We start from the raw sequence: 72089 nt of genomic DNA, 5'->3' as shown, positions 1-72089 counted from the left end.
ACTTCTTGCTATGCCAATGTAGATTGTTGGACGAAGGTTGTCCGCTTTAATTTTCCAGGTGAGCCCGTTATTAAATGGAAAGGTAATTCTCCGGCGCCTAAGGGGAGGTTTATTTCCTACCTTAAGGCCCAGAAAATGATCTTGAAGGGGTATATAGATCACTTTGTTCGGGTGCAAGATGCGGGGGAGAAACCTCCAACTCTTCAGATTGTCCCTTTTTGTTAATGAATTCCTGACGTATTTCCTAACGAACTTCCAGGAATTCCTTCCGGAAGGGAAATTGACTTCGCTATCGATGTGCTTCCTAACATCCAGCCTATATCTATCTGTACAGAATAGCCCTTGCTAAAATTGAAATCTCAGTTGAAAGATCTCTTAGAAAAGGGCTTTATCAAGCCCAGTACTTCCCTGTGGGGTGCACCAGTATTATTAGTTCATAAGAAGAATGGTTCGTTGAGTATTTGTATTGATTACCGTTAGTTGAACAAGGTAACTATGAGGAATAATATCTGCTTCCCAAGATCGACAAATTGTTTGATCAGTTGCAGGGCGCCAAATACTTCTCAAATATTGATCTTAGATTTGGATACCATCAGTTAAAGGTTAAGATATTCTGAAGACTGCTTTCAAGACTAGATACAATCATTATGAGTTCCTTATTATATCCTTCGGTCTTACTAATGCACCAGCAGCTTTTATGGATTTGATGAATCGGGTGCTCAAGTTGTTTCTCGATATCTTTGTAATCGTGTTTATCGATGATACTCTTGTATATTGTTACTCAGAGGCGGAGCATGTGGATCACTTGCGGGCGGTGTCACCGACACTCCAGGATCGTAATTTGTATGCTAAGTTTTCTAAATATGAGTTCTGATGAAACTCAGCGTCCTTTCTTGGGCATATAGTATTAGATGAGGCAATCAAAGTTGATAGCAAGAAGATCGAGTCAGTGAAGAATTGGTCGAGGCCCATCTCCTACTGAGGTTCATAGTTTCTTGGGCTTGGCAAGTTATTATCGAAGATTTGTAGAGAATTTCTTCAATTGTTGCTCCATTGACAAAGCTGACACATAAGGCAGCTAAGTTCCAGTGGTCAGATATTTGTGAAAAGACTTTCTAAGAGATGAAGAGCGATTAACATCAGCACATGTTCTAGCACTTCCTGAAGGATCAGAGGGTTATGTTGTATATTGTGACGCTTCTAAAGTTGTATTGGGTTATGTTTTGATGCAGCACGGCAAAGTTATTACATATGCTTCAAGACAACTGAGGAAGCACGAGCAGAATTACCCGAAGCATGATCTCGAGTTAGCGGTTGTTATATTTACTCTAAAGTTATGGCGTATATGGAGTTCATGTAGATTTGTAAAAGCCTACAATATATTTTCAGGCAGAAAGAATTGAATCTGAGATAGCAGAGATGGCTTGAGTTGCTGAAAGACAATGATGTTGATATCATATACCATCCTGTCAAGGCGAATGTTGTAGTTGACGTATTAAGTCGTAAGTTTATGGGCAGATTAAGGTATATGGGAGTTGACAAGTTGGAGATGACTAATGATTTGTATCAACTAGCTGGTTTTAGTGTGCAATATCCTGATGCAAGTGATGGGGGCACTATAGTCCAAAATGCCACGGAATCATATAGTGGCCAAAGTAAAGGCACAACAATTTGACGATCCAGAGTTGGTTAAAATAATATAAGGAATCATCTTTCAGAAGAAACAGTTGTTCAAACTATCAGATGATAGGGTTCTTAAATATAAGGGCCGATTGTGCCTGACCGATGTTGGAGGACATCAAGGACAAATTATGGCGCAAAATTCATCAGTCCAGGTATTCTATTCATCCTGGCTCTACTAAGATGTATCATGACCTTCGGCAGATATACTGGTGGAACAATATGAAGAAGAAGATCGCAAAATTTGTCGCTCAGTATCCAAATTATCAGCAAGTTAAGGTTGAGCATCAGAAACCTGGAGGATTGCTTCAGAATATTGAGATTACGACATGGAAATGGGAAACCATCAACATGGATTTTATTACACGATTACCTAGTTCTCGTCAAAAGTTCGATTCCATTTAGGTTATCGTGGATAGACTTGCAAAGTCAACTCATTTCCTACTTGTCAACTACCTACTCATCTAAGGATTATGCCATATTATATATCAGAGAGATAGTCCGACTTCATGGAGTTTCGGTTTCTATTATACCTGACAGAGGTGCCCAGCTAACTTTAGGAGGGAAGGATGTTACACCCCATATTTTTGCACTCATATGTGTCATAAGTAAAATAACGTAAAGCTTGGTGTTACAAAAGTTTCGTATGAGTTCGGGGTCAAATGAATCAAAGAAAATTAAATTCGTTGAAACTTGGGTAAGGGAAGGTCGAATTTCGAATAGGATTATTGGACCAACTTGGCAGAGGTATATATTCTAGTATATAAGGAATTGTGGGATGCAAAACCAATCTAAATTCAATTTCAGAGAGTCTTCTTTCTAATGCAACAGACAGTTCACAAATCAGAGAAGTACTGTGCTAGTTACGGCCCGTACAACAATACGGCCCACATTGAGGCAGTGGGTTTAGTATATATAGGTGCTAGGCCGATTTTTTTCATTATAACTCACCCCCAAAAGGGCTCCTCCTTCTCTCTAAATCTTTTCTCTCTCTCTAATATATATACACCAATATATATCAAATCCAAGGGAATCAACACAAGTTGGGTCTCGAAAAGTTTCTGGACGTTGCGGGATCATCCTCTTGCTTCTTGGCTTAGAATTAAGGTGGAGATAAACTAAACCCAGATAAGATTGAAGATTGTTTGAGGCAATTGAGGTAAGATCTCATCCCCTTCTACATGCAATTGGGTAAAATTGACTTGCATGTGAGCATAAGGTTGGGAATTCATGAATTATGACTATGTTTTGATAATTGGCATTGTAGCTTGATAACTGTGTTGAAAAGGGGTTGCATAGGTGTTGTAGCTGCAGATTGATATTGGTAATATGACTATCTTGAAATTGTTGTCGATAATGAACCGAAAAAATGAAAGAATAACCTTATTGGACTATAAGTAGAGGCTGCCATTTGATGTAGTGGATTGTTTGTTGGAAATTGATATATATGAACTTGACTTAGGTTGGATTGTTGATATTGTGATCACTATGGATCTGGAAAATGTAACAAATACAAGGGAAATGCTACCCGAATTATCGTAGAAATTACTCGTCACTTAGATACATAAAATTAGGAATGACAAATTGTGATAGAAGCATTTTTTATGATTATAGGTCAAGATAGAAGCATAACGAGCAGATTGTTGTGGCAACCAAGAAAAACATCATAAAGGTGTGTTAAGGTTTCTTCATCTTCTCTATTTTCTGGCATGATCCCAACTATATGCGCGTGAAAACGAAAGTCCTAAAAGAAGTGACTATATTATATGTTCTAAAGATGTTCATGCCCTTTCCTCCATGTCATGTTTGAGCAAGTTGATATGTTTTTCATCTTGATGTAATGAATTATTCCCAAGATTATGAAAGGCTTATGGGAAGTATATGATTGTATATTCTTGTATCTACCAAGTCCTGTGTTGATGACATTAGTATCATAATATATTCTGAGGCTACCGACCTTACGTCACTCTGAATGACTTTGTATTGTTGATCTATGTGTCTCATGCATCATGTATCTATTTCTTACCGCACTGCACTATAGCCGGTCGGGCAAGCACTTATATGTGCATACCACTGATCAGTTGGGTAGCTATTATCGCATCCTATTTGGACGGGCAGTTTATTATAAGCTTACCCCACATAGGGACTTGATTTGATACGATATGGCCCTATAGAGCGGCCCGATTTTACTTACATACATATATTCATGGTTATGTCAATTCTGCGCTCTCAGTGGCCTTTTCTGAGTTACAGGTTGATTTACCTTTTCCTTTAGTTTTACATCTATTATTTATTTGTTTTACCTGCCTTTCATATTCAGTACATCTTTCATGCTAACTGTGAGCACGTAATTTTTGCCCTATATGAATTACTCCTATAAAATTCAAGAAAATAGATTTTTTTTCCAATTATTTTCCATTTTGTAGGATTTTTTGTAGGATTTTATTAATTGTTTGCATTGTTGTGCACGCTTACTTTTTATTAAAATCATGAAAAATATCAAAAATACCATGCATTGCATTTAGGTTGTGTTTTACATTTTTAGAATTAATTAGTTAATTATTTGTTTTATTAAAAAACGAAAATAAAAAAATAGCTCATTTTACATTTTTACCTTTTAATTTTTAGATTATTTTTAATTTAGGATCATAGTAATTTTATAATTTAATTTACAATTCAGATTAATTTAGGATTTTTAATTTAGGTTTTTGATTAAATAAAAAAAAGAAAAAGAAAAGGAAATAATTGGGTAATTGAACAAAAAAGGCTTTAATGATGAAATTGGGCCATTTTAATGCCAAATTCGTTCCCAAATTCACCCAGTCCCGTTCCCAAAACCAGGCCCAAATTTGCCTTACCCGGTCCATCCCCTTTCATAGCCAAACGACGACGTATCATTTAATTTTGATCTCAGCCGTTGATCACGTTGGATCTAACTGCTGGGAACTGGTTGATCCTTTGCTATAATACTGTTCGAAAGAGCCCCCCTACCCCCCAAAAGCCCCTCACTTCGTCTCTCTCACCCCTCTCTCTCACCTCCGCCTTAAACCGCCGCCGGAAATCGCCTACGGCAGCGGTCGACCTCCAAAACCTCCCAAATTCATCCTCCACAACCCTGAGCCCATCCTCAACGCCACCCCACCGTCAATTTCTCCAAAAACACCTTCAAATTACCTGAATTTCAGATCTGAAATTCGATGCCAAAAACCCTAACTTCTCCAAATTAACCCAAAACTTCACCAAGTTATCTCCTCGCTCCCCTCACCCTTAATAACATACTGGTTTGCCCAAAAAGCCCCTCAAAATCAATTAACTTCAGATCGAAAATCTGAAAACCTAAAAGCCTCTACTGAGTTGATTCTGGAAGTTCAAATGGTTCAGACCTACATGAGTCACTTGCTCTTAACAAGAGCAATTGATTCATGTGGGTTTGATTTATTTTTGTTCAAAATTGCCGTAACCAGTCCAAGCTCCGGCCAGACTCTCCGGTTCCAACTTGTTTCTTACATTAGTGTAGGTAATTTCTTGCTTGTTTTCTATTTTTTTTCTTCTTTTCTTGGCCATCTCTATTTCTTTTTCTTTGATTGATTCTTCGTGTGGTTGCTCTGTTTTAGTTGCATGATTTAGGTTCTTGTTTTTCCAGAATTTGTTTGTCTACTCCTGCGTTTAACCATTGAGACTAGTCAATAGTCTTAGGGTTGATTCTTGCATACTTTTCAATTACTAGTTGGTCAACTTTGTTGCGGCTAGGGTTTATTTAAATTGGTTTAGCTTGTGTCCAGTCAAGTTCATTTTAAAATCAGCATGTTAGTTTCTTGTTGTGGTTTGATTCCCTATTAATGGCAGTGTTAATTGGTTCAGTAGGTTTAAATCTTAGAAAATGGATCATTCATTGGTTAATTCATGTTAGTGTTATGTTCAAATGTTTAAGTGTTGTGTCATTTCTGATTTCAGCTCAATGATAAATTTATTTAGGTTTAGGGTTAATTTAAGGGTTAATTGCATAAACGTTTTGGTCCTTTCAATCTGTAATTTGTGCCAATCTTGGTCTTTGTTTTGTTAGTTCTGATTTATGAACAAATTGAAGTTTAGGGGTTCAATAGAACAATTGAAAAATTAAGGGGTCTGAGAAGAATATAAAACAAGTTTTTGTATAAGGCTAGTACAAGAAGCTTCTAGAATAGGGGGAAGCTGTCCCTATTTGGTTAGCACAAACATGCTGAGCCAATAAGGGACAACCAGCTGTCCCAGATAGTTAAAAGATGCCTTTTCAGGCTGAAGGGAATATTTTCCTGATTTGTTTTTCAGCACATGGCCTTTTAGGCCTATAAGTAGTGCCTTTTCTTTCACAGATTTTTGGCATCATTTTACTGCACAAAAGTTCTCTCTTCTTTTTTGAAAAAGATCAAATTTCAGAAACTCTAGAACACATTCAAAAACTTCTCATTTTTTATTTTTTACAAGCTGAAAAACATGGTTTGAAGTAGAGGATTTTTCTTGGGTTCTTTAGCTAGAATTTCTGGTTTCAAAGTTGGTTGGGTTTGGTTTAAAATTCTGATTTCTTTGGGACTGTTGTTGCTGTGTTGGTTGCTGTTCTTTCACACATTTAGCCATCTTCATTCTTGTCTTTCACCTGTTATTTGGTGGTTCGGTTGCTGCTTATAAGTATTTAATCCCAGCTTTCTCTATGTAATGATTAGCTGAAATGATATAAAATTGGAGTTGTAAATGACATATGTATAAATGGAAGCCTTTCATGATAGCATTTAGTTTACCTTGGTATGTATTTGATTGTTTTTGGTTATGTGTGTTTAAAGGTTCGAAATGATTTAGCATATAATTTAGTTAATACATGAATGCCTTTTTCTGGTTCACTTTGTAAAAGTAGCGTTGTCTCATAGCCAAACTCTTGATTATTAATGCCGATTATGAAGTGTATTAGTTATCCTTTTTTCCTTCTTTCTTTCATCTGATGGCTTTCTCTTTACTCAAAGCCGTTTGTTTTCTTTCTTTGTCTGTTTGGTCATGAGCTGTTGCCTGCAGATTTGGTCACTACTTAGCCAAATCAGCAGGTTCAAAGCTAGAAAGTGGGAATCAGGCTGCCTTAACAAGAGAAGATCAAGCTCTAATGGACAAATCATGTCCAAAAAGAGGCAAGATTTCTTCATGAGATCAGTTATGAAATTTGTAATAGTTTAGCCTTTAGTATAGTTAGGTTATGTAACAAATCTTAACATAAGGTATTGATTTTGGAAGTTGTTTATTCTATTTTGGGAAAACTATAATAAATCAGGCATTAGTGTCGATGCATTAGGATCTTAATTATGTGTTCTGTCATATTTTTTACAAAATAGTAGTGGTGCTGGGCTTCGAGCCCACTCAGTAGATCCAAAGGCTGCTTATTTGATGAAAAAGAGGGGTTGAATTTGTAGCCCAAGCGACAGACTAATCTCAGACGAGTTAGGCCTAGTCCATAGGCCCAAAGTTTGAGTCAGTCTAGGAGCCTTTTATCATGGATCATTTTATGTCAATTGATTAATTTTTAGTACTCAGCGTGTATATGTCTTTCAGAATTTTAACGTGTTAGAACCATAGTATATGTAGTGGTTAAATAGTTTCATAGTTCAAATTCATATTAATAGCAATGTAACAATTTCAAGGTTTATAATATAGTTGGGTTTGCATATTCTATTGCTATGTATGTGCCGTGGCCGTTTGTGGGCCTCAGTAGGGCCCTAATGTTTAACGCACTCCTGCCTAAGTTTGAGGTTAGATCTGGCCCAAACGAAGCTGCCTGGACCATGGCCAGGCTCATTGGACTTCCAGTTATTCATGTTTTTCTTTGTTAGGCTCAATCTTGAGCCCAATCCTCATCAACATATTTTTCCAAAGGTAGTTTATTTTGAACAACCGCAAAATTGGGCCTGGATCGGTGGCCCATTAAGGAATGAGCGACTGTATGCCTGGTTATGTTTCTGGGCTCGCCTTGAGCTAAGTTTTCTTTCAAATAACCTCCTTGGGATTAAGCTCAAACCAAATTTGGCCTTGAATAATTAAAGTCCCAGAATGTACCCAACTTTCTTACAACTAATAGTTACATATATTGAGCTCAAACCAACTCTAGATAAAAATCTCATTAGACCTCCTTAATTAAGTGTAGTTCTCTAAAAATATCGAGGTGTGCCATACACAAACCAAAACCCATAACCTATTGCCCTCATATTAATTTTATAACTTAGATATTAAAAATAAATGTTCGTAGTTTGCTTTAGGAACGTTTAATATACCATCGTGATTGTGTACACGTTCGCGTGACATAATTACGATTTTTAAAAACAAAATCAGAGTATGCGTTCGCAACTTCGGCCAAACTCTTCTTAATAATAATAAAGCGTTACTAATTGTGGACATGTTCGCATGATATGATTTTTGACGCGCCAAACAAACGTGTACACGCACGCGTGACCTGTTTTAAGATAATTTCTTAATTAAAAAAGGCCAATGCACATAGGTTCTAAAATAAGTAATTAAGCCAAGCATGATCAAAGCGACCCTGCTAGAACCACGGAACCCGGGAATGCCTAACACCTTCTGCCGGGTTAACAGAATTCCTTACCCAGATTTCTGTGTTTCGCAGATATTAAAACACAGTCAAATCTCCTCGATTCTGGATTCTAAACTGGTGACTTGGGACACCATAAATTATCCCAAGTGGCGACTCTGATCTTAAATAATAATCTCGTTTCGATTGTTACTTTAATTGGAAAAACTCCCTTATACCCTTTCGGGGGTAAGAAAAAGGAGGTGTGACACTGACGTCTCTTCTGGGGCATTGTGTTCATGCCCGCAGGTGCAGATAGACAGACGGACATACCTCCTCGGTAGGTTACCTATTTCCAACTGTTGGTTGTCCGACTCCCCTTCTCTAGAGTTGTTTTACAAAGCCGGTAAACACTTCTCCATATGCATATAGCTATTTTGGGTATGTGGGGGCCCTATCTCAACTTGATGACACATATTAGTATTCGTAGAGGCTTGCAGACTAGAGGCCGTTATATATATGTTTTATGCAACCTTGTCAGCCCTTCTTAATTGTTGATATACTCGTGATGGCCTCATCGGCCTTATTTTATGTATATATGATGTGTTGGGCCTTTTCTACATGAAGATTACTGTTGCTTTCTACCTTATCATTGTCACTAGGAGGCCTTGTAGGCCTAAGTTATGTATTGTGATATTCAGGTACCGTAGTTGGTTCGCTCAGGCCTTAGGTACCAAGTGCCGGCCATACCCCCCAAGGCCGGGGTGTGACATCAGAATTTGTTCAAGCAAAAGGATTTGAATTTGAGGTAGCGGAGATGGTTGGAGTTGTTGAAGGATTATGATATCACTATCTTGTATTATCCGGGGAAGGCTAATGTAGTAGCGGATGCCTTGAGTAGAAAGGCGAAAAGTATGGGAGTTTGGAATTTATTCAGCTGTAGAGAGGCCTTTGGCTATGGATGTTCAGGCTTTGGACAACAGATTTGTGAGATTAGATATTTTTGAGCCTAGTAGAGTACTTACTTGTTTGAGCGCATCAAGGCTCGCCAATATGATGATCCCTATTTGTTTGTCCATAAGGACACGGTGTTGCGATATGGTGCTAAGGAGGTGGCTATTGGTGATGATAGGGTATTGAGACTTCAGGGTCAAATTTGTGTTCATAATGTTAATGGCTTGAGGGAGTTGATTCTTGAGGAGGCTTATAGTTTGTAGTATTCTATTCACTCAGGTGCTACAAAGATGTATCGCGACTTGAAGCAGCATTATTGGCAGCAAAGGATGAAGAATGACATTGTTGGGCATATGTTGCGGTATTTGAATGGTCACTAGGTCACGTAGGAGCATCAGAGACCGGGTGGTTTGCTACAGAAGTTAGATATACCGGAGTGGAAGTGGGAGCGCATTACTATGGACTTTGTGGTAGAATTTCCATGGACTTTGAGGATATTTGACGTTGTTTGGGTCATTATGGATAGACTGTCCAAGTGTGTGCATTTCATCCCGGCCATGACTTTCTACACTTCGGAGCAGTTGGCTAAGATCTACATTAGAGAGATTGTCCATTTATCTATCATCTCAGACCGGGGCACTCAGTTACATTGCACTTTTGGAGAGTTGTTCAGTGTGAGTTAGGCACGCAAGTGGAGTTGATTATGGCATTTCACCCTCAGACGGATGAGCAGTTCGAGCGTACCACTCAGATGTTGGAGGATATATTGAGAGCCTGTGTTATAGATTACGGAAGCTAGTGGGATCAGTTTCTACTATTAGCAGAGTTTCCTACAACAACAGCTACCAAACTAGTATTCATATAAATCCATATGAGGCATTATATGAGAGGCAGTGTCGTTCTCCTTTTCGGTGGTTTGAGCTGGGTAAGGCTAGGTTAATGGGTATAGATTTGATTCGTGATGCTTTAGAGATGGTGAAGTTGATTCAGGGGCGGATTCGTACAATGCAGTTTAGGAAGAAGAGTTATGTTGATAGGAAGGTTCATGATATGTCTTTCATGGAAGGCGAGAAGGTTCTCTTTAGAGTTTCGCCTATGAAGGGCGTGATGAGATTTGGGAAGAAGGGAAAGTTGAGAGCTCGATATATTGGTCCATTTGATGTGTTAGAGAGGGTTGGTGAGGTGGCCTATAGACTTGCTTTGCCACCCAGCTTGTCTGTAGTTCATCCGGTGTTTCATGTTTCCATGCGTCGGAAGTATCATAAAGATTAGTTACGTGTGCTAGATTTCAGTTCACTGCAGTTGGATGAGAACTTAGCGTATGAAGAATGACCAGTCTCCATTTTGGATAGGCATGTTCTAAAGTTAAGGTCAAAAGATATTGCATCAGTGAAGGTTTAATGGAGAGGTCAACCGGTCGAGGAGGCGACTTAGAAGATCCAGCATGATATGCGGAGCATATATGCTCATCTCTTTGGAACTCCATGTATGATTCTAAACCCGTTCTAGGATGAACGTTTGTTTAAGGGGGTAGAATGTAATGACCCGGTCGGTTGTTTTGTGTATTTGAGCCCTATTTTAGCCCTATTTCTCCTATTTAATGCTTCTTGTATATGTTCTTATTTTTTGTTACTTGCGAGGATGGTTGGATTAGTTTCGGGAAGGTTTGACAGGGATTCGAGACACCTAGTCTCATTTTGAAAGCTTAAGTTGTAAGAGTTGACCAAGGTTTGAATTTTGAGTTAACACCCTCGGGTTGGTGATTTTATGATTCCAATAAGCTCATATGATGATTTTGGACTTGGGTGTATGTTCGGGTTTAGATTTGGAGGTTCCTAGAAGGTTTTGGCTCTATTTGCCGAAGTTGGCAATTTGAAGGTTTGGAGAGTTCATAGGTTTGACCAGAGTTGACTTTGATGTTACCGGGATCTGGTTGGTGTTCCAGGATTTTGGTTAGGTTAATTTGGTTGATTGGAACTTGTGTGCAAAGTTTGGTCTAAATCCGAAATGTCTAAGTTTGATTAGGATGCGTTCGACAAAGTTGGAAATTTTGGAAGTCAAGAGATGGATTTTGGGCGCCAATTCTTGGTTTTGATGTTATTTGTGGTGTTTCGAGCCCTTGGATAAGTTTGAATTAGGTGTATGCACTTGTTTGTATGATTGGATGGGGTCCCGGGGGTTCAGGTGTGATCCCGGGTGATTTCAGACCATTTCCCTTTATTTAGGAGCTACTGGTTTTCTGGTGCAGGTTGATGATTCGTGATCACCAAGAGAGTCGCGCAATCTTGAATAAGAGGAAGCTAGCAGGTGGTTTTTCTTATCGCGTTTGAGACACAGGGAACGCTTCAAGTAGTGGACTAGACAAGAGCATCGCATGGGTGCGACCGCGTTCGTGTAGCGACGAAGCATGTCTGGGGAATGTTGGTCTTCGCATTCGCATAGAGGGGTCGTGTTTACGGAGTAATGGCTGTTGGGTTTTCATCAACGCGGAAGGGTCAGACTAATCATGTAGTGTTTTTGGGCAGCAACGGATTTGTGCTTCGCAATCGCGAAGATTTGGACTACTGTCGTGAAAGGTATGCTTGGGCAGGCCACTTAAGTGACTTATTTCAAAATTTTACCCATTCTCTCATATTTTGAATCATAGACTTCGAGGGATGGAGAATTTGAAGAGCAATTTCACTACACCATTAGAGGTAAGGAACTTCTACTTGGATTTGGCTTTATATCTTGATTTCCCATGGATTTCTACACCTAAAACATGGATTTTTAAAGTAAAAGTTGGAGTATTTGTCCACAACTTAAGAGGGTGTATTTTGGGAATTTGAAGGTCGATTTGGACTTGGTTTTGGAATCTAATCACATATTTGGACCATGGGGTTATGTGTAGTCGGGATCTACCCCTTGACTCGGGTTTTGAACGTGTGGGCACGGATTAACTTTTGTTGACTTCTCAAAATTTGATTAAATATATGAGCTTTACTATTTGGAATTAATTTTTATGGCTTTGATTGGCGTTATTGGTTGTATTTGACTAGATTCAAGCCGTTTGGAGTTGAATTTTGACAATTTGGCAATATTTGGTTGATTTTAGCTACCAAGTTGAGTTAGTTTCTTGGCTAACATTGTTAAGAGGGAAACCACCTAGGATTATCTTGATTGCTATGTGTATAAGGTATTGGGTGGTGTATATACGGGGTGGAGAGTCATGTCCCAAGTAGAATTGAGATTCTGTATGCCTTGTTTTGATTATATGTTCATCTTGATTCATGATTTTTTTGGCTTATATGACTACATTCGCTCTCTTATTCATGTTAGAGATCATGCCTAGGTTATGATTATTTTTGAAGGCATGCGAGCTTATTCTTGATATGTTGAATTGCTGAATTATCCGTAGTCATATGGAAATTTCATGAGCACATATCCGCAAGATTATTATTAAGTCTGTATGCATATTTTATCTAAAATTCTTGGGCATATGCACGTATTATATAGATACTTTATTTGGACTAAGATTTTGGTACCAAAGGTAAGGTCGTGCGGATGAAATACAGTTATGGAACATATGACATGATGAATGTATATATGAATATAAGTGAGCTATCAAGCTCCTTCTGTGCTGGGATAAGGATCCATCCCTCTAGAGTCAGGTGATAACCCATATTACTTTGGGACTTACGAGCGTGGTTGATACATGTATTTTGCATCGGGTTTCAGTGATACATGGATTGTGTAGCGGGTTCAGTGATACATGGATTGTGTATCGAGGTACATGGATCGTGTACCGTTTGTGGTGAGGAATAGAGTTTGAGCATGCATAGTCATCACCGATTAATTTAGAAGCATTTATTTAAATGCTAATTGTTGCATGTACTTATATATACTAGTTGGGAGACTCGACCCCATTGATCGAAGCATGGCATCTTTATATTCCATGTCTGAGTAGTGTTATGATTATCTCTTGAACTTGAAAATCATGCTTTATACGTTTCGACTATTTTACATCTTTAATACTTGTTGTTCAGGAGATTATTTATTGTTTCAGTTCTAAGCTCTTTTATTTGTGTCTGTGTTGCAAGTATCTTGATGCTTATAGCCTCGCTACTACTTCTTCGAGGTTAGACTTGATACTTACTTGGTACCAATTATGGTATACACACACTACGCTTTTGAACATCTTTTTGTGCAGATCCTTAGGTGGGTACTAGCGGAGCCTCTTGTTGAGCCTAGGCGTTCGCTCAAAGATTTAGGGTGAGTTACACTCCATGAATTCATTTCTTAGTGCCCCAGTCCCTATCTTTTATTATCCCCTATCTACTGTCGTTATCTCAGATAGTTTTGATCATGTATTCAGGCTTGTACTTATTCAGTAGTTGCTCGTGTACTTGTATCACACCTAGTCCTTGGGGGTTGTACTGTTTTGGTCATGTTCGGACCATGTTATGATTGTATAAAATATTATGCTGTTTGAGATTATTCTTGTATTTATTTATGATATGACTCTGTTAACTAAAAAAACTGGAATATTCTGTTGAATATGAGTGTAAGGCCCCGTAAAAATTTCACCAAGGATTTAAGGTTTTATGGCGCCGAGGTAGGCTAATGTGTTTGGAAGGTTGTAGATAATTTTCGTGCCGAGCTTGACGTTTTGGGTTGTGCAATACATTGCAGAGTTGGTGGGAAAATTGCAGAATATGGCGTTTCTGCAATTCATTATGCGATCGCAGATCTATTCCGCTAATCGCAGCATCGCGGATTGAACCAGAAGAAGCTAGATTTTAAGTGTCATTTCGCGGTCCAATGTGCGACCACATATTCATTTCACGGACCGCATAACCATCGCATATATGTGTGGGAAATTCTGGAAGGAGATACTGCGATCCAATATGCAACCACGAAATTGATCTGCGGATCGCATAATTAGTCGACTTGAACAGGCCAGTCCAAATTTTTTGAGACAATTTCGTGTTCCAGTTTGTGGACCGCACATCCCTTCTGCGACGCATTTCGAGATTGCGGATTTGATTCGTGCATTTTTAAGAATTTCTTAACCCAACTCTATGTTGATATAAGCCTTAAGGGGGTCATTTTGCGGGAGAATCAGCTCATTTTTAGAATGGGAAAACACTCTATAGAGGGGGGGGGGGGGAGGTCCAACCATTCTACTCTTTAATTCTTGCTCAATCTTGAAGATTCAAGGAAGCTACTCACTAGGTATTCAACTAACTAGGTAAGTTTTCGCCCCTAAGCTTTCTTGCAAAGTTTGTAATGGGTTTAAGTATTTTTTTTATAGGGCTTATGGGATGGTGATGGAAGCCATAAGCCCTCTAACTCTAAATTTGGGGTGAATGATATGAGTGTGAGGTGTGGTTCTTGATTTGGGGTGTGTCGTCGGAAATGCATGTATCGATGAAGGTGATATGGAGGCTGTTGAACTATCGTGGATAGATTGTTGTTTGAAATTGGTTGTGGGGTGAAGGAATTTATAGAACCTTGTAACCGGATTTGCACACTTAGTGCTTGTTGAAATACCAATAATGGCTAAGCCTATGAACGCCTCCCTAATGATTGTTTAATTTGCTTATGTTTCTATAGTTGAAGTTTCTAAGAGTAGGGGAACGTTGTATTAATTCTAAGAAAAGCTCAATCGAGGTACGTTGGCTAAACTCCTTCCATAGAACCAAATTCCATGAAGTTCTTGTGAACTCCAAATATGGTTTGTCCAAGTTCTATTCCTATTATTCCAGATTGTTTCTAATGATTGAGTCACCCAAAGGCTTATGATTTTGATTCATGTTCCAAATTGCATATCACTATACTTTTCTTGTACTTATTTACAAAGTGGTTTGAGCTCTTACACACTTTTGAGTTAAAGCTATGACTTTCCCAATATTTCAAATGTCTTTAAATATTTTATGATGATCCATGGCAAGTAAATAAATGAAGGTATGAAATATGAAATGTGGTCATCGTGCCAAGAATAAAGAATATCATATATGGCCAAGGGTGCCAAAGAAATGAAAAGATTTTATGAAAGGCTATGATAAGAATATAATCCGTTTATATGATAAACGTTTTTGGAAGTATCGTTAGGTCAGCGAGGAAGGCAGGGTTATAAACGCCCAAGCCCGAAACAACACGCGCCAGTGTAGGAGTTGACTTAGAGGTGAATCCCCGTTATATTATATTGAGAATACTTCCCCTTGATTGGGATGAGTTGATAGCTAGTAAGGACAATGTCGACCCACAGGGCATTGTGGTGAGACGGCTTAGCCGATCTGACGGAGATCGGACGCCGTGCCGCGCACATGGTGGTATTGTGTATCTATGTCCACATGAAAATATTGGTATGAGATGGCTTAGTCGATCGGGGGGAGATCGGACTCCATGCCATATGCATGGTGGTGTGTCGGTACCAAGGATCTCCCAACCTAAAATGATAATGCTTACTTGAAGTTTTACTTTGTTTTACGTTGGCATTGAAATATTATTAGTTTTCTTACTGCTTCCATGTTCCTCTCCTTTTATGTTGGCATTCTATTCCATGAAAGTGTATTTAGCTTTACATACTAGTAATATTCCATATGTACTGACGTCCCTTTTGCCAAGGGTGCTGCATCTTTAATGGATGCAGGTGGTTCCTCAGCAGACAACACTTATCATTGATAGCAGCATACCTCTCCTCAACGGATTTTGGTGAGCACTATTCTATACCGGGGCCCATGTGTTGTATTGTTTTTCTTGTACATTTCTTTTGAGGTGGCACTGCCGTATTTGTACTCATGTTCACTTAGAGGCTCCGTAGACATGTTGTGGGTTGGGTTTTGATTTGTGGAAACAAACTAAAAATATTGTAGTTTCTGGTCATATTTCCACTTTTAAAGTATGAACTTGTAATCTTTTGGCATTATAAATTAAGATCCTTAAGTAATGAAATATGATGTTGAACTCTTTCATCCTCTCACTGTCTATCTCTCAAAATTTATTCTTAGATTGTGTCACGCCCCAAAACCGAGGAGCGCGACCGGTGCTCAATCGAGTGAACCCGACTGAGCAAGCCTGTTAGATTTCATTCTACCCAACTTCATCCCTAAATAAAGAGGAGATGTACTCCATTAATCAAATACTGAAAAGATTTCATTAATGACTTCCATTCCATTCCCACTAACAACATCATTCAATATTTCCAAAATTGTACAAGTTTATAGATTTACTGAAAAAACATGTTCGCCAAAAACCAACATTACCAATACAATTCCCGACATCAAACACTACCCACAACCTGTCTACGGAGCCTCTAAATAAAACTGAAGAGTAATATGGAAATGCAGCAACAAGGCTCCGACTGTACCTAAAAATATGAAGTACATGATAAACAACGATACAAGACCCCGAAATGAAGTGGGGCTCACCAAGTCAGCTGAAAGGAAGATACGTCACTAGCTGCGACCAACACTGCCTGCTATGGAACCACCTACATCCATTTAAAGATGTAGTGCCCCTGGCAAAAGGGACGTTAGTACCGTGGAATAGTACTAGTATGTATAACTAAACACCATCTCATTGGAAAGAACAACCATACAAGAATAAAGAAATCATAAGGATCAACAAAGCTTTAAACAATCACCACATCATCAAATAAGGGATCACATAGCTTTCACACAATTTCCATAGCTTTAGGTTGGGAAATTTAATACTGTTACATCATCATTCACAATACCACCGCTTTCTTGCACGGAGTCCGATCACGACCCGATCGGCTAGATTGCCTCATTTGAGACATGTACCCCAGTAAAAATTTCATTCTCACTTTCTGGTTTCAATATCAGCACAATTCCACCATGTGTGCGGCATGGCGTCCGATCACGGCCTGATCGGCTAGGCCGTCTTACCAAGACATTTTTCCTTTTTCCATCAATCATCTCGCTTAATCTTTATTTCGCATATATCAGTTCGTCAGCACTTGGGGCCACAGTTATCACATCATACTTGGCACTAGGCCACATTTCATATCTCACATTTCACATCACTTTCACTTTCAACATTAACCTTGCATTTAAGATAATGGGCACATACAAGAGCAATTCAAGTTGTAAGCATAGAGAGGAATTCACATGATTCGGCATAATAATCACAATTTAAACTTGACTTGAAAGCTAGGCATTTTAGCAAATAGTTCATAGTCTTCACATGGAATATTAGCACATAATTCACATTCTTCACATATCCTCAATTTACCAAGAATAGCGTATTGAACACATTGAGATACACCTTTCACATATATTCTTGCAACACGAATTCCTTTGAAATAACAAGTACTACATCAATCAAATTTCGGACTTACAATATTTTCATGGACACCATGGGAGCTCAATTTCTAAGAAGAGAGGGGTTTTAGCCATACATACCTCAATAGAGCTTTCCTTAAATTCTTACAATAATTCTGGAACTCTTAGCAACTTTGATCTATTTTATGAGAATTACAAGTTGAACCAAAAATTAGAGAGAGAATCAAGATTCTAGCTCATTTGAGCACATAATCAAGCACTAAGTGTGCATTATGATTTTAAGACCTTTTTGTGAGAGATTCTATCATCCTACATCCCATTTATTACATTTTTAGCTCACAATCTCTCCATACCCTCTGATCATCTATGCATGCGAGATAATCAACCCTTATACCCATGAACCCACTTGTTAATTTCCCATATTTAGCTAAAATTCGAAATTAAGAGTTAGGGTGTAGAAACTTACCTCAAGGATGAAAATCTAGTGTGTTTTCCTTGTTAATCTTCAAAGATTTGAGTAAGAATTTAAGAAGGATTTGATGAAGATTACCTTCTCACTCTAGGTCTCACTCTCTCACTCTAAAGCATCAGATGTTTCATCAAAAATGACACATTGCGTGTATATAAAGAAGTTGGGTCGGGTTATAAGGATAGAAAAATGGATAGTCCAAAATTCTCGGACCAGGCTACAGGCCTGGCGTCGCCAGCTTAAAGCCTGGCCTAGCCTGGCTTTATCCAGGCCTCACCAGCTTAAAGCCTGGTCTAGCTGTGATGAAAAATTTCTACTCCCCAACGCACTGTTCAACCCAAAACTCTGAAAATACAACGTATTAGCCTACCTTGACACCACAAAGCCTTAATTTACATAGTGAAGTTTTCCGGGGCCTTACATTCTCCCTCGCTTAGGATCATTCGTCCTCGAATGAGGAGTAGAGTCTGCCCCCAAACACTTAACATAATATATCCCTTTTCTCACATACCTCAAGTCCCTAAATTTTGACTAACTCCCAAATTTTTCAGAAATTTTGGCAGCATCACCATTGTAACTAGGCCTATCCACCTGCCAGAGTACCAACAAAACCATCCTAACAACACATCCACAACTCAACAAAGCACCACAATTATATATCAATAACACTAATCTCAGCATTACAAGCACTACATTATCACAATTATACCTGGACATGGGCGGCACATTTTTAAATCATAACACCTAGAGGGTACCTTTCAAATCAAAACCAATTGCTATACAATCAAGCGAAAATATTTTCTTTCCACAACACTTTCGGCCTCAGGGTGGCCTCTACGACTTACAGACCTCTCCAAAACACATTTACGGAAACAATCTCAACTCCTAGACTTATCTAACAAGGATGACAAATAGATACCCCCTCATAAGACAATTATCCCTTAACTTCACTTTCAGTAGTTCCACGGGGGTTATACACAAAGTATCTCCAACTACCTTCTCTAGACATAGGCACATGAAAACACGGAGTACATGGAGGGCAATAATAGGGGAAACACCGTACTCATAGTTCGGCCTACTTCTTTAATGATTCCACAAATCCCAAAGTGCATTACACCTACTTCACCTTTATTAGCATTTCACATAGTATCTTCATGGAGAAAATCTTGAGAACAACTTGCTCACTTTCTTTAACTCTAAATATCTATGTCGGACACCCAAATTAAACCCTTGGCGACCTTCAACCATTATTCTATGATGGGCTAGAATGAATATGACTATAGAGTTCCTACCCAATATGATTGATCATGGAATGATGCTTCCCTTTTTACATGCTTGAACGTACACCCTCGATAGATTTCTATAAGTAGGAACAATGAGGTCCGAGATTGGGCTGGAATTATTCAAGGATCCATCAATGTGCTAAGCAGAGTATTTCGTGAGGTTATACCCCCTAAGAGTCATGATGCTTACTACTGATAACGCTGACATGATTATTCATTTTAATTACATCATTGATTTGACAAAATGGGGCATATAGTTGACTAATATATTGGAAACAGAAATCATTAAGGAGGAATATACAAGTACGCGACCTAGTCGTCTCCTGGAGTGTAGGGGAAGATCAGTTTATCAAGAATGAGAATACTCTAGCACCTTGAATGCGTTATGGGTTTCAAAATACATGAAGTTGAATTACACTCCTAACATTAACTGACACAAGGAATTTATGCCACAAGCCCATGAGGATGAAAAAAAGAAGTTGAACACTTATGAGATTATCATAATTCAAACAGCTTAACCCTTCCCGATAATTGATCCTATATGAGAGAACTAAAGATACGGCAACTTGTTTTCCCAATCGATATGCTCATGATATGTGCAAAAATCTGAAAGCATCTAATCTCAACCTTTCACGAGTGAAACCACATAGCTAGGACATCTTAGTATTGAGATAAAATCATGTATTGGTTAGAGGGGTTCTAATGGTTAACATGATGCTTCAGGGAGAAAGACAACTAAAACTCCTATCCACATAGGGAGGTTGAATGCCAAGGATAGAAAAACTCCCCGCACATGATAATAACATAGTTAATGATTCTAGAAGTCGAGTGTGTAAAGACAACGGAACCCAATGAGACAGTATAAATTAATCATGGAAGGTTTACAAATATTCATAATGAGTTCTCCATGGATTCGTACTTGAGAAGTACCCAGATGCTACTGAAAGACAGGAGAACATGAGAAGTAGGCGTTTTGCTATAATAACCCCCAAAGGTGCATTGGGTCTTCACAGAGAGCCTATTAAGAGTCCTTATGAGAAAGGAAGTGTTATAGTGACACATAGCAGGACATGTTCTCTCATGGTTATCGAACAAGTGTTGGGAAGCTAGCCCAATGAATTCACTAACTAAGGAACACAATTAACGCATGTTGTGGAGGTATAAAGAGAAGATAATCATTTGTTATGAGCATGACATGCTTCTGCTATACTAACTCCTAAACTGCAATACACAACCACGTCACGGGCAACCACAACACTAGGAACAAAGTGAGCTTCTTACTGAGGAATGATCTTAGTGGACATGAAAGTCATACTGAGATGGGCAAACAAAAGATCTTCCTGTGACAGATTTGTAAAAATCTCAAATTTCTCAGAAATTCTATACAGACAAGCGACCACTTCAATCAACATGTACACATATGATAGGAGGTGGGATATGCTCTCATGTTACTAGACAGTGAAAAGATTTCATGATGATACTCGCAAGAGAGTAGAGTCACTATTCAAATCATAGAAGCCATATATACCAGTGAGAAAAAAAGAGTGACTCAAGAAGGATCACAACACTGGATGCTATACATAGAACTTGCCACCACATAGGTAAACTTTACGACGGTGCATGTATAGGCACAAGCGAGCAGATGTTGTCCATTTAAATAAAACGTTTCTGTAAGAAATTCATCGGGAATAGTCCCTTGTTGAGAACTTAGGAATAGCAAGTGAGAAGTATCAATCCTAGAGTTATAACTCAATTCAAGGACATAATTATATAACTTAATTCCACAAAAGGGTGTAAAATAAGAGAATTTATGATCGAGTGGATTCACGAATAATACGTTTCGTTCAAAGAGTAGGTGTATGCAATGTTTCGTGATTCAACATCTTGTTAAGTCCATGTTTATGAGAACTCTTCAATATGGATGTACATGTATAGCAAGTAAAATTTTGTGTTGTTCATAATGATGTACTGAAGAGTGACTTACTTGACGACTTTAGGTTGATAAGGAAATAACTTTATCGATGACCCTCGACTACACATCCCTAACGCACGTTGGTAACATACTAATATACTACATTATCTTGTGGTGCAATGACATTTATAGGAACAAGGGTACTCCCCTTAGCAACAAGTTCTACCAATCCCTCCATGGCTCGATACATTCTCCTAACAAACTCTTGGGCAGTCTCCCTCAGATTCAATGGCGGGATCATTCCCTCCTTACTGCTTCAAACTCGTCTAAGCGAGTCCACCATTTTGATACAAACTATACTACGATAACCATGACCATCTCTTTTCATAGATTTTCTTCCCATTTCTTCTTGCCTCACCCATCCTAATTAGTGAATAGTTAAGCACTCCTCCATATGTTACGTGGTCCCTTTCCTTAGTTACGAATTCATCTTGCTCACCACACAACGCTTTCTAGGATACCTGCGGGAAATTGTATTCACCCGCGTATCGCTAAACACCTCCTTGCTTGTAAGATCTTTAAGAGGCTCTTCATCAAGTCCAAATGTACTATTGGGTTCTTATAGCATCACATTTATTTCTCCCACTCGTTCTGCCTCTCTTAGCGCCTTAGAACTTCGGTTAAATCGTAAATCCTTGAATAACCCATTCTAAAAACTCACAACCCTTCACTTTTGATCTATAGTACTTCCTTGGGTTCCATTGTTCCCGACCCTCTAACAAGAACAAAATACCCTTTACAAACATTACTCCTATTTCCTAGGATTGCTGGCCCTATCATTCACATCGCCATGCATGAAGAATTCACCTTCCTTGACCTTCCACCTTCATGGGGTACTAGTTGCCTATTATTAGCATATCCTTTCAGAGAATCACGTTACTCATTATCACTTTTCTATACTACCCATGTCCTCAACGAATTAGTCAAACATCATAGCTACATGGTCTTACTCTTGTTTCATGGTGTTTAAGTGTCCTCATTGTGGCCCTTCCTCCCTTACTTGGGGTGAACATCCCGGATTTCGACACAAGTCTTGAATTTAGCAACTTCAGGGGCATATGCCTCATGTCTCTAGCCCTCGTATATATATGTTTGACTATTAGGGACATTTAAGTCGCCATGGTATTAACCTCATAAGTCCTCTACTCTTACCCAGCCACACGGGTTTGAAATTCTAATTCCTCATTTCTATAACCTTTAGTAGTATAATAGAACCTCTTACATTTCTGGATTCTTTTGAAATTCATAGTACAAGGGTCTTCTCATTGAGGGTTCGATTGACTCTCCTTTCATAACTTCTTGTCTCGTGGAAGAGACTTGCACTCTCATCATTAATCTCATGGTCATGCCTTCCATACATCACGTACTTGTATAACAAATTTTCTTTTACACCTTAGGATCATATACATCCTTCCCACACTACTCACGTGTGCTGTTCAAGATTACTTCTTATTTATCAAGTCAACGTCTCCTTGGAGGTGGGTGGTCACTTTTAACATATTTTCTCAATTAAAGTATATTCATGGTACTTCATACTTACCCTATATGCCCATACCATTCGTTCAACAAGATACATGTGCCATTTCCTTAATTTTTAGGCCCTTGCCCATTTGTCAGGTCACATGAGAACATTACTTGGAATAGAAGAAAGAGCGTTTAAACTTGACGTGAATCTCAATGCACGAGTTAGAAGACAATCTCATAGTCAAGCTTTATCGCACGATATGGAGTGTTGAAGAAGGGTAACATTCCTAAATGTCCATGTAGCCTCCAACTTATAGATGTGGTCGACAACACATCGATAAGAAGGACTCTACTAGACACGGCTTCGAGACATCCTAGGACACTTTAAAACCTTAGGCTCTGATACCAGGTTTGTCACTCCCCAAAACCGAGGAGTGCTATCGGCTCTCAACCGAGTGAACCCGACTGAGCAAGCCTGTTAGATTTCATTCTACCCAATTTCATCCTTAAATAAAGAGTAGATGTACTCCATTAATCAAATACTGAAAAGATTTCATTAATCACTTCCATTTCATTGCCATTAACAACATCATTCAATATTCCAAAATTGTACAAGTTTATAGATTTATTGAAAAACATGTTTGCCAAATACCAACATTACCAATACAATTCCCGACATCAAACACTACCCACAACCTGTCTACGGAGCCTCTAAATAAAACTGAAGAGTAATATGGAAATGCCGGCAACAAAGCTCCGCCTATACCTCAAAATATTAAGTACATGATAAACAACGATACAGGATCCCGAAATGAAGTGGGGCTCACCAACTCAGCTGAAAGGAAGATGCCTCACTAGCTGCGACCAACACTGCCTGCTATGGAACCACCTACATCCATTTAAAGATGTAGCTCCCCCGACAAAAGGGACGTTAGTACCGTGGAATAGTACTAGTATGTATAACTAAACACCATCTCATTAGAAAGAACAACCGTACAAGAATAAAGAAATCATAAGGATCAACAAAGCATTAAACAATCACCACATCATCAAATAAGGGATCACATAGCTTTCACACAATTTCCATAGCTTTAGGTTGGGACATTTAATACTGGTACATCATCATTCACAATACCACCGCTTTCTTGCGCGGAGTCCGATCACGACCCGATCGACTAGGTTGCCTCATTTGAGACATGTACCCCAGTCACAATTTCATTCTCACTTTCTGGTTTCAATATCAGCATAATTCCACCATGTGTGCGGCATGGCGTCCGATCACGGCCTGATCGGCTAGGCCGTCTTACCAAGACGTTTTTCCTTTTTCCATCAATCATCTCGTTCAATCTTTATTTCGCATATATTAGTTTGTCGGCACTTGGGGACACAATTATCACATTATACTTGGCACTAGGCCACATTTCATATCTCACATTTCACATCACTTTCACTTTCAACATTAACCTTGCAATTAAAGATAATGGGCACATACAAGAGCAATTCAAGTTGTAAGCATAGAGAGGAATTCACATGATTCGGCATAATAATCACAACTAAACTTGACTTGAAATCTAGGCATTTTAGCACATAGTTCACATTCTTCACATGGCATTTTCGCACATAGTTCACATTCTTCACATATCCTCAATTTACCAAGAATAGCATATTGAACACATTGAGATACACCTTTCACATATATTCTTGCAACACGAATTCCTTTGAAATAACAAGTACTACATCAATCAAATTTCAGACTTACAATATTTGCATGGACACCATGGGAGCTCAATTTCTAAGAAGAGGGGGATTTTAGCCATACATACCTCAATAGAGCTTTCCTTAAATTCTTACAATAATTCTGGAACTCTTAGCAACTTCGATCTATTTTATGAGAATTACAAGTTGAACCAAAAATTAGAGTGATAATCAAGATTCTAGCTCATTTGAGCACATAATCATGCACTAAGTGTGCATTATGATTTTAAGACCTTTTTGTGAGAGATTCTATCATCCTACATCCCATTTATTACATTTTTAGCTCACAATCTCCCCATACCCTCTTATCATATATGCATGCAAGATAATCAAACCTTATACCCATGAACACACTTGTTAATTACCCATATTTAGCTAAAATTCGAAATCAAGGGTTAGGGTGTAGAATCTTACCTCAAGGATAAAAATCTAGTTTGTTTTCCTTGTTAATCTTCAAAGATTTGAGTAAGAATTGAAGAAGGATTTGATGAAGATTACTTTCTCACTCTAGGTCTCACTCTCTCACTCTAGGTCTCACTCTCTCACTCTAAAGCATCACATTTTTCATCAAAAATGACACATTGGGTGTATTTAAAGAAGTTGGGTCGGGTTATAAGGATAGAAAAATGGATAGTCCAAAATTTTCGGACTGGGCTACAGGCCTGGCGTAGCCTGCTTAAAGCCTGGCGTAGCCTGGCTTTATCCAGGCCTCACCTGCTTAAAGCCTGGTCCAGCCTGGCTTTATCCAGGCCTCACAAGCTTAAAGCCTGGTCTAGCTTTGCTTTATCCAGGCCTCACCAACTTAAATCCTGGTCTAGCTGTGATGAAAAATTTCTACTCCCCAACGCATTGTTCAACCCAAAACTCTGGAAATACAACGTATTAGTCTACCTTGACACCACAAAGCCTTAATTTACATAGTGATGTTTTCCGGGGCCTTACAGATTGTTCAGAGGCAAGGTTGGATGGTAAGCACTAAGTAGGCTTGCATGAATGGGGTAACTCGGTTGAGCATCGGTCCCGCTCTCCAAGGTCCGGGCGTAAAAAGCTTGGTATCAGTGTGAAGTCGACAACATCAATAATTAGGAGGCTACGAGGATTGTCCCTTTTTTAACTCGTGCATTGTTCTAATTTTCAGTATATGACGCCTAACAAGAAATCGAGGAGCGGACAAAGGGCCAATGCAACCCAGGAGTGGTAGTTAATGAAGTGCCCGATATTGCAGGTGAACACCCGAAGGGCAAAGACATTCCCCCAACCACAACACCTCCTATTTCTACTACACCTCCTGAGAATGTATAGCTTCCTCCTTCAACTGATACTCCAGTTCCACCTCCAGCCTCAACCCCTAGTCCTACTGCTTCTGATGGGGACCTCAAGGGAGCCATCCAATTGTTGACTCAGATAGTGGCTTCCCAAGCCCAGAGATTGAATGCTACACCCAGTTCCTCTAGCCAACAAGGGGATTTTGCTAGCTCCAGGGTGAACAGATTCCTTCAACTGGATCCTCCGGTATTCACGGTCCCAAGGAGGAGCCCCAAGTATTTATTGATGAGATACGCAAGATTCTCCATGTTATGCATGCCACTAAGACAGAAGGAGTGTAATTAGCCTTTTATCACCTGAAAGAGGTGGCGTATTCATGGTTTGAATTGTGGGAGGAGTCCCTTGAGGAGGGGAGCTCTCCGGCAAAGTAGGATGAGTTTTTGGATGCTTTCATAGATCATTTCTTGCCTGCCGAGACTAAGGAAACCCATTCCCTGAGCTTGAGAACTTGAAGCAAGGTAGTATGATTGTTTGGGACTACCATTTAAGGTTTGCGGATCTTTCCAAGCATGCCATCTACATGTTGCCCAATATGGAGGCTAGTGTGCGCCGATTTGTGCAAGGCCTTAGCTCTTTGGTTATCGAGGCCGCTACAGCCGCCTTGAATTTTGATATGAACTATGGGAATATGGTGGCATTTTCTCAAGCCACAGAGACCCGAAAACTAAAGAACAAGATGGAGCATGATGGCAACAAGAAGGCCCGATCTGAGGGAAACTTTGGTGATTCTTTCAGTAATAGTAGTGGTGGAAAGTGATGTTCAGGGGAGGGTCATCTGGACCATCACAGTCTTTTGCTCAGTCTTCAGCTAGTGCACCACCATCGGGGCCCGATCAGCAGTAGTGGAGTCATTTTAGGCCCAGTCAGGGCAACAGGGGATCTTATCAGCAAGATCACTCAGGCAGGACATTCCAGCCGCAGTAGAGGCCCCCATGCCCTAGGTATGGAAAGATGCACTCAAGAGTATGCTATATGAACCATCCTGTAAGTTGTGGGTGTGGTCTTAGGGGTCATATTTGGAGAGATTGCCCTTCCCCGTCAGAATGCTGGTAGGGGTATGGCGTAGCCGGCCAGTTCAGCAGCTACTACTTTTGCAGCACCTCCTTCGGCTTGAGGTACTCCGGCACCCACAGGGCGTGGTACCACTAGAGGTGGTGCATAGGGTTCGGGAGGACCCGGTAGGTTTTATGCTATGAGGGGCCGCTAGAGTTTAGAGGCTTCTCCAGATGTCGTCACAGGTATGCTAATTGTCCAATCTCATGATGTGTATGCTCTTATAGATCCTGGTTCCACATTGTCGTATGTCACTCTTTATGTTGCTATGGAATTTGGGATAGAACTTGAAAAAATTTGTGAGCCGTTCTCTGTATCTATTACAGTTGGTTTGTTTATTGCGGTCACGTGGGTTTATAGGGATTGTATTGTCACTGTGCATTGATCTGGTGATGGTGGATTTTGATATGATAATGGGGATGGACTGGCTTCACTCATGTTTTTCCAAGCTTGATTTCCAAACAAGAATCGTTAAGTTTGAGTTTCCCAATGATCCAGTCATTGAATGGAAGGGGATGATGTTGTGCCAAGGGGTAGGTTTATTTCTTACCTTAAGGCCGCAAAGATGATTGACAAGGGATATATCTACCATTTGGTCCAAGTTAAGGACACCGATGCTGAGGCACCGATACTTGAGTACGTGCCAGGTGTGAATGAATTTCCAAAGGTCTTTCTGAATGAGCTTCCTGGAATCCCACCAGACAGGGAGATTGACATTGGGATCGATGTTTTGCCGGGCACACAGCCTATATCAATTTCACCCTATAGAATGGCTCCCGCAGAATTGAAGGAACTGAAAAAGTAGTTGAAAGACTTGCTAGAGAATGGTTTCATCCAACCGAGTGTGTCTCCTTGGTGTGCATCAGTTCTCTTTGTAAGGAAGAAAGATGGGTCATTGAGGATGTGTATCGATTATCGACAGATCAACAAGGTCACAATCAATAAAAAATATCCACTGCCAAGGATAGATTACTTGTTTGATCACTTGCAAGAAGCTAAGTACTTCTCCAAGCTTGATTTAAGATAGGGATATCACCAATTGAAGATCATGGAGCAGGATATTTCGAAAACAACTTTCAGGACTCGGTATGGGCACTTTAAGTTTCTAGTGATGTCTTTTGGGCTAACGAATGCTCCTGCAGCTTTTATGGATCTCATGAATCGATTATTCAAGCCTTTCCTCGACTCTTTTGTCATAGTGTTTATTGACGACATTCTTGTGTATTCATGAAGTCGAGAGGACCATGTAGATCACCTCAGGGTAGTGTTGCAGACTCTATATCGGCACAAGTTGTATGCAATGTTTTCGAAAGAATTTTGACTTGAGTCTGTCACTTTCTTGGGTCACTGTCTCCCGCGAGGAAATCAAGGTTGATCCTCAGAAGATTGCAGTTGTAATGAATTGGCCTAGACCTACAACTTCGACGGAGATTCACAGTTTCTTGGGCTTAGATGGGTATTACAGAAGGTTTGTGGAGGAGTTCTATTCAATCTTGACTTCTAGGCAACTCAAGAACCATGAGAAGGATAATGTTGTGGTGGATTCTCTTAGGCGTAAATCCATTGGTAGTTTGGCTCACTTGGTGGCACACCGAAGGCTGTTGGCCAAGTAAGTTCACCGATTGGCTAGTTTGGTAGTCCGGCTTGCGGACTCTAGCGAAGGTGGGGTGGTTGTGCAACATAGGATAGAGTCAAGTTGGCTTACATAGCAAGTATGTCTAGGCGACATCACAGCCTAAGGTGGGATTTTGGGTCTTGACAACCGACTCCTTCAGATGTGCATTGTTTGGACTTCTAGTATAAATACCCCAAGTTCGTCATTTTCACTCATTTGGTCATTTTGAGAGCTACAAAACTCTGATTTGGGAGATTTTTGAAGGAGAAATCAACTAAATCATTGGGGTAAGTCATCTTACTATGGATATACTATATACTATTTGATTTAAATATTGTTGCCTTTGGATCAAGGATTTGAAGTATAGAAATTTGGGTTTTTGGTATGAACTCAAGAGGGTAAAATTAGGGATTTTGAACATGAATATGGACCCCGATTTGGAATCTAATCATATATTTGGACTTGGAAGATCATGGGTCATCGGGATTTGATATTTGTTCCATATTTCAAACACGTGGGCCCGGATTGACTTTTAAAATTTTTTTGAAGGTCGAGGTTTATTGATTGGGATTGCTTCCTATAGAATTAGTTGACTCCTTGGTTGAAGTTTGGCTAGATTTGAGCTAGTTAGAGAAGATTTCAAAAGGAAGAGCGGTTTGGAGCTTTAGACTAGCCTAGATGAGATTAGTCTTTTGTCTAGCTATGATTGAGGGAATTTTTTCCAATAACTAGTATTGTTTGCTACATGCGGAGGTGATATATATGCAAGGTGACGAGCGTATATACATGTGCTGGGTTTATTCATGCTCGAGGTAGATTGTAGACTACTTTATGCCTTGTTTGATTGTGTATTCTACTTGCTCTATGTTTTACTCAATTGAATGATTGTGTGAGCACAATAAACCATGCTAGATAATGTTTACGCTAATGATATCTTTTTTTGGGAATGATGAGGTATTCATAAAGATTATTGATGTACTTGGTGTAGTCGTAGTTACATTTGTTATTAAGAACACACGCCCGCACATATTATTCTTGTGATATACCTTAAACTATTGTATGGCTACTTGAGTTTCCTTACCCTTATTAAAGACTACGTTTGGAAACGATGATTATTTGGGATGATGGATTATATGTTAGGACCGTAGTCATATGTACACAGCGTTCATCCTATCTAGAGATAATCTCTGTATACATGCATACATTTTATTGTTCCTCCCTCCATGTGCTATATCTTGTTCACATGCATACGTTCCTGCGTATGGCTCTTTGATATGGTCTGAGGATTATGGCACGAGGTCTTTATCGTGCAGTTATTGTAAGATTATTATTATGGTGTCACGTGGTTTCTGTCGTGCGATTGTTGTGATATTGATATTGTTTCGGCACGAGGTTTCTACCATGCAGTTGAAGTAACATTGTCACTATTATGGAACGAGGTCATTGTCGTGCAGCGTGTAGATATAGATCCATCCACTTAGGGTCGCCTTTATGTTTCTCTCTTGATAGTGTAAGGTTGTGAGAAACCGATGGATTTCTGGTTGATTATGATGTGAGATCCGACGTGATGCGTTATTGAGCATAAAGGTGGAAGCTTTGACCATTCAAGTGAATTCTTTGTGCATATTCATGCATATCTTCTCTATATGCTAGTTGAGATTTTAAATATGCATGGGACTTGTTAGTGAGTTGTTGGACACTTGGAGAGCGTCGAATTAATGAAAAGGGAGAGTTATCATCATACATTGATATGTTGGACTCATGTGAAGATTTCATATACATCCTATTTGAAAATTTATATGAAATTGGATCACTTTCATATATAGACACTTACATCCATGTAGAAATATTGAGCACACACTACTTGGTGCATGTCTCTTTTGTCTGCTAAGTTGGTGCAAGCCGTTTTTGTTTTGACTTGTTTAATTAGAAAAGGATACTCATGACCTCTTCTTCGATTGTGCACCTTTATTATTGATATTTGTTGCTCTATGACTATTTTCTTGGATACTTCTCTGTATTATACATGTTATTGAGTTGCACATGTAATATAAAGTGAGAATCTTTTGACTTAAAACCTCGTCACTACTTCACTGAAGTTAGTCATGATACTACTTGAGTACATGGGGTCGATTGTACTCATTCTATGCTTCTGCATCTTACATGCAATTCTAGTGCTAAGCTGTTATGGAGGACAAAGGCTAGCATTAAAGACGAACCAACGTTCTAGAGACAAGTTATCACTTGGTCATGGTAGCTTAGGATCTGTACTTCTGTTTATGTATATTCAAACAAATATTGTGTTTTCTTCGTACCAGCATTGTAAATCTAAATCTTATTGGCTCATGACTTGTGCTATCAGTTTTTGGGATAGTTGTATTAATTTACGTAATCTTATTTATTATTTATTAATGATTTTGTTTAGCTCAAAAATTATATTCGTATTTTATAAGCTTAAAAACAATCGAAAATATATAGGGGTAAATCGTAATCAAATATAATAAGCCCAAGAGATGATTATTGCTTCAAGGATGTTTGTAGATCTGTAAGTGCGTAGTGAAATAGACTTAGCTTAAGAGGGAAGCAATGGTTGGAAAATCAAGAAAGAGATAAGAGAGAGAGATAGAGAGAGAAATTGTATTATCCGAGAATCATCCTCCTCTATTACAATGTGGAGGTCTCCTTTATATAGTAGGAGACCTCCCTCGAAATAATCAAAAAGGTACAAAAGTTGGTGGCATCTACTCAGTAAAAAGGTCAGGCACTAAACGACGTCACTTCTTCTTCACCAACTTGGGCCGTGCCCTCACTCGGGTCGCCCTTATTATAAGGGACGTGCACATTTGGCGTAGGGGCGTTATGAGCCAAATTTAGCCCTATACAGTTAGTCCCTCCGTTCGTTGGAGACGTACTCGATGACCGTCTTCAATGGACGGACATGCACGATTTGCTTTTTAGGGAAATTTGGTCGCGCCCATAGGCGCCTCTTTCGAAGAGCGTGAGCGTGGATAATATCTATTGGGACGTTGACATGCGACCCCCTTTTTTAAGGTAACGTCACCAGTCACATGCGTCATCATTATTTTTGGTTCCCGAGACTGTTCAGAACATGACGTGACGTTTTGGCTTCCCGCGCCAGTTTCAGAATTGTGCCTCTTCGATTTCCGTGTGCCTCATTCCTATAAATAGAGGAGTGGTTCAAAGAGATTCATCTTTTGAACCTTCAGAGAGTTTCCCTTTGTTTCTTCATCTTTCTTTCTGGCAAGAGTTGTATCGCTTTCAGAGAAATACCATTTCTGAGGATCGTATCTCTCATTACTAACACTTCATTCTTATAAATCGTATCATGGTGAAACGCCGTCAAGAAAGCAAAAGGACTAAGGACGGCGCTTCTTCTAGGGTTCCGCCCCCTTCCGATGGTGAAGGGGAAGGAGTGGAGAAGACCCTTGTTCCTTTAACGGTAAATAATGTTTTACCGAAGGATTTGAGTGTCCAGAAAGATTTCAATACGACATGCCCCTCTTATCCCTGGGAGCATATCGAGTTGCTTCAGTCTCACCTGGACGCCATTAGAACTAGATACAACATTCCTGGCCATGTTGAAATGGCTCCGGCCGGGACGGACTATGCCAATGTGCATAGGCCCGGGTTCTGCACATTCTATGAGTACGCTCTTAGGATCGGATATAGCTTTCCGCTTACCCCCCTGGCGGAAGAGCTTTGCCGCTTTTATCATGTATGCCCGGCTCAGCTCACACCTTACACCCTGAAGGTGTGTCGAATCCTTACCACGCTTGCGGGTGAGGCCGGGACCGTCGTTTCCGTTCACCACCTGCTGCAGATGTTCAGCCCCGGTTACATGAGGGGTACCATGCTTCAATTGAGGAGCCGTGGTAAGAAGAGCTTTGTGGTGAGGGCTGACGACAAAGCTAACCGCGAGTTCTGGCGTAAATTCTTTTACGTTAGGACGATCTATCTGGTGTCCAATCCCGAAGGGTTTCCAGAGATGTGGAATGCAGGATGTAAGTATTTCTGCATGTAATTTTGTGACGCCTTGTTTTGACTGACCAATCACTCTTTGACTTTCTTTTCTTTTGTAGTGGTGGCTCGCTCACCCCGTCCCGTTGACGACATTAGGTCGTGGGTGGCGGGGTTGATACCGCATGCAGGGAGATGCCGTACCTGGGCTGAGTTCCGCAGATTGTACGGCCCAACTGGTAACAACCTTCCCTGTTTCTTTTCGTTTCGTTTTAGCTTGGAGACTTTTTTACCCGATGTGCTTTTGTTTGGCAGGTCAGGGTGTTTCTACAAAGACGAAGAAGAAGAAAACCGACGCTGGCCCGTCTAGGGTAGAGTCCGACTCCGATGGGGGAGACATATTCGTGGGCGGCTCGCCTAGAGATAGCCCCCTTTCAACTCCTCAGCAAGGGGCTACATCGGTAGCTGCATCGGAGGCGGTGCCTGAGGCTGCTTCCGTGGAGATACCTGAGGTCGTACCAATAACGGCACCTGAGACTGTTCCTGTGCCGGTATCTGAAGTCGCTCCAGCGGAGGCGGCTTTCGAAGGAGAGGAGCCGCCGGAGAGAAAGAGGCGGCGACTGATTACTGGCAAAGGAATTGCAACCGAAGGTGCGAGGCCTAGTGAGCCCCGCCAAGAGCCGAGACCGACTTTCATGGCCGAGGCCATTCGTTTTGGGAGGATGGCCCCTCAGAGAACAGCTGCCGCCGCCCGTTCGGTCCGCGCCTCAAGAGGCGGGTCGTCTTCCGCTATTAGTGGAGCGGCCGTGGAGATTGAGAGGATGGGCTCTGAAGCCGCTCTTGGAGAAGCACCGGGTAGCTCGGCCCGCGTGGAGATGAGGGAGGGCAGGTCTACTCGCTGTATCGTGATCCCTGGTGGATATAATTTGTTAGAAGACAGCGAGCAGGCCGCAGCGGACATGACCTTGCTGTGTGCGGTTGCGGAGCACGAGACACTGAGAAGCGTAAGCAACAGGGATCTGTCGAGGCGGGTAGCTGGCTCAGCTTTGCAGGTAGCTTTCAGTTAAGTTTTTTTTGTTTTGTCGTAAAAAACGACTGTGGTACGTACTGACGTGTTTCTTCTCTTCTTTTTAGACCCTCATCTTGGAGGTGGAGAGGAGGTGGCGAGAACAAAAGAAGGCGGCCACCTTCACCAAAATGGCGAAGAAGTATAAACAGGTTCGTGCCAAGCATCAGGCGATGGCAGATATGCTTAAGCAGGACCCCCAGTTCCGGACGTTCCGTGAGGGCCTTGAGGAATCAGAGGCTCTTTTGAAGAAGAGAACAGCTGAGCTGAAGGAGATTGATGAGCAGCTGATGGCTGCTTTGGCTCGAAATATCGAGCTGGAAACCCTCCTTCAGTCAAAAGAAGAGGACTTGGAAATAAGTCGTGGGGTGGCAGCGGAGGCTGCGGAACTGCGGGCCCAGGTCACGGTCCTTACAACTGAGCTTGATGCTAGGACGGCCGAAGTTGAGGTTCTCAGGAGAACTGCCCCACAGGATGCCGTGCATCGTGAGGCGCACGAGATGTGGGTGTATCATGACGCCAGGTTGGTCGTTTTTGAGGAATTTTTGGCGGCGGGTCGAGCTTCCGAGGTGGAAGTTGAAAGGCAACGGCACTTGACCCGTGTTGCCCGTGAAGCGGCCGGTTATAGCTCCGACTCGCCTGGTAGGGAGGGCTGTAATTCTGAGGACGTCAACCGTTTGGACTCCAGCACGTGGATTTCCCAGGCTTATCAGTTTGGAGACGGCAACAGACCGGACGGCGACCTGGCGGGTCGTGACGGGAGGGGTGGTGAAGGCTCTTAGGGCTTGTATGTATATATATTTCTTGTGTAGATGGGGCCTTTTCTAAGCCCAGTTATATGTATATCTTTTGGAGATATATGAAATATGACTTCTCTTCCCCCCTTTTTTTTGTGTCACTATTTTTCTTTCGTTCTTTAGAGCTTTTGTTGCGCTTTTCGTTGACCGTTGGCGTTGGCGGCCTTAGTCGAATTTAGATCGAAGACTTTAGCCGTGATGGAATCGACAGCCTTAGCCATAAAGGCAACTTCGACTGTCGTCGAGTCGTTTACCCACCGCAGTCGAATCTAGGTCGACCGTTGGCGGCGATGGACTTAGCCATAATATAGTTGATGGCCTTAGCCATGTAGGCGACTTCGACTGTCGTCGAGTCGTTTACTCACCGTAGTCAAATGTAGGTCGACCGTTGGCGGCGATGGCCTTAGCCATAATATAATTGATGGCCTTAGCCATGTAGGCGACTTCGACTGTCGTCGAGTCGTTTACTCGCCGTAGTCGAATCTAGGTCGACCGTTGGCGGCGATGGCCTTAGCCATAATATAATTGATGGCCTTAGCCATGTAGGCAACTTCGACTGTCGTCGAGTCGTTTACTCACCGTAGTCGAATCTAGGTCGACCGTTGGCGGCGATGGCCTTAGCCATAATATAATTGATGGCCTTAGCCATGTAGGCGACTTCGACTGTCGTCGAGTCGTTTACTCACCGTAGTCGAATCTAGGTCGACCGTTGGCGGCGATGGCCTTAGTTTTTCAACTCGGTGCGGGCCAGTCTTAGCCGTTATTTGGCGATAGCGGCGCTTAGCCTTAGTCCCAGTTCGGACGCGGTCGAACTACCGGTCGTGATGGTAAAAAATGCGGCCTCGTAGTTTGATCGGGGCCGAACTTTACGTGGCCCGAATCTTAATTCGAGTTGGGAGAACTTACTTGAATGGCTAGGGTGCCTATCCTGCGCTTCGATTTGTTGGAGGTCGGGCTTTGCTTTCACAGATGAAGGCGTTTGGCCTGAGTCTCGGTTCAACTGTGGTTGAACTTGCTAAAGTTGAGTACGAAGGCGTCCATCCTTGTAGTTCGAGCGAGGTCGAGCTCGTTGGANAGTGTTATGCAGCGCGGTATTACCCTATCCTCGAGTCCCATTTGTACGAGGACCCTTGGGTGGATAATACAGGCGCCACTTCCGTCATCGATCATGACTCTTTTAACATCCGTATCAGCGATACGTAAAGTGATAACTAAAGCATCATAATGAGGGAAAGACAAACCGTCGGCATCAGACTTATCGAAGGTGATACTATCTTCGAAGTCGTCATACCGTTCATGGGCGATGGTCCGCTTTAGTCTGTGTGTGGTGGCGAACTTGACGTGATTGATCGCCAAGTCGTCGCCGCCTCCGACGATCATGTTTATCGTGCGTGCTGGGGAGGGCGGCTTCGGCGGCCCATGGGGTTGTTCCCGTCCGCGTGCAAAGTTGATTTTCCCTTTGTCACTGAGTAATTCCCTCAGGTATCCCTGGTTCAGCATCCTGACCACCTCTTGCCGTAGGCCTATGCAGTCTTCGGTTTTGTGCCCCCGTTCCTGATGGAACTCACATAGGACGTTTGATTTCCTTGTGGCGGGGTCTGATTTCATCTTTTGCGGCCACTGCACTTTGGTGCCCAGCTTCTCCAGTGCGTACACTATTTCTGAAGGAGACACACAAAAGTTATGGGCGGATAATAAAGGAGGCGTACCTCTTTCGTTTCGGAGTGGGGCGACATGTCGCTGTAGCGCGTCTGTATGCCTTGGTGGCGGATGGGAGGATCTGGTGTATGGCTGATGTCGATCTCTGTTGGAACGAGGGAGTTGTTCTCGTCGTCCTTCGTTCCGTCGATCTCTCCTCGTTTCCGAATGTATCGCTGTTAGCCGTTGGGTCGGCCCATTGAGATCATCCTCGTCCGCTCGTACCTCAGCGCAATAGGCGTTGTGGATTTCCTCCCATGTGGTAGGGGGATATTTCATGAGGCGGCTCAGCAACTTCTTGGTTGCCCTTGAACCATCCCTGCTTAGCCCGTTCTGGAAAGCGGCGACTGCCATACCTTCTGATACGTTTGGTAGACTCATCCTTACTCTGTTAAACCTTGCTAGGAAGTCCCTGAGTCCCTCTCCTGTAGTTTGCCTGATGGCGAAGATGTCGTTGACCCTGGCCTCCGCTTTCTTCGCGCCTGCATGGGCTGTGACGAACTTATCCGCCATTTCCTCGAACGTTGATATTGCCTTACCTGGTAGCTGAGAGTACCATGTTAAAGCCCCTCGTGTCAACGTCTCGCCAAACTTCTTCAGCACTACCGACGATACCTGTTCCTTTGATAGGTCGTTGCCCTTCACAGCGGTGACGTAGTGGATCAGATGATCCTCGGGATCAGTGGTCCCGTCATATACCCTCAAGTAGGGTGGCATCTTGAAGGTTTTTGGGGTGGAGTGAGGGGCAGCTTCTTCAGTGTATGGTTGTTCAACGAACCTTCCCACGTCGCGTTTTGGTAGCAACTTGGGGGCACCGAGGATCTTGTCGACCCTCTCCTGATGTTCCTTCATCTGATCGCGGAGCGCCTTGTTTTCATTTTCCATTTCTTCCATCTTCTTTAGGATGGCTGTTAGCGTGCCATCGTTGGTCTGTGTCTCGACGGGTTCGTTATTTGCTAGTGCAACCTCCAGTTCGCCCACGGCAGCAGTGGTATCTACCGTTGGTGTACACCTGATGTTACTTTGTGGTGACCTCTCAACCAAGCCACTCAGAGTGCTTGTTAGCCATCTTTCCAGTAGCTTCTTGACCGTTGAGGGTGCTTCCGTAGCCGCAGATGTGGAAGCTCCCTTTTCGTGCAAGATCGTCAGATCTTCGGATGGGGAAGGTGAGACCTCCGCACCCGATGTGATACTAGGGGTTGCATTCAGGATGCCATCGNAGGATACGTTCTTAAGGGGAAGGTCGTCACTACTTTTATGGGGTGGCATTGGAAATAGGGTCGGAGCTTCCGTGAAGCTACGACCAATGCCAAAGCTAATTTTTCAAGGTGTGGATACTGTGTTTCGGCGTCCACTAAGGTTTTGCTAATATAGTAAATAGGAGATTGTGTACCTTCGTTTTCACGAACTAGGACTGCGCTGACGGCGACCTCGGATACGGCCAAATATACCAGCAGGGGCTCGCCTGGATTTGCTTTGGCCAGCAGTGGCGGCGAAGATAGGTACGCTTTCAATTTTCTTAAGGCCTCGATGCATTTCTCATTCCACTGTAACCCATTGTCCTTTCTCAGCACATTGAAAAACTTATAGCATCTGGCGGAGGACCGTGAGATGAACCTAGACAAGGCGGCTATTCGCCCCGTCATCTTTTGCACCTGCTTTTTGCTGTTCAGTATCTCGGGTATTGCGTCTATCGCCTTGATCTGATCTGGATTGACTTCGATACCTCGTTGTGATACGAGAAACCCTAAGAATTTTCCTGATGCCACGCCGAAGGCGCATTTCTCGGGGTTCAGTTTCATCCCGTACCTTCTCAATATCTCGAAGGCTTCTTTCAGATGGTCGATGTGGTCCTCTTTTCTTGTCGACTTTACCAGCATGTCGTCGATATAGACTTCCATAGTCTTACCGAGCTGCTCTTTGAACATTTTGGTGACCAGTCTCTGGTACGTAGCCCCTGCATTTTTGAGCCCGAAGGGCATTACCTTGTAGCAGTAAGTCCCTTGGTGGGTGATGAAAGTTGTCTTCTCTTGGTCCTCCTCGGCCATCATGATTTGATTGTAGCCGGAGTAGGCGTCTAGGAAGCTCAGTAGTTCATGTCCTGCAGTGGCGTCGATCAGTTGGTCGATGTGGGGTAGTGGGAATGAATCCTTTGGGCATGCTTTGTTCAGATCAGTGAAATCCACACACATTCTCCATTTCCCGTTTTTCTTTTTGACCATGACGACATTGGCGACCCACTGGGGTACTTTGATTCTCTGATGGAGCCGTTGGCCAATAACTCGTCTACTTCCTTACTGACCGCTTCATTGATAGCGGCGTTGAATTTTCTCCTCATCTGTCTCATGGGCGGATGTAGTGGATCGACATTCAGCTTGTGGGTGGCGATGTCTCGCGGGATTCCCGGCATATCTGAATGGGAAAAGGCAAACAAATCTGCATGGTTAGTTAAGAATTCATGATACTTACTTGGGTTGGCGAGACCGTGCCCGATATAGGCTTTCTTCGTAAGATTTGTTTCGTCCAATTGGACTGGGTCGAGATCTTCGACCGTTGCTTTACAGGCCTCCACGACGTCGGGGTCTTTGATGGCGTCCGTTGTCGGGTTGACCTTAGTCCCCGACACGGCTAATTGCTATGCGTCCGCGCTTGCCCTCTAGCTGTTGGGTGTGGGCGCAGTCTTGGGCTATTTTGTAGCATTCTTGTGCGGTGCGTGGCTCGCCTCGAATACTTAATACTCCCCATGGGGTAGGGAATTTGATCACTTGGTAGAGGCTTGAAGGGACCGCTCGCATGGCGTGTATCCACGGGCGTCCTATGATGACGTTGTACGTCGTTTCTTGGTTCATCACGTGGAAAGTTGTTTCCAGCGTGACTCCTCCCGCTAAGACGGGCAGTGCTATTTCTCCGGACGTCCGTTCCACTGCATTGTTAAAACCGGTTAGTGTTATGCAGCGCGGTATTACCCTATCCTCGAGTCCCATTTGTACGAGGACCCTTGGGTGGATAATACAGGCGCCACTTCCGTCATCGATCATGACTCTTTTAACATCCGTATCAGCGATACGTAAAGTGATAACTAAAGCATCATAATGAGGGAAAGACAAACCGTCGGCATCAGACTTATCGAAGGTGATACTATCTTCGAAGTCGTCATACCGTTCATGGGCGATGGTCCGCTTTAGTCTGTGCGTGGTGGCGAACTTGACGTGATTGATCACTGACTCGTCGCCGCCTCCGACGATCATGTTTATCGTGCGCGCTGGGGAAGGTGGCTTTGGCGGCCCGTGGGGTTGTTCTCGTCCGCGTGCAAAGTTGATTTTCCCTTTGTCACTGAGTAACTCCCTCAGGTATCCCTGGTTCAGCATCCTAACCACCTCTTGCCGTAGGCCTATGCAGTCTTCGGTTTTGTGTCCCCGTTCCTGATGGAACTCACATAGGGCGTTTGATTTCCTTGTGGCAGGGTCTGATTTCATCTTCTGCGGCCACTGCACCTTGGTGCCCAGCTTCTCTAGTGCGTACACTATTTCTGAAGGAGATAGACAAAAGTTATGGGCGGTTAATAAAGGGGGCGTACCTCTTTCGTTTCGGAGTGGGGCGACGTGTCGCTGTAGCGCGTCTGTATGCCTTAGTGGCGGATGGGAGGATCTGGTGTATGGTTGATGTCGATCTCTGTTGGAGCGGGGGAGTTGTTCTCGTCGTCCTTCGTTCCGTCGATCTCTCCTCGTTTCTGAGTGTATCGCTGTTAGCCATTGGCTCGGCCCATTAAGATCGTCCTCGTCCGCTCGTACCTCGGCGCAATAGGCGTTGTGGATTTCCTCCCATGTGGTAGGGGGATATTTCATGAGGCGGCTCAGCAGCTTCTTGGTTGCCCTCGAACCATCCCTGCTTAGCCCGTTCTGGAAAGCGGCGACTGCCATACCTTCCGATACGTTTGGTAGACTCATCCTTACCCTGTTAAACCTTGCCAGGAAGTCCCTGAGTCCCTCTCCTGTGGTTTGCCTGACGGCGAAGATGTCGTTGACCCTGGCCTCCGCTTTCTTCGCGCCTGCATGGGCTGTGACGAACTTATCCGCCATTTCCTCGAACGTTGATATTGCCTTAGCCGGTAGCTGAGAGTACCATGTTAAGGCCCCTCCTGTCAACGTCTCGCCAAACTTCTTCAGCAGTACCGACGGTACCTGTTCTTTTGATAGGTCCTTGCCCTTCACAGCGGTGACGTAGTGGATCAGATGATCCTCGGGATCTGTGGTTCCGTCATATACCCTCAAGTAGGGTGGCATCTTGAAGGTTTTTGGGGTGGAGTGAGGGGCAGCTTCTTCAGTGTATGGTTGTTCAACGAACCTTCCCACGTCGCGTTTTGGTAGCAACTTGGGAGCACCGGGGATCTTGTCGACCCTCTCCTGATGTTCCTTTATCTGACCGCGGAGCGCCTTGTTTTCATTTTCCATTTCTTCCATCTTCTTTAGGATGGCTGTTAGCGTGCCATCGTTGGTCTGTGTCTCGATGGGTTTGTTATTCGCTAGTGCAACTTCCGGTTCACCCACGGCAGCAGTGGTACCTACCGTTGGTGTACACCCGATGTTACTTTGTGGTGACCTCTCAACCAAGCCACTTAGAGTGCTTGTTAGCCATCTTTCCAGTAGCTTCTTGACCGCTGAGGGTGCTTCCGTAGCCGCAGATGTGGAAGCTCCTTTTTCGTGCAAGATGGTCAGACCTTCGGATGGGGAAGGTGAGATATCTGCACCCGGTGTGATGCTAGGGGTTGCATTCAGGATGCCATCGTCACTGGCCTCGTTGAGAGGGCCAAGGAGATTGGTAATGACATTCAATATAGCTTTCGATCTTGTGTTATTTTCGGCCATTTTCTGTTTTTGTGAGGCGTAGAGAGTGGTAGTTGGTTGATCTCTAGGTGGATACTATGGTTTTGATTCTCCAAATCCCCACAGACGGCGCCAAATTGTTTAGCTCAAAAATTATATTCGTATTTTATAAGCTTAAAAACAATCGAAAATATATAGGGGTAAATCGTAATCAAATATAATAAGCCCAAGAGATGATTATTGCTTCAAAGATGTTTGTAGATCTGTAAGTGCGTAGTGAAATAGACTTAGCTTAAGAGGGAAGCAATGGTTGAAAAATCAAGAAAGAGATAAGAGAGAGAGATAGAGAGAGAGAAATTGTATTATCCGAGAATCATCCTCCTCTATTACAATGTGGAGGTCTCCTTTATATAGTAGGAGACCTCCCTCGAAATAATCAAAAAGGTACAAAAGTTGGTGGCTTCTACTCAGTAAAAAGGTCAGGCACTAAACGACGTCACTTTTTCTTCACCAACTTGGGCCGTGCCCTCACTCGGGTCGCCCTTATTATAAGGGACGTGCACATTTGGCGTAGGGGCGTTATAAGCCAAATTTAGCCCTATACAGATTTCTCATTAGAGTTGTATCATACGTTGTTTGGCTTATCTAGCGGGTTGGGTTAGGTGTCATCACGACTTGGTGGAATTTTGTTGGTGACACCCAACTTGTGTTACAATAGTGAATCGTAGAGGTTATACGTGGAATTGCTAGTGAGAACAATTTGGATTGGTTGCCCAGTAAATTTAGGATCAATGCGCTTAACGTGTGTTCTTTATCTATTGAGGTAGATTTATTTTTGTCCTTTAAATATAACCATGAGCATCTTTCGTCCCTTAAGTTTGCTAAAGTGGAGCACTTTTAGTGTATCTAATAGAATGGGGCTAATTTGGGGTTAAAACTAACGGTTGTGCATCTCACATACAAAGACCAGCCACACAACCTTTTCCTCCATTCTCCATTATTCATGATTTCTCCCGAATGTAAGCGTTTTCTTGAAAAGATTTAATGTAAATTTATAGGTAAAAACACAGAAATCCAGTTAAATTCCTTAAATCAGCAAATGTGAAACTAAAAGAAAACAAAGCCTAAAGCTACTGAGTCGCAATGGGTGAAACTGAAAAGTGTTTCTTTTTCAACTTCCTTTTCTCTGAGTTTATGTTGTTCTTTGTTTATATTTTGTTGAACTTTGAAGAAGAAAGACACAGGATATAACTTTTGTGTCATTTGAGGTTTCAGAGATTTATTGCTTCTTTTTTTGTTTTCTTGGAAATAGTTCTTTTTCCCAATTATTTTTGTTGGTGTTGTGAAAAGTGGAAGTCAGCACGTTTAGAGCTCGTTGGAGAAAGAAAAGAAGATGGGTTAAATAGAAATATCTACAAAATTTTGTATGAATAGATAAAATTCAAATAATGGAGAAGGATGTGAAGAACATTCAGATTATCAAAGTAAGATCATTAAGAAATTCATAGAACTAGTAGAATAAGAATATAACATGCAGAGCAATGATGAACTGGCATGGCTCTTGAGCCTCTGAAGGTAGGCTGTAGAAAAATTCCCATGGAGAAGTTTGTTTTTTCTCCTTTGTTTCCAAAAGAGAGAGAAATTCAAGTGATTGTGAATAACAGAGAATGGAAGAAAAGGTTTTGTGCTGGTCTTTGTACGTGAGATGCACAACCGTAGTTTTAACCCCAAGTTAGCCTCATTTTGGTAGCTAGACCAAAAGTGCTTCATTTTAGAAAATTTAAGGGACTAAAGATGCTCGCTCCCCAATCAAGGTGAGAGAGGCTGTAAGTACATTCCCTTCTTCTCCATCTCTGGAAAGCACTCCTTGAATATCCTGAGAGAATGATTAACACTCACATCTCTCTCATTCCGGTGATTTCGCTATAGTTTACTAGCACATTCCTAGAGTATATTTAAGGGAAAAAAAATAAACCTATCACAATAGAAAATGGACAATTTTGGCTAAAAACTTTCAAAGGATATACGGGATGATATCCAGAAATTGTAAGGAATGATGTGTGCAATTTCGAGAACATTTTCTTTAAAACCTATATTAACGTAATTTGAAAATGTTACCATCCCATTCGGAGACTTCTCCGAGCGTAGGACGTGTTATGATTCTTGTAACTTTAGGAAGGTAGTAAGAAAGGACTTGAACCCATAGTTTAGTATGGTGTTAATGAGCTTTGAAGCTAAGCTGGTAAGAACGAATTGACTTAATCCTAATTTTTAAGAGGCAAAGACTCCTAATTTTAGGTACCAACTTGTTCAGCACAGGTTTCTGCCGGGGGTTTGCTAGTGTAGTGTTCTAGTTAATAATTGTTGATATATCAAGGATGGATGGTCATGCACCTAAGAGTATACTACTTCTGAGCAGTGGCAATATATGTTAAACTTACACGGGCCGAGCATCAAATTTATCATAGCATCATGAATTCCATAGTAAATATAATTACTCAAACTGCAAGTATTCAGCTGTAAATTGATGTTTCCTTGAGAGTAGAAACACATGATAACCAAACATAACATGCTGAAGTGAGACCACAAGGGTAATCAGAGGCCAATTCCAGCCAAATACTGCGAATTAGTAGGAGATTTGGAGAAGAGCTAAACTACAACAGAATGCAGTCATGCATACAAAAATGCTAAATTAACGTCCCATAGGTGTAGGGAAGACCTTAACAAGGCCAATTCCAGCCAAATACTGCGAATTAGTAGGAGATTTGGAGAAGAGCTAAACTGCAACAGAATGCAGTCATGCATACAAAAATGCTTAATTAACGTCCCATAGGTGTAGGGAAGACCTTAACAAGGGAGATACGAAAGTAACCAAAACATAAATATAAGGAGAACTGCTCGTTAAAATCATACATGTATTACAAGAATCATAAAATATATGGACTGATCCACCTCTACTTGATCTCAGCCAAAAAGCCAGGAAAGATATATTGATTGATCCGCCTTTAACTAACAAAATTAATACGATTCCAACAACTTCAAAGGGGAAAATATTAAAGTAAAAAGACAGCAGACAAACTATGTGATTGTTAGCAATTACAGCACTAGGACTCTTCACCTGCATCAAGTTGTTGTCCATTTGATGCAGTATTTCCTACCAGTGGCCTTTTCACAGCTGAAAGATGACAATGACAACAAAATCAGTGAAGTGTTTCATCATGTAGCTAGGAAGAAATTCAATGCAATTTATACTAGTCTCGCCTATGGTTTACAACAGACCAATTGTAACTCTTTTTCCAGCCGAATTGATAATAGGCTGGTTAGCTACTGTGAACTAATTCAAGGATACTTCTCCCCTGACACTGGTCCCCCAAAACGAAGAAATAAGATTTGACGGCAATTTTAAGTTTTGCAATGATAGACTGATAACATATCCATTACCTCCTAAGCAAGAAGCATATCAACCATACCGACAAAATGCAAATTAAAAGAATACCCATTAAAGGATTCTACAATCATTTTTCTCTCATGAGCAAGTAAAACACAAAAGGATGGAGCACAAAAGTTCAATTGATCAAACAGTTAGCAGCAAAAGCAGTGACTATCTGAATAATCTAAACTTAGGTAAATAATCAGAGGGGGAAAAACAGAAAAGACGACTCACATTTGATGGATGATCCAGCAAGACAAGTCAGCCTGGATTTTGTATTGGCCTCAGCCAGTGGAATTGGCTTCTCTTTCCTAGTCATGCGAACATCCCAAACGCGTATGATCCCATCTGATGATGCAGATGCTACTATGTATTGGTTTTCTTCAGCATCCCCATCATTGTTTTTGTATAAAACAACAATGCCTTTCACACGGGTGGAATGTGCATCTTCAATGCTATATGCAACTTTCCCACTAGTTATGTCCCAAGCTTTAATATTGCGCTCCTCTCCCCCAGTAAACAAAATACCATGCTGTAAAATATTCCTTTCAGCTTCAAGAAGTAAATCAAAGAATTGGAGGAAAAAAGCTGTGGCATTCAGCTAATCTTTCCATTAAATATATATAAACCAAAAATATTTGCCCCGAGCTTTGAAAGTAAGGTGGAAGGAAACCAAGCCCAAGATGATAGAAAAAATAAAAAAGAATGTACAACATGCAGGTAAAAAAGGATGGGATAAGAAGCACCCCAAGGTGTGGTCTAGTGGTTAATGAAATTGGAATCGGCGACAAAAAATGTTAGGTAATTTCTTCCTATCTTTTTAAGTCGTGGTGGACAAAGTTACCTAGTACCCGCATCCGTGAAAAGTAGCAAGTACCATGTGGATAAGCCGAGGTGCTTGACAGCTGACTCGACTACCACCATTGTAGAATAAAAATGATGGGATGAATTAGCCAGGAAGACACAGGAAAAACTCATTTCTAGATATATAATAAAGTACTGCATTTGTAACTTGTAAATATGTAAGGAACTTGCACACAGCCCATAAAGTGTAGCAGGTATCTATTTAACCACCAGTAAAGCACTACGCATGACACCTTAGACAACATGCAAAGTGGGGAGCTTCCTGAGACCAATCTTATTCTTTTGGGTCATGATATCTGATTTTTACTTGGTTTGACAATATACCATCTCAAATTCCCAAGCTTAAAATTCCAGCCTAGTCCAGGGTTTCTCAATTAACCTATTATATGCCACCTGGAAACTTATAACAAAATTTAGATTGTGCTCAATCAATGCGGAAACAAGGAACTATAAGTAACAGGATTTGCTGGCGACAGATATAGACAACATACTGTGTTCTGAAAAGTTCAGAGAGGACTTCAACTAGCTAGCTAAGCTTCTCTGATGGCTATTTGGGTTAAAAAGTAATAACATTCAATATCACCACCAACATGCACTCACCACAGATGGAAAAATCTAGTACTATTTGCAAACAAAATCCAGTAGCCATGGCTATTCTACTCGCTACTAGTCGAACCTCTTCTTTCTTGAACGCATCATTATGCTAACATTGAGGTGACAAAGACAAATCAATGAAGAAAAATATTCCAACACCCCCTAAACAATTCTTAAGAAAAGATAGGTACGGGATACCATGGTGAATATTTTTGGCATTAGTCCAATTCAATACACTTTAGGAACTAAAAGAATGATAATCAGTAAATCAAGTAGATGAGCAAAATATAGCACCAAATAATCAATGCATATGCCGCCACAAAAATTGAGCAGAGTTCAATTGAAACTCACCGTCCCGGGAGTGGCACAAAGAACCTTCTTCTTATTATCAAGTTCTAGAACAATTTTGGCATCTTCAGATTCATGTACAGAAATTTTGTCATCCATAACCATATAAAACTTTTCACCAGTATCACTATAGTTAACCAAAGAAGCTTCTTTACCCAACCTACAGTAAAAACTTCTCCTTCCTCTAACCAAATTAATAATAGCCATACATTCATCTCTTCCCACAGACAACGCCAACCTCCCCGACGGATGAATACACACAGAATTCACCGCCTTACGATGAACTTTCATCGTTTTTAAATGAACAAATGGGTCGGCATCGTATATCGATACGGTGCCGTCGTCAGCGGCGGCGATTAGGTTACGTGGGAAGGAGAGTGAAGGAGGGGTAAGAAAGGAAAGTGAAGTTATGGTGGCGGACTGGTGGAGGGACCCGATTTCAGAGCAAGTGGAAAGGTCGTAGATTTTAATTGTGTCATCGGCGCCGCCGGACACTGCGGCAGAGCCCGCGACGGCTGTGCATTTGATTGGTGAGAGGTGTGAGGGGAAGGAGAAGAGTGGGGTTAGTTCGTACTTTTGATCGTCTTTTGGGGATCTCAACTTGAATCCCCATATGAAGCGCTCGTATGAGCCTGCAATTAGACTCATCGTTTTAGGCAGTGTAAAAAGAGAGAGAGAGAGAGAGAGAGAGAGAGAGAGATACAGGTTTGTGTAAAACCCTAGGAATGAAATCGTGTTTAAGGAATGGGGAGGACCATAATTAGACGAGCATATGACATAATGGTCCCTGATTGTTAGAAATGTACAAGTTTTGATTTGTAGCTATGTGGTACTCGAACTATTAATTATTTCCTTCATGGAGGTCTTGTTTTCCAGCAGAATTCTACTTTGCCTACCAGATAACTAAAGGTAATTTTCTTTTCACTATGCATCAAGGGAGCTTCGGCTAATCAATCCTTTTTATCAACTCAACTGGTGAATTAACCCTTCTTATAATTTTTTACAAAATGACCCGTTTTTTAAGTTAAGGAGAATTAGGATTAACAAAGTGAAAAGGTGTATTCTGTCCACCACCAAAGTTTGGAAAATATAATTTGAATCAAAATATAAATAAATATATTTTTTTCAAAAATGAAAAAAAAAAACTAAATTAGTTCCCTCCATAAATCCCCTGCTTTCGGCGTGCCCTAGCAGTTCTTCCGGGGAAAATCCCCATTGATTGAGCTCAATTTTGCTCCATAGCTACCAAATCTCAGTTTTCCAAACTTCCTCCATCCTCATTGTTGTCTTAGCTCACCTTCATCGCTGCATTTTCTTATTTTTGCATCCGAAGAGGAAGATTCAAAATTTCGATTTATGCAATTGTTTTATGAGTACATTGTGTTAGATATTGTCACAATCCAAAATCCAACCAACAGTCGTGATGGCACCTAACCCCTGTGTCTAGGTAAGTCAATATCCAATATAGAGCAAACCAACATAATCAACATGAAATATAACATAAATAGCATAAATAGCGGAATAAGATTTCAATAACTGATAGTATATAAATACTACAACATCAAATTTTTCAAAACCTGGCAGTACAGAGTCATGAGCTCTAAAACAAGATATAATAGAATCTCTCAATAATGCAATACTGTCTGAATAAAGATAACAACATGAAAATAGGGGAAGGGGACTCCAAGAATGTGATGACAATCATGCAGCACTACCTAAGTTTCCCCTGACAGCTATCAGGCTCCCTCTTAAAGTCTTTCACTGCCAATGCATGGATATGCACAAAATATGAAGAAATGTAGTATGAGTATGGGACTGATGTACTTTCAAGATTTTGCACCGCTCAAGCAAGAAGAAAAGAGAAAACCAAAAGCACCCCGCGAAAGTTTTTCACAAAACTAGCACAAGCGTTCTTCAAACTCACGTTATAAGAATATAAGATGAAAAGAAACCTCACTCACACGTTCTTCAATCCCGCAAGATTGCAAGAAGCGTTGATAAAGAAAGAACAATGAAACAAAAAGTAAATCACTTTTTTGAAGCAAGAGCTTAGAAAAACTAATCACTCATGTTTATTTTCAGCATATTGAGCCATTTAAATAGGCCTTACGATGAGTAAAATTGATAAGATTAAGGAAAACTAATCCAAATTAAACTAGAATAAGAATAACGCTAAGAAAATCTATCCTAACTAAAATAGAAAAAAAAATTCTAGTAGGAATGGACTACCAACTAACAATCCTAGTTTGACCAGAACTATAAATATAACCCTAATAAAACAAGAATCAAATTACTAGGAAACAAAAAATAAGAAATCCTAATCTTTATGGAAAAGAAATTCTAATCTTGAATGGATTCTTGGACTTCTTGAATTTCATGGATTCTTGACCTTCTTGATCTTACATCAGGGATAATGTGTACTAACTAAGTATCAAGACTAACCTCGCTGAAGTTCGGACGAGGTACAAGTTATGCGATACTTACTAATCAAATAAATATGTATAATTCATTATTAGTCACAACAAGACTATGAAAAGAGATACAATATCATCAAAGTTCATATCAAGAGATATCAGCTCAACATGGATAATTCTGTCTCGACTAACAAGTCAAAAGCACATAACAAAGGTATCAAGTAGCACGATTAGAATTCAACATGGAAAGCATGTAGAATGTATGATAAGACATAAAGGATTCTCTTGAATGGTCAAAGGTTTCAATTTTTTGCGCTCAAACTCACTATCATCTAACTCTATATCAGAATCAACCAAACATCTATCATTTTATCACCACCTGTGTGTACGACATCAAGAGAGAAACATGAGAAGGAGCCCCAAGAGGGATGGATCCATATCCTTACGCTGCACGGCAATGACCTCGTGCCATAATAGTTATGTCACCTCAACTTCACGGCAGAAACCTCATGGCACACTAATAATAATAATAATATCACAATAACTACACGATAGAAATCTCGTGCCACATCCAAATCAATCTGCTCAAAATGTGCCATAATCTTATTTATCTGAAATAATATTTCATCTTTTAAGAGGCATATGCTCACAAATAATCAATAAGGTGCACAGAGACATGATAAATAAAAGTGCGGATGTGTGCTCAAAATGTAAAGCATGACTACGGATAAATCACATATAACAACAATTTCACAAGTAGCCCATCTTGGCCAATTACGAAGTAGTAACTCAATCATAGATACTGGAATAAAAGGAACAGCTGACATAGTCACACAATTAATCAAAACATGAATCATGGAAGGCACACAACCAAACAAGGTACATAAAAGCTTAAAGTCTAATCCGATCATGAATTATTTACAGAACCCGTATATACGCTTGTCACCTCCCATATATGTCGCTTCACACACATTATAATAAAGCAAACAAAGTCATAACCTAAGGGTTATTCCCTCACAATTGTGTTAGGGAAGATACTTGCCTTAGCAAGTCAAATCAACCCTCCAAAATCGCCTTCCCTTTAAAAATCACCTCCAACCGGCTCGGATCTAGCCAAACAGTACTTAATAAGGTCAAATAACATCATATGAATTAATTTTAAATAATAAAGCTTCAATCTTTAATCAATTCCCAAAAGGTCACAAAAGTGAATCTGGGCTCACATGGTCAAAATTTGAGTCAAGGGGTATATCTTAGTTACCCATAATTCCACGAGTCTAAATATGTATTTAGTTATCAAATCCAAGTCCAAATCATGGCTCAAAACCTCAATTTTTACTCTCTTAAGTTGTAGGCAAAAATCCTAAATTTCACCTCAAGTTTCATATTTTAGGTGTTAATAATCCATGTAGATTCTTGAAATATAACCATAAATGAGTAAAAATCACTTATCCTTTAGTCTTGTATATGTAACGACCCGCCCGGTCGTTTTGAGTATTATAGCCCCTTTTCCCTTATTTGATGCTTTACATATGTATATTTGTGGTTACGTGACTTGTGTGGGTAGTTGGTTTGGTTTCAGGAGAGTTTTGAATTGAATCGGGATTTAGTTCTAAGGTTAGATGCTTAAGTTGTAAGAGTTTCTCGGAGTTTGAATTTTGTGTAGACGACCTCGAAATGGTGTTTTGATGGTTCCAATAGATTCGTACAATAATTTTGGACTTAGGCGTATGTCCGAATTTAGATTTGGAGGTTCCTAGGTCGATTTGGCTCTATTTGACGAAGGTTAAAAAGTTGAGGATTTTAAAGGTTGATAGGTTTGATCGAGAGTTGACTTTGATGGTATCAGATTTAGATTATGGTTCCAGGAGTTGGAATATGTCTTTGTGTCATTTGGGACTTGCATGCAAAATTTGAGGTCATTCCGAGTTGTTTAGGTATGTTCGGCGTAAGTTTTGAAATTGGATTAGTTGCGTAAGCCTGAATTGAGGTGCGATTCGTGGTTTTGATGTTGTTTTGTGTGATTTGAGGCCTCTAGTAGGTCCATGTTATGTTTTGGGATTGGTTGTTGTGAATGGACGGGGTCCTGGGTGTGTTTTGGATTGGTTTCGAATCATTTTTGGACTATGATGCATTTTCTGAAGAATTTCTGAGTTCTAGTGCTTTCCCACCTGCGAAGGATGGGCCGTAGGTGCGAGCCGCAGAAGTGAAACTGGGTTGGAGGAGTCAGGGATTGCAGATGCGGATGGTTTGGCGCAGAGGCGTGGCCGCATTTGCGATGAGGAGACCTCAGAAGCGTGTGCGCAGGAGCGAGTGGTGAGGTAACCACAGATGCGGTTGGTCGGGCTCTTAAGTGGGATCGCAAGTGCGGAAGTTTTCTCCGCAGAAGTAGAGCCGCAAATGTGAAAAAGTGTCTGCAAATGTGGATTAGCGGAGCAGAATATTAATTCGAACGGTTTGGTAATTTTCTCATTTTTTGGAGTTGTGGAGCTCGGCTAGGGGCTATTTTTGGAGGAATTTTTATCACAATTGAAGTGGTAAGTGATCCTTACTTGATTTTGGTGTTAGATAGTGTTTAGCCATAGATCATTACACCCAATTTATGTGAATTAAAGGTGGGATTTGGGGGGCTTTGGACTATAATTTTGGAGAGTAAAAACAAATAATTTGTGGGTCGGTTTGAGGTTGGAATTGGATGAAACACATATATTTGGACTCGTATCGAAATGGGTGTTCAGGATTTGTGAGTTTTATCGGGTTCCAGATGCAGGTCCGAGGTTGACTTTTTGGGTTGACTTTGCATGATTCAAGATCTTAGCTTTATTTTTTGGAATTGTTTCCTAAGGATTTTATTGATGATATTGAGTTATTTTGGTTAGATTCAAGCCATCTGGAGGTTGATTCATCCGAGAAGTGCTTCTTAGAGTACTGCTTTAGCTTACTTGAGGTAAGTATCTTACCTAAACTTTGTTGAGGCACTGTTGCCTGAGTTATTTGTGATAGCTACATGCTATAGGTGGCGCACATGTGTGGGGTTTGGCCCATGTGCATGCACCGAGTTATTATTCATGTTCAGGGTAGCGCTTAGGCTATAATATGCCTTGAATTGATTGCTAAGCTTCATGCTGTGATGTTTCTTTATTTGTACCCGTTCTGTGAGTTATTTAAACTATGTTTTAGGTTACATAGAGGTTAAAACCTAATTGAACCTGATAATTGCTACTTTCGTGATGAAATTGCCTGATTTGAGCTATGATAGCACGCTTTGCACATGTATATACTTTAGCATGTCAGTTATACCACTCCTAGAGTATGATTGATATTCATTGATCATGTACATGTAATCTTGTATATCTTCCTTCTGTGTGTATGGATTGGACCAGTAGCACGTGATTTGTTCGTACAGTTGTGATTATTGACACGTTAGTTGTCTGTGCGATTGAAATATGATAGCACGTGAGTTGTCCGTACAGATATGAAATATTGTTACTATTGTCATGTGAGTTGTCCGTGCAGCACGTGAGTTGTTAGTGCAGATATGAGATATTGTTACTATTGGTACGTGAGTTATCCGTGCGAATCCGAGATATTATTATTATTATTGGCACGTGAGCTGTCTGTGCAATATGTAAGTTGTCCGTGCAGTGTGTGGATAAGGATCCATCCCCCTTGGGACACCCTCTCATGTTTATCTCTTGATGGTCTACACGCAGTATGAGGAAAGACTAGCTAGTGTTTGATTTGGTTATTGCATTTCTTCTTTACTTGCAATTTCTTTGGCTGTTTAAGTTCTATATGCATATCTTCTTTATATGCTAGATTGTTTACTGATCAGAGTAAGCTAAGTTATTGTGTGCACCAAGATAATTTTATCTGTTGTTCCTAACTTGATCATATTATTGTTTTGTACTTGTTAGATTTATGAACTATACAGATAAATAACGAGGTAATAAGTCTTGCTTCTATTACCTCATTGAGGTTAGTTATGATACTTATTTAGTCAATGGGGTCGGATGTACTTATACAACATTCCGCATTTAATTGTGCAGATCCAGTATTGGATTGAGTCACCAGTAGTTGAGGCTTGTTTTTGAGTTTAGCTTTGGAGAGACGAGGTAGAGTTGCATCTCGACCGCAGTCTTGGCGTCTCTTTTCCTGTAGCAATGTTATTTTCATTCAGACAGTATTGCTATTTGTATCCAGACTTGTACTTCTATTTAGAGCTCATGACATTGTATTTACCAGTTCTGGGGGGTTATTGTATTTCGATGCAGTTATTTATGTTATTGGTGTTAGACTTGTACTATTTTTACTATTTCTGTTATTATGATCCGTTATTGTTATATTTGGCTTGCCTAACAAGTGTGTTAGGCGCCATCATGACCAGTTAGTGGTTTGGGTCGTGACAGTATAAAAAGCTCCTTGAAAAATCGTCCCTCTCCAAGTGTAGGATTCAAAATATGGGAGAATAAGATGAAATCCCAAAATTCTCACTTAAATGTACTGCGTACGTGAAACATAACATTGCCTCAGCCCAAAATAATCCTCTCCGATCGAGTTCAGTCCTTCCCAAATTTGAAGGTTTCCATCTCCGCCCATATCGCGAACGCGATAATAGCCCATGCAAATGCAAAGGTGTACCTGCCAGACGCTCTACGAACGTGACCAGCCTAACGCGAACACGAAGGCTTCCTCCCAGCTCCCAACTCCTTCTTCGCGAACGTAGTACCCCTTACGCAAACGCGAAGGACAACTGCCCCCAGCTCCAAATTACTCTCCATGATCGGAGACTTGCTCTGCAATTGTGATGAAAAAATGACACGAGCAAAATTCTGCAACTCCAAACATGCTCCGGGTGGTCCGAAATTCACCCGAACCACCCGAGACCCCGTCCAATCATCCAACAAGTACATCAACACTACCCGCACATATCCAATGCATTCAAAAATATACAAAATTATTACATCTAAGAATCAATGATCAAACCACAAGTTAAACTTCTCTTAAGTTCAAGAACTTCTAAATTTCCAACCAAGCATCTGATTCATGCCTAACCACTTTGGATCTCAACCAAACTTTGCATACAAGGTCCATACAACAACAAGAACCTATCCCAAGTTTTGGAACCATAATTAGAGTATGACAAATCCAAAGTCAATTATCGGTCAAACTTATGAACTCTACGATTCTTCAAATTGCTAACTTTCAACATATAGTCCAACTCTTCTAGGAACCTCCAAATTCAAATATGATCATACGCCTAAGTCCAAAATTACTATACAAACCTATTGGAGATATCAACCACCATCCAGGGTTGCCAACTAAAAAGTCAAACTTTGGTCAACTGTTACAACTTAAGGCTTCCAAAATGACACCAAGCATTTCAAATCACTTACAAACCCCATGAAAACCAAACCACCCATCCCCGAACTTAATTAAAAATGAAATACACATACAAAAAGCATCAAATAGATGAACAAGTTCTAATACTCAAAAGGAACATTTGGGTCATACATTCTCCACCTCTTAAACAAACGTTCGTCCTCGAACGGGTTTAGACACATATCTGAACTGCTGAAAAGATGTGGATATCAACTCTGCATATCTGATTCAGTCTCCTAAGTATCCTCCTTGCTTCGTTGGCCTCTCCAAAGCACTTTCACCGAGGCGGTCTCTTTAGACCTTAATTTCCGAACATGTCTATCCAAAAATGTCCACAGGTTCCTCTTCATAAGCCAGATTCTCATCTAATTGCACCGTGCTTAAGTCCAAAATATGCATCCCCGTGATATTTCTGAAGCACAGAAACAAGAAATATTGGATGACCTCCCGAAAGACTAGGAGCCAGAGAAAGTCTATATGCAATCTCACCAACTCTCTCCATCACTTCAAATGTACCAATAAACCTCGGGCTCAACTTGCCTTTCTTTCCAAATCTTATCAAGCCCTTTATAGGAGAAATTCTCATAAGAACCTTTTCACCCTCCATGAAAGTCACATTGTGGACGCTCCTATCCGCTGCTCTTCTGTCAGGACTGTGCCGTGACAAGCCGCTCCTGAATCAATTTCACCTTCTCTAAGGCATCATGAACCAAATCTGTACTCAACAACCTAGCCTCACTAGTTCAAACCATCCAACCTGAGAGCAACATTGTCTACCATATAAGGCCTCATACGGAATCATCTAAAAATTATGTTGGTAACTGTTATTGTAAAAAAACTCCGCCGATGGTAGAAACTGATCCCAATGGCCTCCAAAATCAATAACGCATGCTCTCTACATACCCTCAAGGCCAATGCGCGAAGCATTAAAATACACTATGGATGACCCTAAACCTGTGGGAAACACCAATTGAGGCTGTTGTTAAAGCAGTTTTGAGCTTTTGAAGTTCTCATTGCACTCATAAGACCATCTGAACTAAGTGCCTTCTAATTCAACTTAGTCATATTGTTGCTTCCAAACGCACACGCAAGTATATGTGGTCGTACAAGTAATAAAATGATAAGTCAAGTGTCAAACCCACAGAGACTTGTATCACCTACCCACTAAAATCACCAAGATTGCTATTTAGTCGAGCTAAAATCAAGTTCAAGAATGTGTTATACTAAATTATAATTCTAAGTAATAACCAAATTATCAAGCAGTAAAATGATTGTTATGTATTCAATAGGGACAAATATTCCAGGGTTGTGATCGATTCACCAATTTTATTGTGTTCTAGTTAACTCTGCCTCTCATACAATTCACTCATGGTTGCTAATTAATCGATAATTGCTCTCACAGCCTTCTCCCGAAGTACTACTCGCCTATTCAAAATAGATTAACGCCTATATCCTATGGAATAAATCTATTAAGAACGCATTAAGATTATGATATTTAATTAAGCACGGTGACTAGGTATATTCCTATCCTAACCACAAATCCGCCCCCCCCCCCCCAAGAGTTAAGATCATGCTCTCTTCACTTCGTCTCTAATCTAAACATGGCTTTCCCAAGAATAGCATAGATAGTCAATAGAACCTAACTGCTGGCCAGACAATTAAGCAATTAATCACAAAATTGAAGAAACAACCATATATTAGTGAATTGTAATCAAGTTTAAGTCAACGTCAAACAACAATATTCATAGCTAAATCACAACCCCAGAACAACGGGTTTTTAGCCACTCATGACAATAGCAAACAATTTCATAAGTGTTGAATAATTGAAAATACTAGAAAAAGATGAAGAAAATTGAGTCTCTTCATTTCCGAATGTTTCTCGTGTGTATTCTCCCTCAAAAGTGGTGTCTCTCCATGACAAATAAGTTTAGTCTTGCTTTTATATGTGTTGGGTTGGTCTTGGGCCGAAATAACCGTGTCTCGGGCGAAATTGGAAAAACTTCACGTCACTGGCGCCCTGGCTAGCGCCAGGCGCCCTCCACGGCGTTGCCTTCTTGAATATTCTGTTTCTGGCGCCACAGGTAGGGCTGGGCGCTGCACTGCCCAACTTCCCTGTTTTCGTCCGTTTTGGCTCTAATTTCGCACATATCGCCCCCGATTGCTCCCGGATCATTCCTACACATAAAAACACCTCAAATTAATACAAATCAATACATTTCACATCCTAAATTCACGAAACAAAAGTAAAATATGAGGCAATATACATACAAATATATATACTTTAAGCTAAACATCAACACCCCACACTTAGACTCTTGCTCTTCCTCGAGCAATGTGACTAAGAAATATACCCGCAACAACGTACAAGTCTCAATTATAGAGGAGCAATTTAACTTTTAACCACACACTATACCCTTGACTATGATCAATACCGGCACACAAGCATGAACATACAAAATTTCATATTCTTCCCGTTTAAGCATGCCTAAGTACAACCTTTCAATTCAATCAATTCCAACAACCTATTTGTCAACACCCAACCTCAAAAGCTGACTTGTAACCACTAAGCACCCTCAATTCACGCACTCACCCAACAAGAAAGTTTACAACATTACCAATCATTCATGAGATCATGTTCACTCACCAACAAACAAAAGAGTGAATATAGATTAGTCCACACATTCAAATATGCTTTTGAATATAGATTAAGGACATTACACAATCGAACAAAATTCGTTCACTCTCAGAAAGAATTCATATGCATCCCGTGGTCGTACCATAAGCTTGCCCGTAGTGTATATCTCTACTAATTTAAGCTAGCCAAATCTAGGATCAATTAGGACTTTAAAGTTGTAATGTAGGCTAAGGGACGAGTATGATACATTTAGAAATAGTGACAAACGCTCCTAAGCACTTTAATACACTACATTCACAATTCAAGCACATATTCTTCTCAACCAATTCACTTGCCACAAACCATATACAACATAGCCCTTACTTTCATTAAGCACTTCTATACTTCTGGTAGCACAAATTATTAAGAATTGGAGGTGTGTATTTTTTTTTTCTACATACTTTACTATCAATTTTTCTTTTCTTGCACTTTTTCTCTCGTTCACTCTTTTTTTTCTTTTTCACACACTCTATACATTAAAGTTCATCGGCTAATGACTTTTGATTTCAACTTTTAGTGCACCAACGGGCGCTACCATAGTTCCACTCAAAGAACTACTCCCCAATATCTCACCTTACTTCTTTTAGCGACTAAGTGCCTTAAGAGGTAAAGGTTCAATCAATATCAAATTAAGAACAAAATAGGGGTATGGCTTGTTTATGGGTGCCAAAGGAAAGGTCTATAGGCTCAAAGGGGCTAGCAACGGAAAATTTTATTTTTATGTGAAAAGCACATCCATGACCAAGCAAGAAAATGCCTACGTCATCTCCTAGATTAGCACAACTTACAATATCGCTTTGATTAACACACGGGGCAAGTTCTAGACTACACAGGATAGTACAGAAAATCACAAATCCTTTCACACACGTTGCACATGACTCAATCAAGACGGTTCTGTTCAACTATCAAGTCAAGCAAGCACACATAATTGAGAAATATTAAGCGATATTGTACTATGTGGCATACAAGTCAAACAACTGAGAAAAGACGTCACAAAATAAGCTATTTACTTTACTTAGACGTCACAATTCAACCAAATACGCGAGAAGATAGAATATATGTCATAGCCTAATATGCCAACATCAACCATGTCAATGAGTATCTGAGAGCGACTCAGTTTCTTCCTAAACTACTCCTAAAAAAAAATAAAGGTACCCGGTTCGAGCTACACCCTTGGAAAAGAACCAAGGCCCAAAGAGAAACCAAGGGATACTACCTAGCTATCCTAGAAACAAACATAAAATCTTTTCAGTATTTTTAATCGGGCTTTATCCCTCAAGAAAATTGTCCAAAAGATCCATCGTCGGGAAAAGTCCGAGCTTTTTCAACTTTTTTTTTCTTTTCTGTATTTCTCTACTTTTTTTTTCTTTTGGTTAAAGCATCTAAACTAAAACTAGACTAAAACTAAAACAAACTAGACTACACAATGATAATAATAGAAGAAACAATAAAAGAAATACATTAAAACTACTAAAAGAAACAAATTAAAACAAGTTGATACATGATATACAGCTACAACACAGGTAGTATTCCTCCCACCCCACACTTAAACTATGCCTAGCCCTCGATGCATATAAAAATGTAAAACAGAGTAGGGTGAAAAGAAAACTCCCGGTCAGTCGGAGTCCTCCTTCTCAGCATGCCCTCCATCAGTAGCTCTGGGCACATCATCATCCGTTCCTAGAGGCACCAAAACCGCGGGCCCCGTAACCTCATCACCAACCTCGTCCTCTGAGTCTGTGCCCTTGGCAGTGTTGACGTCCTCCGATGAGTGAACGGGGCTGCCAGGTGCATTCCCCAACATCTTCTTGGACGAACTTGACAAGTCATTGCGTAAATGCATACGCTCCTCATCTGAAATACCAGCCCTGCTCATGAGTAAATTCAAATAATTATAGAGGTACCTATTGAAGTTCTCGCCTCGTTCAATCCGTGCTGCGAGAGTGGGTTTTGACGATGTCTCCAATAGAGATGTGATGTCCAAAAGCCCTGACGGAGCCTCCACCACCTCGTCATGTCCTGGATACTCCGACGACTCCCGGGAGAGCATATATTGGGTGAGTAGGTTGCCAAAGAAGAACCTCTTAATTTTCCACCCAAATCTCATGCGGGCCATCTCACCGAGCATAATTTCACCCACATTAATGGGTTTTCCAGTCATCAAGAAGAATATGACACACTCTAGCTCGAGAGCAGTCGCTGCTGTGCTCCACTAGCATGAGTCTGGCTTGCACCAAATTCTGCCACACTTTGGCAGTCTTGTTAAAATCAGAATGAACCATCAAAAGGTGAACATCGTCGTGCTTCTTAGTCCACTTAGCATTGGAATCCACGCCACAAAGAGTGTGATGTATCAAGGTGTATTCTGGGCTTGTGACAAATATTTGGAGCCACCTCGGGTCAACATTCTGTACCCCTAAAAAATTACATCACGCCCTCCTATCCAATGGCATATTCATGCCACGTACATGTGACCTAGACAAGTTGTAATCCCAATTAGCATATAATTCCCTAACCATGCTCAAATTTGTATGTCCAGGGCATTCTAGGAGTTTGTCCAATTTTAATGCTCGTAATCGGCCGAGGATATCTGGGAAGTTTCGTTCCAAAGCTTTGGTATTGATCCCCATCTCGCAGACATACCGCCCATATGGCACGAAATCCCTGTGCCATGCAATAGCTGCATCTGATACTAGTTTCAACCGAGGCCTTGAGGGTAATGGAGACTGTTGTGATGTCTCCGCAACCTGTTTCCCTTTGGTTGGCCGCGAAGAGCCTTCCCCCTGCTTTTGCTTTTTAGCCGGGGGGGGGGGGTAGTGGTGGAGGACTTTCCAATGCCCTTGCCTTTGCTAGAACCATCACGAGCCATAATATACTGCAACACAAATAAGCATAGACTTGTCAAGAAATATGCCTAAGGTTGTCATGCAAGTCACGAAATGACCCCACACTTAAAACCGAAGGCACAATGTACAATACTTCACAATTTTTTTTGTTTTTGATCGAACATGTACAAGTGTTGCACTCCAAAGCTATGGGTACTCAAGACTTCCCCATGCCACACTATAGTAAAGAGGCACTAATCAATGCCACACGCATAAGTAATTGATCATGACTTCGTGAATTCACATTAAGGTAAGCAAGAGGCATATGGTACTCACCTTTCCACAACTACTAGACTATAATAAATTAGTTAAATTTACAAGATTCTACAACATACATTATACAAGATAGATGGTGTAGGAACATGTTTTGCATCAAAGCCAAACTCCCTAGCATGTAAAAGCATCCCTACACACCCCACACTTCGCCCAAATTAATACACAAATATACTAGGTTACTCAGACTTCATCGGTACACCAAAATCTTCATTCAAGCATTTTAACAAACACCTTGTGGGCATAAAGTGTGTGATTCTAATTCAACAATGGTAGACTATGGTAGCCCTCCCAAATTTCAACGAAGTAGAGGAACTTCTAGTTTACTACTCCGTATACACAATAACCACACAATTTCGACCAACTCAAGCCACCCACCATAAAAATTTCTTAAGAACTACATAGGGGAAAATTTTTGGGGATTAGGGATCTTGGGGAATGGGATGTACATTGTTATCTAACTATTAAACATACAAAGAAGAAGAAGAAGAAGAAAAAACATACCTGTAGAGTTGAGAAGGAGATCAAGAGAAAACTTTAAGAAATTTTTTTGTGAGGAAGAAGAAGAGGGCGCGGTAGAAGCAGCGTTGAGAGGGAGCAGCGTTTTGAGTTTTTTTTGTTTTTGTGTTGATTTTGGACTTTGGGTTATGGGTTAAGTTGGGTTGGGGATGGGTATGGGTATTAGAATGTTAGTATAAATGGATATTTGGGTTAGGTTAAATGGGCATGGGTCATTAAATAAATAAGAGAGCAAAAAATAAAAAGAAATAAAAAAATTACTTGGACCCCCAGCCCAGCGCTCAGCGCTATGCCTGGCGCTGGGGGATTTGAATCTTTCTATTTTCAGCACCCCAGGTAGCGCTGGGCGCTGGCCTTGGTGCTGTTTTTGAGGATTTTTGTTGTTCTTTTCGTCATCCCGATCCCTTGACCCTTTAATATACTCAGTTTACACGACCTACACCATTGTATCTAATTTTTCTATACCTACAAAGAAAATGCAAACTCTATCTACTCTAACTAAGAATTAAGAAGTTAAACTAGGAAAGCAATAAAAATTGGGTTGCCTCCCAACAAGCGCCTGATTTAACGTCGCGGCACGACGCAGAGTCTCGCTTACTATCAGCGAGTAAAACCTTGGTCTTCTCATGATTAATTATTCCCCCCCAATAGTGCTTGACTCTATGTCCATTCACCAAGAATTTTCTTTCACCATTTAAAGCTCGCAACTCAATTGCACCATAAGGAGTGACTCTCACTACCTCAAATGGGCCTGACCATCTCGATTTTAGCTTCCCAGGAAATAGCCTTAGCCTAGAATTGAATAATAATACCTGTTGGATTGGCTCTAAGTGACGCGGCTTGATGTGCTTGTCATGCCATCCTTTTGTCTTTTCTTTATAAAGCTTAGCATTTTCATAATAGTGCATCCTGAACTCATCTAATTCATTCAATTACAAAAGTCTTTTCTCGCCCGCAGCTTCAAGGTCCATGTTCAGCTTCTTAATGGCCCAATATGCTTTGTGTTCAAGTTCAACAGGCAAGTGACATGCCTTCCTATAAACAAGCTTATAAGGGGACGCCCCAATTGGCGTTTTATATGCAGTTCTATATGCCCATAGGCAACATCTAACTTTGCAGCCCAATCCTTCCTATTCACACTCACCGTCTTCTCTAATATTTGCTTTATTTCCCTATTTGACACCTCAGCTTGCCCACTTATTTGAGGATGATATGCTGTAGCAACTCTGTGGCGAACTCCATATTTAGCTAGCAGGTTATTCAACAACCGATTGCAAAGATGAGTTCCCTCATCACTAATTAAGGCACGTGGAGTCCCAAACCTCGAAAATATGTTCTTTTTCACAGACGCAGCTACCACCATGGCATCATTTGTTGGCAAGGCAATTTCCTCCACCCATTTCGACACGTAGTCAACTGCGAGCAAAATGTATTTGTTTCCTCTAGATGATGGGAAAGGTCCCATAAAATCTATCCCACACACATTAAAAATCTCAACTTCCAGGATGTTATTCAAAGGCATCTCATGCCTCATTGTGATTGTTCCTGTTCTCTAACATTGGTCACACTTCTTAACAAATGCATGGGCGTCCTTGAATAAATTTGGCCAAAAAAAACCGGATTGCAATACCTTTGCAGCTGTTCTATCTCCTCCATGATGGCTCCCATAAGGTGATGCATGACAATCAAACAACACTAACTCTACCTTCTTTTCCGGAATGCATCTCCTCATCAACTAATTAGCACATTGCTTGTAAAAATATGGCTCACCCCAATAGTAGAAGTTCACATCATGTAGAAACCTCTTTCTGGCTTCAGATTCAATTTCAGGAGGAAGTACCCCACTCACAAGATAATTCACATAATCTGCATACTATGGGGGAGGATCTTGGGTGATAGTAAAAAGTTGCTCATCAAGAAAGATTTCTTTAATTTGACCACCCTCCTCCACGTGGTCGTGATTTTCCTGCCTTGATAGATGGTCTGCTACTTGGTTCTCTATCCCCTTTCGATCTCGTAATTCTACATCAAATTCATGCAGCAACAAAACCCAGCGCATTAATCTAGCCTTAGATTCCTTTTTTGAAAACAGATACCTAATTGCTGCATGATCGGTATGGACTATGACTTTTGTTCCCACCAAGTATGCCCAAAATTTTTCAAAGGCCCACATAACAGCTAATAACTCCTTTTCAGTGGTGGTGTAATTCAGTTGTGCATCATCAAGAGTCTTACTCGCATAGTAGATGGAATAAAATACCTTATCCTTCCTTTGGCCTAGCACTGCCGCAATAGCATGGTCACTCGCATCACACATAAGTTCAAAGGGTAAGGACCAATCTGGTGCCACAATAATGGGAGCAGACACCAACTTCTTTTTGAGTTCTTCAAATGCCTTGAGGCAGGCGTCATCAAAGTTGAAAGTTACATCTTTTTCAAGCAACCTGCACAAAGGAGTAGCAATTTTAGAAAAATCTTTAATAAAGTGCCGATAGAATCCCGCGTGTCCTAAGAAACTCCAGACACCATTCACTGAAATAGGTGGAGGTGATTTTTCAACCGCCTCCACCTTTGACTTATCAACTTCAATGCCGCTCCTAGACACTCTGTGACCCAACACGATGCCTTCTTGTACCATAAAATGACGCTTTTCCCAATTCAGTACCAGATTTGTTTCTTCACAACGGGCCAGCACCTTGCTTAAATTCCTCAAACAATCATCATAAGATGACCCAAAGACTGAAGAATCATCCATAAAGACTTCTGCAACATTTTCCACCATATCAGTGAAAATAGCCATCATGCATCTCTGGAAAGTAGCTGGTGCATTACAAAGACCAAACGGCATTCGCTTGAAGGCAGAAGTGCCATAAGGACAAGTAAAAGTGGTCTTCTCTTGGTCCTCTGGGCATATGACAATCTGATTGTATCCCGAATAACCATCAAGGAAGCAATAATATTCATGCCCGGCTAATCTGTCCACATTTGGTCAATGAATGGAAGTGGAAAGTGGTCCTTGCGAGTTGCTTTGTTGAGCCTTCTATAATCAATGCAGACTCTCCACCCCATGGTAGTTCGAGTAGGAATTAGCTTATTTTTCTCATTCTCAATCACAGTCATCCCCCCTTTTTGGGCACACATTGAACCGGGCTTACCCAGTTGCTGTCAGAAATAGGAAAGATGATACCTGCATCGAGCAATTTGATTACTTCCTTTTTCACAACCTCTTTCATAATGGGATTTAACCTTCTCTGCTGCTCCACACTGAGGTGGTGTCCATCCTCCAAAAAGATTCTATGCATGCAAAACGATGGGCTAATTCCCTTAATGTCAGCAATAGTCCACCCAATAGCCTTTTTATGCTCGCGGAGTACTCTGAGCAATTTTTCTTTTAGTGTTAGTCAAGCTGGAGGAAATAATCACGAGAAATGTCTCAGAGTTCCCCAAATAAGCATAACGCAGGTGCGCTGGTAGAGGCTTAAGTTCTAGCTTTGGGGCTTCTTCAATAGATGGCTTTGGAGGGGTCAAAGTGACCTGTCTGTCCAACTCCTCAAATTTTCCAAACCCATGGACATAATTGCATGGCATATCAAGTACTTGCTCAATTTCTCCCGTCATTTCATCTTTACTATCTTCTTCATCCCCAATCAAAGCTCGTTCAAGAGGATCTACAGGGCTCATATAAGGCACTAATGATGTAGCATCACTTTCCACCACAGAAATCATGGATAGCTCTTCATAGTGGGCTGGTAACTTGAGTGCTTTATAAACATTGAATACCTCCACTCGATCACCCACTCTCATTGTCATCTTTCCTTCGCAAACATCGATAATAGCTCGACCCATGGCTAAGAATGGACGCCCTAAAATAAATGGGACTTCCTGATCAGGCTCGTAATCCAAGATAATGAAATCAGCAGGGAATATGAAAGAAACCACTTGAACTAACACATTTTCAATCACTCCTTCAGGATGAGCAAGGGAGAAATCAGCCAACTATAAGATAACTGTTGTTGGGCGTGGCTCACCCAACCCCAACTGTCTGAACACAGATAGCGGCATCAAATTGATGCTCGCTCCAAGATCACATAAAGCTCACCCAACTGCATGTTTACCAATCGAGATTTAGATAGTGAAACTACCTAGATCCTTCAATTTCTGAGGTAGGTTGCCTTTAATTCTTGAACTACACTCCTCAATGAGTGCCACAGTTTCGAATTCGATCAGCCTCCTTTTATTTTTCACTATGTCCTTGATGTACTTTGAATATTTGGGCACTTCTTGCAAGATGTCAACCAACGGAATATTAATTTGCACCTATTTCAAAATATCAAGAAACTTTTTATATGCGGCATTATCCTTTACATTCTGCAATCTTTTAGGGAACGGAGGTGGTGTCCTTGCAACCAATGGTGGGGGTATCTCAACCACCGCCTCTCCAGCTGGCTTCTCTGACTCCTTAGATTTTTCTGATGTTGATTCTATAGTGTCTGGCCTCTCATCAAAATTCACCTGTTTTCTCTTTTTCGACTGAACTTCTTCTAATTGTCTCCTATTCCTCAATGACACGACATTAAGGGATGCCTTAGGATTAGCTTCAGTGTCACTGGGAAGAGCTCCAACCGGTCTAGTGTTTTGAGCACTAGCAAGCTGTCCCATTTGGTGCTCCAAATTTCTCATTGTTGCGGCTTGGGCTTGCTGCTCAGCCATAAATTTCTGAGCGAGGGATTGCTGTTCAGCCATCACTTTTTTCAACATGTCTTCAAGGTGACTTGTTGGACTCGCTTGTTGTTCATCCTGAGGTGGTCTATATTGCTGTTGAGGTTCTTGAGGCCTGTATTGATTCTGAGTACCTTGGTTTCCACTCCAAGAGAAGTTTGGGTGGTTCCTCCGGTTGGAATTGTAAGTGTTCCCATATTGGTTTGTTTGGCCCCTATTTGCATTACCCACAAAGCAGACAGACTCTGGATTAGCGGGGCATAAGTCACTCGTGTGACCCTCTCCACATATTTCAAAAAACACTTGAACCTGTTATACCACCTGTGCTTGTTGCTTGTTGATAATCAAGGTCATCTGATTGACTTGGTTGGTCCGTGTAGAAATTTGCGCTGATAATACCGAGACGACATCTAACTCAAGAACCCCTGCAGACTTATGCACTGTGTGCCTGCCTATCTCTCCTTGCCAATCCGGATTGCTTTTGGAGAATTTGTTCAATAATGCATATATCTCGTCAAAGCTTTTCTCCAACACTTGACCTCCAGCGGCAACGTCTACCACAATCTTTGTTTCAGGATGTAGACCTTCTATGAAAGTGTGAGCTAATACTTCTCTTGTCTGATTGTGATGAGGACAGACTCTGGTTAGCCCCTTGAACCTCTCCCAAGCTGAGTAGACGACAACTATCTCACTTTGGATCTTTGCAGTTTTGCCTGAAAGGAAGAACCTTGCCAGAAATTTCCTTGCCAAATCATTCCATGAGGTAATAGAATTAGCTGGTTCTGCCTTCAGCCATCGCTTTGCTTCGCCCAACAGTGAGAACGGAAAAAGTGTAAGCCTCACATAGTTTGGAGTGACTCCGTTAGTGATGTAAGTGTCACTAATCTCCAAGAAGTTCAGGATATGCTGTTGTGGATCCTCGTGTGGAAGACCTATAAACTGCCTATTCACATGAAGTAGCTGGATCATGCTTTGTTTCAGCTCAAAGTGCCCAGTGACTCTGGGCTTCACAATGCTAGAGGTGACATTGGCAATACTAGGCATTGCTACCTCCCGAACAACCATTTGATGCTCCTCTGCCATGTTCCCAGGAAATTGAACAAGTGCCTGAATATTATTCGTATCCCTTGCTTCCCTCAACCTCCTGTGAAATGTTCTCTCAGGTTCAGGGTCAAAGCCTTGAAGTCGGTCCTGGCTTCTGACCCTACACATTCAATCAAAGTTCCTGAGATCCGAGCAACAAACAAGTAACATTGGTCTTGACAAAATAAACAATTAAAGCAAAAACTAGAAAGTAGTTAATATTCAAGTCGCCGGCAACGGTGCCAAAAACTTGTTGCTTCCAAACGCACACGCAAGTATACTAGTCGTACAAGTAATAAAATGTTAAGTCAAGTGTCGAACCTACAGAGACTTGTATCACCTACCCACTAAAATCACCAAGATTGCTATTTAGTCAAGCTAAAATCAAGTTCAAGAATGTCATTATACTAAATTATAATTATAAGTAATAACCAAATTATCAAGCAGTAAAATGATTGTTATGTATTCAATAGGGACAAATATTCTAGGGTTGTGATCGATTCACCAATCTTATTGTGTTCTAGTTAACTCTCTCTCTTTCATACAATTCACTCATGGTTGCTAATTAATCGATAATTGCTCTCATAGCCTTCTCCCGAAGTACTACTCGCCTATTCAAAATAGATTAACACCTATATTCGTATGGAATCAATCTATTAAGAACGCATTAAGATTACGATATTTAATTAAGCACGGTGACTAGGTATATTCCTATTCTAACCACAAATCCGCCCCCCTAAGAGTTAGATCATGCTCTCTTCACTTCTTCTCTAATCTAAACATGGCTTTCCCAAGCATAGCATAGATAGTCAATAGAACCTAACTGCTGGCCAGACAATTAAGCAATTAATCACAGAATTGAAGAAACAACCATATATTGGTGAATTTTAATCAAGTTTAAGTCAACGTCAAACAACAATATTCATAGCTAAATCACAACCCCAGAACAATGGATTTTTAGCCACTCATGATAATAGCAAATAATTTCATAAGTGTTGAATAATTGAAAATACTAGAAAAAAATGAAGAAAACTGAGATCTCTTCGCTTTCGAATGTTTCTCGTATGTATTCTCTCTCAAAAGTGGCGTCTCTCCCGCACACATAAGTTTAGTCTTGCTTTTATACGTGTTGGGTAGGTCTAGGGCCGAAATAACTGTATTCCGGGCGAAATTGGAAAAACTTCACGTCACTGGCCCTGGCTAGCGCCAGGCGCCCTCCACGGCGCTGCCTGCTTGAGTAATCTGTTTCTGGTGCCACAGGTAGGGCTGGGCGCTGCACTGCCCAACTTTCCTATTTTCGTCCGTTTTGGCTCTCATTTCGCACATATCGCCCCCGATTGCTCTCGGATCATTCCTACACATAAAAATACCTCAAATTAATATAAATCAATACATTTCACATCCTAAATTCATGAAACAAAAGTAATATAAGAGGCAATATACATAGAAATATATATACTTTAAGCTAAACATCACATATCACATCTCCTTTTTTTCGGGGATGGGAAAAGTAGTTTATTCAATCAAAGTGATATTATTTGGAAAGGGATTATTTTTGTTAATTTTAGGTGTCGTGTTTTGGAATAAATTAATTAGATATTCCAAGTCAACAATTTTAAAATCCTAATTCAAGGAAAGTTTTGACTCCAAATTATGGTCCACGAACACAGAAGATCGGGTAAGGAATTCTGTTGATCGGGGAGAAAGTGTAAAGCACCCCCAAGTCCCGTAGTTCTAGCACGATCACTTAACAATTTATACTTGGCGTAATCTAATTCCGGATATTCTATGTTTTAAGGAATTTTATGCATTTACGCTTTTATACCACTTTTAATTGCTTGATTTATGGACTTATGAAAATTATCTTGAAACAAGTCGTATGTGTACCTATCTGTCCGCGTATCAAAAATTATATCACACATACGTGTACATGGTTTAAAGACATATTATTATGATTAAAATTAATTTGTCAAGTTGTACAATTGCGTACTTTGTCATTTAATTTATGGATCATAACTATGTCATGCGAACATGTACATAACCATGGCAATTGATTTGTTGAAGTGCGCCTAGAAATAAACTAGCAATTTTAGCTATTTTAATCGTTTATTAGTTATAAAAGAAGTGCACTAGCTTATTTGAATTGGTGTTGAGCCTAGTATAACTGATTTCAATAGGCCCACAAGTACCGAAAGCCTCTAATCTATTTGTGTCCTTTTATCAAGGGAGTTTATAGCTTTACCCACAAAAACTAAACTAATTATCCATACCTACCCATTAGTTTTTCTACCCATCAAACTAATTAGCCTTCCTACCCATTGTAGCTTTTGTAGGTAATTGTTTTTTTTTTCTCATTTTCTTTTTTGTTTCTCTGCTTTTTTTTTTTCTTTTCTTTCTTTTCTCCTTTTATTTTTTCTCCTTTTTTTTCTGCTCATATTTTTTCCAGAATCATATTATTCTTTATTTTCTTTATTCAATAATCTTGTTTTATACTCAATTTGACTCGTTTCTTTTTATTTTTTTATTTTATTTTTCTTTCTTTTTTGTTTATTATTTAATTTCATGTTCCTTTTCTAATTTCATTGAACTTTTTTTTAATTTTTTTCCATATTATAATTTAATGTCTTCCGATAACTAGTTCATATACAATTAATATTATTTTTATGGAACTCCATAAAAAATTCATTTAAGAAAATATTTGCAAGGACCTAGTTGGAAAAATTCAAATAAATTAAAAAATGACTTATTTATTACTGTTATATTATATTGTATACTATAAAAATATAATGCTACTAAAACCATACCTTTAGCTTTGCACAGTAGCACCTAGATAATTCAACAAATAGCAGTCAAAGTATACTATTATGGTATATTGTATACTATTACAACATACTATTATAGTATACTGCATATTATTACAGTATACCATTACAATATATTGTATACTTATAACAGTATACTATTGCAGTATAGTTATATACTCCTACAGTATATTGTATACCATAGCGGTATCCTATTAGGTAACTGTGTTCTTTTTTGAGTATTACAGTATACTATTGCAGTATATTATATACTATGACAATATACTATTGCAGTATAGCTATATACTCCTACAACATATTGTATACCTTAGCGGTATACTGTTGGTTAACTATGTTCTTAGATTTTCAACAGAAAATTTCGACCTCAATCAACTCAAATCAGCTCCAAATGCGATCAAGTTTCAGTATGACTTCCAAAAGGTACTATAAGCAATATTTAATAACACTCACTTTGAATCAAACAAGAAATTTTTAAAATAAAAAGTTTAAATTCAAGAGCTTCAAGCCCAATAATGGTAGATATTCAAATACACATAAAAATTAAGATCCGAGAAGCTTACTTGAAGGTACTATAAGCAATATTTTATAGCACCAACATCGAATCAAGCAATAAATCTTCAAAATAAATTTCAAATTCAGGAGCTTCAAGCTCAACAATAGTGGGTCTTCATATACACATAAAAATCAGATCTGGGAAACTTAATATATATAACCACAACAACACATGGGTTCATAAATACAAAATACACAAAAAAGAATATACTAATATAGAAAGAGGATTTTGGAGTGAAACTCATGTACAATAATATGAATATTTGTCTTTTAAAATTTATATAGAAAGTTCTAAAGAAAAAGGTAAATGCATGGGTTTGTACTGGATTTTCATCACCCACTAAAAAGACTAAGCTATGAGTATTTTTTGAAAGGGGAAATGAATGTTGTGGTGTGGGACTCTAGCTTGTTTAGAGAAATTGAAAAGGGAAAAGGGATTGGGTAGGAGGGTAAATAGTTTAGGCTGTATAGATAGGAAAAGTAAATCTTTTGAGCTTGGATAGTAAAGGATAAATAGTTTGAGTTTAATGGATATAAAGTGAGATTTTTCCTTTTATCAACCTGATGTTGTGGCCCATTAACGCTAAAGAAATAGCATTATGTCAATAATTCATTCATATAGTTATTTCCAAGTTCTTAAAACGAATCTAATGAAGTAAGAATAACTCATATATTCAGTAAGACCAAACTATCGAATATTAGAGAAACAAGGATATGAATCCATTTGGATCTAACAGTTTGTAGGACAAAGGAAGAAAAATAATCTTAGGGACAGCAATATTTAACAATGACAGAATCAACTTTATCATGCTATCATTCATATAACAAACAACATATAAAAGAAAGTGTAATGACCCTATCGGTCGGTTTACTTTTTAGATCCCCGTTCGCCTAATTTAAGACTCTCTGTATGTGCTTTTTCTGTTTTATAATTTACGGAAATGGTTGGTTTAGGTTTGGAAGGGTTCGGGTTGAAATTGGAACACTTAGTTCCTTAATAGTGGCCTAGGATGGCCAAGTTTGACTTGAGTCAACATTTTAAATAAACGACATCGGAACCGGAATTTGATAGTTCCAATAGATTCGTATGATGATTTTGGATTTGGACGTATGTTCGACTGAGTTTCGGGTGATCCGAGAGCGTTTCATCGTTTAATGTTAAAAGTTGGTTCATCGGAAGCTTACTAGTTCTTTAAATTTGGTTTGGAGCAGACTTTGGTGTCATCGAGGTCCATTTGGATTCCAAGTCTGGGAATAGGTCCCTATGGTGATTTATGACTTGTACGCAAAATTTGGTGTCATTCTGAGTAGTCTAAGTATGATTCGGCACGTTCGGAGCTAGTTGAGAGGTTTGAAGTTCATAAGATGATCCAATATGGTTTTGGGATCTGATTCTTAGTTTTGTTATTGTTTTACATGTTCTGAGAGTTCGAGAAGGTCCGTATTATGTTTATGGACTTGTTGGTACATTTGGACGGGGTCCCGGGTGTGTTTCGGCTCGCCCGGAGCTAAGTCGGAAACACCATAAACTTCCTGTTCTGCTATCATTCTTCGCGAACGCAAAGAAGTGGTCGCATTTGCGATGAAGGAATAAGACTGGTGGCATTTTTTCAACGTGTTCGCGAGAAAGGGATTGCTGTCACACCCCAAACCTGAAGAGGCATGGCCGGCACCGGTGCCATACTCAGCCCAAGCATACCACTCTGTAACTATGAACTCTGGAGGGGTAACCCTCAACTTAGTCCGATGAGGCCATATTCTGAATTATCTGAAAATAACGTCCCTCCCATCTGAGGGGTAAATATACCCAAAAGCTGATATATAACCGTGCAGGTCGATGAAGCCGCCATGAATATTAACTGATATACAACATATACAAGACTCGTCTACAAGCCTCTAGAGATGACTGTATCATGGTCGGGATTAGCCTCGACCTACCCATCAAACCTGCATAAAAAAATGGACTCCAAGGTCTAGACCTGGTAGCTCCGAGGGAGTGGAGCTTACCAACCAAGCTGATGTTTGACTCTGTGTGCTGGGAAGGTCTATCCAGCTGTCTATCAGGACATGCAGGCATGAAATGTAGCGTCCCCAGCAAAAGGGACGTCAGTACGAAATAATGTACCGAGTATGTAAGGCAATAGAATAACTGAAAGCTGAAACTGAACTAATAATATAATAACTAAAAGTAACTGGGAGTCAAAGATGATCTGAAGATATGCTCACCTGCTAATACTGACTCAAATCTCTCAATATAGTAAGTAATAATATAGATGTCCGGCCTTATAAGGCTCCGCACATATAACTGCTCTGCCGTAGTAGGCTTGCTCATAGGCGCTCGGCCATACTAATCTCTGTATCTCGGCCATTTTGGGCTCGCTCATAGGCACTCGGCCACAATAGGCTCGGTATATAACTTACCATCTAATTTGAGGTTGCCAAATAGGGGCCTGCCCACCAATTATAGCTCGATGGTGGTGAAAATAATATATATATATATATATATATATATATATATATATATATATATATATATATATATATATATATAATCCTTAAAACAACCCAACAAAAGATAACAACATCTTTTCCCCTTTCAAGTTCTATCTTGTAATCTTTCACTCCAACACCACAACCAACATGTAATCACATTGAACACCATCAAAAGGAGGTTAAACATACCTTAGGCAGTAGATAACATTCGAAACCTAAGCTTAATTTTGCTCACCATCATCCTTATTCACATCACAACACCATAGAGGGGTTGT

At 40.5% G+C, this 72089-nt stretch overlaps 2 protein-coding genes across 2 annotated transcripts; both read right to left on the bottom strand.

Annotated features, from left to right (window-relative positions):
* Positions 1-43622: 43622 nt before the first annotated feature.
* On the bottom strand, positions 43623-46805 carry LOC109238483 (p21-activated protein kinase-interacting protein 1). The gene is made up of 3 exons (XM_019404953.1): positions 46002-46805; positions 44427-44724; positions 43623-43937 (listed from the first exon to the last, which is right to left on the bottom strand). Exons 1-3 carry the CDS (start codon positions 46644-46646, stop codon positions 43867-43869), a joined length of 1014 nt encoding a protein of 337 aa, XP_019260498.1. The 5' UTR covers positions 46647-46805; the 3' UTR covers positions 43623-43866.
* Positions 46806-63502: 16697 nt separating this feature from the next.
* LOC109238476 lies at positions 63503-65947 on the bottom strand. Its single transcript, XM_019404946.1, has 4 exons — positions 65612-65947; positions 64511-65143; positions 64288-64462; positions 63503-64110 (listed from the first exon to the last, which is right to left on the bottom strand). The coding sequence occupies exons 1-4, from the start codon at positions 65945-65947 to the stop codon at positions 63503-63505; spliced, it is 1752 nt and encodes a 583-aa protein (XP_019260491.1).
* Positions 65948-72089: the final 6142 nt, after the last annotated feature.

This window comes from Nicotiana attenuata, unplaced genomic scaffold, assembly GCF_001879085.1.
Source record: "Nicotiana attenuata strain UT unplaced genomic scaffold, NIATTr2, whole genome shotgun sequence".
NCBI lineage: Eukaryota > Viridiplantae > Streptophyta > Magnoliopsida > Solanales > Solanaceae > Nicotiana > Nicotiana attenuata.
This window is presented reverse-complemented; position numbering and strand designations above follow the sequence as displayed.

Excerpts from the sequence above, each read along its gene's own strand:
- LOC109238483 (XM_019404953.1), bottom strand. The coding sequence starts at position 46,646 with ATGAGTCTAATTGCAGGCTCATACGAGCGCTTCATATGGGGATTCAAG. Across the intron at positions 44,725-46,001 it reads TTTGTGCCACTCCCGGGACG|CATGGTATTTTGTTTACTGG; the intron begins GTGAGTTTCAAT and ends AATATTTTACAG. Across the intron at positions 43,938-44,426 it reads TGCTGGATCATCCATCAAAT|CTGTGAAAAGGCCACTGGTA; the intron begins GTGAGTCGTCTT and ends GTCATCTTTCAG.
- LOC109238476 (XM_019404946.1), bottom strand. The coding sequence starts at position 65,947 with ATGGCAGAGGAGCATCAAATGGTTGTTCGGGAGGTAGCAATGCCTAGT. Across the intron at positions 65,144-65,611 it reads TTACCTCATGGAATGATTTG|GGTCACACGAGTGACTTATG; the intron begins GCAAGGAAATTT and ends ATATGTGGAGAG. Across the intron at positions 64,111-64,287 it reads TCAGAAATTGAAGGATCTAG|GAGTGATTGAAAATGTGTTA; the intron begins GTAGTTTCACTA and ends CTCATCCTGAAG.